General features: G+C 36.1%; 1 pseudogene; it reads left to right on the top strand.

Moving 5' to 3' along the window:
- Positions 1–62,555: 62,555 nt before the first annotated feature.
- Positions 62,556–69,971, top strand: LOC114279616 (inorganic phosphate transporter 1-4 pseudogene; annotated as a pseudogene).
- Positions 69,972–72,089: the final 2,118 nt, after the last annotated feature.

Raw genomic sequence — 72,089 nt, 5'->3', positions numbered from 1 at the left:
GAATGTGACAAATGCGTCTATGTTAAAAACACTGACCAAGGATATGTCATAGTTTGTCTTTATGTGGATGACATGCTTATCATTGGAAGCAGTCAAAACATGATCAAATTAACTAAGCAAATACTTAACAAAAGATTTGATATGAAAGATATGGGGGTCGCAGATGTTATATTAGGAATGAAAATTACTAAAACCTCTGATGGATATGCATTATCTCAATCTCATTATATTGAGAAAATTCTTGATAAATTTATCAAGGATGATATGAATTTAGGTAGAACACCTGTAGACGTCAATCTTTGTTTATCAAAAAATAAAGGTGATGCGATATCTCAGTTAAAATACTCCAAAATCATTGGAAGCCTAATGTATCTAATGAATTGTACTCGTCCTGATATAGCTTATGCTATCAGTAAATTAAGTAGGTATACTAGTAACCCTGGAGAAGACCATTGGAAAGCGATCATTCAGGTTCTTAGATATCTAAGATTCACCTGTGATCATGATTTGAACTTTACCCAATTTTCAGCAGTATTTGAAGGTTATTGTGATGCAAATTGGATATCGAATACTAAATATTCAAAATTCACAAGTGGATATGTCTTTACTCTGGGAAGCACTGTTGTTTCTTGGAAATCCGCGAAACAAATATGCATTGCGCGATCCACAATGGAATTCGAGTTCATTGCTTTAGACAAAGCAGGAGAAGAAGCAGAATGGCTTCATCACTTCTTAAAAGACATTCCAATGTGGCCACATGTGCCAGCTATTTGCATTCATTGTGATAGTCAATCTGCAATAGGCAGGGCACAGAATCACATGTATAACGGTAAGTCACGACATATTCGTCGTCGACATAATACCGTTAGGAAGTTGTTGTCAAATGGAATAATCTCAATAGATTATATAAAATCCAAAGAGAATATTACGGATCCATTAACAAAAGATTTGACAAAAGAGCTAGTGTATAGTTCATCGAAGGGGATGGGATTAAAGCCTACTACATAAGAGTCGTCATAATTGTAACCCTACTTATATGACTGGAGATACCAAGAACTAAGTTCAAAGGGACAACTAAGTTATGTATGGCTCACCAGAAATCACCAAGGGATTAAAATTCCTTACCCATTCCTATGGTGAGAGTGATATCTGCAACATATGTTGTATGCAGGGATATAAGGATAAGCTTTGCTTTTAATGATTACTTATATCTTGATTGATTCATAAAATCAAGACGAGTATAAGGAGATACTCACAATAAGAATCACCTATATGAGTGACGAACTGGGGCCGGTTCTATGAGAATAAAAAAGGCTAAATTCTCTAGAAACACTCATGAAAACCAGGAGCGTTCAAGGTCAAAATGAACACAACAGTGAGAACTACGATGTGTTAGAAGATATTTTGTGTGAAATCTATTGTCTTGGCTTACACAAACGGCTGAACAATTCAAGGCATCGCGTCCATTGGTTAGCTAGTAAGTTCGATAGGTTATCACTAGGGAAGGTTCAAGGCCGAAAGCTACCTATTCTGATGCAAGATATTTTCGACTTATACTCTTTCGATAAAGTCTGCATATTGTTGCATTTCCGTTGTCATCAAATTCCATTCATGTGGGGGATTGTTGGAAATGGTTATAAAATTCTAGGTAAAACCAGAATTTTTTCCTAAGTTTGGTCTAATTTTTAGGTGGGCCCCGAGCGTCGATTTTCGCTGGTCAAAGTGGTAACGCGTTCTATGTCGCGTTGTGATTCACGTGGTATATTTGGTTGCTCAAAACCATTAGCGAGTGAATGAAAAATTGAAGCCAAAGTATGCTCCATAGAAATGGAGTTTTGGTGGAAAATCCTTAAAGGTTTGAATAAGGCTTATCCCACAATGATTTGGTGGGAAGTTTTGAATAGGTTTATAAGGCATGGGTTTAGTACTTGGGGTGTGCCCCAAGGGGTATCCATGTGTTTTAGAGAGGGAGGTTATGGGCCAAATGGGCTAGACCCATTGGACCCAAAAATCACCACATGCGCGCGCGCGCCGCCGCCGCCGCCCGTCTGGTCGGGCGGGCTGGGCTGGGCTGGGGCTGGGCGCGGGTGCGTGGTGTGTGGTTGGGTTGGGCTTGTTCGGCCCAATACCTATTTTTTTGGGCCAAAAATATTTGAATTTAATTTTATTTTTTGGTAAAATAAAATTCAGAATTCAAAGTTATTCCAGAAATAAACTGGTCCGGTTTTATTGTACACCCAAACAGGGCCCTTCTCGTAATAAACTGGTTTGGTTTTACTGTACACCCAAACAGAGCCCTTCCCGTTTTTTATCTGTTTGAATTTTTGAACCCAACAGATTCAAATCTGTTTAAATTCAAAACCAAACAGGTTTCATACCTGTTCAAACAGGTTTGCACTTGTTTAATTCAAAACCTACAGCCACCATTACATCTATAAATAGGACAACCCTCATTTGATGTTTTACATTCAGAAAATTCGTATTTCACCTCTGCAAATTCTATTCTTCATTTTGCTGCATTTTATTTTTGTGAGAAAGAGTATAAACACTTAGTGTGTTCGTAAAGGCAAACAATTTGTAGTGCTGCTATTGTTTGTAGTTGATCATTTCATCCTAGGAGATAAACGTCCAAATTCTGAAAGCACCGTGAAGAGGACGAATCTGTCTTAAAGACACAGTGTCAGACACTGGACTTAATCAGATTATAATTCGAAGAAATTAATCAAGTAAGTTTTTTTTAATTTATTTTCAGTGTTTTATTATTTATTTAAATCAAATTTTAATTTTATTTTTGTAACAAAATAAAATCTGTTTTTATTTTTTATTTTTTATTTCGAGTTTGATCTTTGTAATCAAACAAATTCTCTCCTTTCCTTTATTTCTTTTATATTTTGTTTGTTGTTAAGCACACAGACTGAATTAATTAATTACAGTGAAGATTGTCCAACAACCGTTAGACTGTTTTTCCATTAGTGTGTTGCAGTATTTATGCCTACACGTGCAAGGAGATAAGAGAGTGGTACATCCACGTGTCTTGAAAAGGACAAGCAAAGTAATGCGCGTAGAAAACATATAAACGATATGGCGCCTCCATGCAACAAGTCTGGAATTCTTGCTATCAGAGCTATCTTTCTTTTGTCTCTTTTGGCTTTAACTTCTTCTCTGAATGTGTTAACTTTACCGTTGGAGGGACACTCGCAGGATAGCTCACTGTCACTTTGTTCTCAAGTTGTATAACGTCACTCGGAGTAATGCGGAGCTTGAACCTAAGGAGTACGGAGAGCGATGAATATTTCCTCCCCATATATATATATATATAGAGAGAGAGAGACCCACAACAAATAAGAAAAAAAGTAAGAAGCAAAGTAGAGCTAATGATGACATCGGTTTCCACACAGCCAGCAATGCCTCCAATGATCTAATTCCGATAGAAGGGCTCAGTGGATAGCGCAAAACTAGGACTGCAAATGAACCGAGTTGTTCATGAACAAGCTCAGCTCGGCTCGGCTCGTTAGTAAATGAGCCGAGCTCGAGCTCGAATATTAGGCTCGTTTAGTAAACGAGTCAAGCTCTCATAAACTTGGCTCGTTTATCTTTATTTAAATTACATAATAAATATATTATTTATATATTAAATAATATAAAAATGTATATAAATAATATTTTCTATTTAAATAATATAAATAATATTAAAAAAAATTATCGAGCCAAGCCGAGTCAAGTTCGAGCCCAATTCCTTATCAAGTCGAGCTTGAGCTCAGTAAAGCTTTGCTCGACTCGGTTCGTTTGCAACCCTACGCAAAACCCAAGATGAACAACATGACCCACGTCCAAAAGTTGCAAGATCCATGGCTGAACGTCGCAGACAGACCCATAACCAGATTTGAAGATCGATGTTCAATGACCCAATTGCTTGTGCTACTCAATTTTAGCAAACCCGCATTGCCACCGCAGCCTTCGAGGAAAGATGGATTGGCACTGGGAGATGCCGCTTTGTCGCCAGAAGTTGGAGGCCTTAAAATTAAAAAATTAAAAAAGAAGTAGATGACAAAAAAATAATTGGTTTGAGTTTTTTGAATTAAGTTTTTTGAAAATTGACTTTTTTGGTTTTCGTATTTTTTTGTTTTCAGTGAATATTTTTAAAATTTTAAACATTTTTTTTACTTTTTTAGATGCACCTTACTTAGATGTATCTAAAAAGTAAAAAATTTGTAAAAAATATTTTTAAAAATTAATAAATACATAAAAATACAAAAAATGTACTGAATTCTCATATTTTTTTTTATATTTTTGGTATTTAGTGAATTTTTAAAAGGTTTTTTTCAAAATTTTTTTACTTTTTAGGTATGTTTATGTTATGTATGTCTAAAAATTAAAAAAATTGCTCAAAATATTAAAAAAATTCAGTAAAAATAAAAAAATACGAAAATAAGAAAGTAGAATTTTTTAAAAAGTGTTTTTGAAAAATGATAACCAAACTAAAGCCTCATTTGGATAGTTAGGTGTTGATTGGGAATTGGGTTGGGTTGGTTTTTTGGTTAAATTAGTCACAAAAAAATTAAATATTTTAAAAAGTCAATAAATAAAATATCACATTTAAACTATAATTATTTCACTTTTTCTTTCACAAAAGTCAAAAAAATCAACCCAAACGAACTTAAGGGACTAAAATACCAACAAAAAAAAAAAAAAAAACCAAAATATCTACCCAACTTCCCATACAAAACCTTAATTTTAATGAAGGGTGAATTACACTAACACCCCCTGAGATTTATATTTATTACAATTCTTCCTCACCTTTTGAAAATTACATCTCCCCCCTGAGGTTTCAAGTTTCATTACAGATTCTCCCTTCAGCCCTTTTAATTTTTTTAAATACCAATTTTACCCTCATTGGGTAAATTACATAGACACCCCTTACATTTTAAAAATTACAATCCCCTCCCTAAGGTTTAAAGTAGCATTACCAACTGCTCCCTCGGTTAGTATTAGTTGGAAAAAAAAATCATTGAAAAAAAAAATTAATTGAAAAAAAAAATTTGTTAGCAAAATTTTTAAATTTTTGTTTAAAAACCAACGTAAACTCATTTTTTTAATTTATGTTTTTTCTTTAAATTTACAAACTGAGACAACCATTTATAAACCAAAAAAATTATCAAACAAGTTTTTATGACAGTTTTTAAAATTTTTGTAAATATAAATTGAAAACTAAAAACGAAATGGTTACCAAACAAGTCTCAGCTGGTAAAAATGTCGTAAACTAAGCAAATAATTAAATAAGTTACCAACGTAAGAAATGACTTATCAAAATATTCTTAGGCCATTTCTTAAACAAAATGAAAATTATTTTTAAATGAAATGAAAATTATTTTTTTATTTTTTATTTCTTAACCAAATTAATTTTTAATTTAAAAAAAATTCTAAAAATCAAACCATACATAGCCTAAGAATCTTTTGATAAATCATTTCTTACGTTGGTACCTTATTTGATTATTTGTTAATTTTATGACATTTTTACCATCTGAGACCTATTTGGTAATCATTTCATTTTCAGTTTTCAATTTATATTTACAAAAATTTTAAAAACTGTCATAAAAACTTGTTTGATAATTTTTTTTAGTTTATAAATGGTTGTCTTAGTTTGTAAATTTGAGGAAAAAATGTAAATTCAAAAAATGAGTTTACTTTGGTTTTTAAACAAAAATTTAAAAATTTTACTAACAATTTTTTTTTTCAATTAATTTTTTGCTAATTAATTTTTTATTTCAATGATTTTTTTTTTTCTAACTAATACTAACAGAGGGGGTAGATGGTAACGCTACTTTAAACCTTAGGGAGGGGATTGTAATTTCCAAAAGGTGAGGGGTGTCAATGTAATTTACCAAATGAGGGTAAAATTGGTATTTAAAAAAATTAAAAGGGCTGAGAGGGGAATCTGTAATGAAACTTTAAACCTCAGGGGGGAGATGTAATTTTCAACAGGTAAGGGAAGAAACTATAATAAATATAAATCTCAAGGAGTGTCAGTGTAATTTACCATTTAATTAAAAGGTCGTCAAAAAAGTTTTAAAATATTTAATTCATACAAATAAGTTAAATTTTTACTCCACTTCTTCAAATTTTTCCTTTAAAAGTCAAAAAGACATTCTCAAACATATTTACTCACTTCGTCCCAAAATATTAATCCCTTTTAAAAATTTAACTTTTTTTTAGTAGTACAATTGTTACAGTTCAAAAATATTATTAACGTTTTAAAATTACATTTTGGTTTTTTTTTTAAATATCAATTGTCATAATTATATTTTTTGTATATATTATTGTTAATGAATTTAAAAGAATGTCAAAATATAAAATTTATGTTATTTTAGTGTTTGAATTTTTGAAAATTGTCTAATATTTTAGAACAATTAGAAATGAAATAAATGAATAATATTTTAGAATAGAGAGAGTAATTTTTTTTTCACTTTGTATTTTAGTTGCAAAAATAAAAGAATTCACTTCCCAAACGACGACTAAAAAGTAGCGTCACTACAAAAAAAATGGTTTTTTGCGACGGCAAAACGCCGTCGCAAATAATCCAAACGTCGTCTCAAAAGCTATTTGCGACAGTAATTTTTTTTTTTGCGACGGCAAATGGGGGTCGCAACAAGGGGGGTTGCAAAAGACCTTTAGCCCGTCGCCATTATTTTTGCGACAGGAATGTTTCTTTTTTGCGACGGCAAATTTCTGTCGTCGATAGTGGATGAAGATCTGGGCTTTTTTGCGACGGCACAAGCTTTCCGTCGCTAAATAGATTTTGCCGACGGCAAAATTCCGTCGCAAAAAATGTCGTCGCAAAAAATGTGGCGTTAATGACTATTGGCGACGGCAATTTCACCGTCGCTAAAGCCTTGTTTCTCAAATAAATTCCACACCTTTTGCGACGGTATGGCTGCCGTCGCAAAAAAGCCTAGCACAGCTTTTTTTTTTTTTTTTTGCGACGGGGTGTTCTGCCGTCTCAAAAAAAAATTTAAAAAAAAACCCCTATTTTACAATTATTTAAAATATAAAAATAACCTGTAATGTTGGCAAATGATATAATAATATAAATACATAAATAAAATAGTTAATGTTGGCAAGTGAAAAATAGCTAAAAAAAAATCAAAAAATGACATAATAATATAAATTCATACATAAACAAAAGTTGGCAAATGATAAAAATTCCTAATGTTGGTCACATAATACATACATAATGTTGGTCACAAATTTAAATAACATAAATCAAAATCAAAACCAAAAGTTTTCGTCTTGATTCTTTCGTGAGTTACAAAAACAGAAGTTGGTCATAATCTTTACGCGCCCACATTCCACACGAAGCAAACTGCTACTCAGGAAATATCTGAAAAAAACAAAATAAAAATAATTAATAAAAATATAATGGTGGTAATATTTTAATTACAGAAAAATATAAAAAAATTAACTACCATATAATTAGAAAGATAGTTTAGTAAATAATTTTGACTAGAGGAATTAGTTTGCCTAAAGTGAAATCCGGTTCAAACTCCCAAACCGGGAACCCGATTCGAGCCCCGTCTTCTCTCACAAGTCTCTCGTGCCTAGGCGGTCGTGTGTGCCAGGTTTCGTGCTAAACCGACGTCGTTTGGTGATTTTGGGGCGTTAACTCCTCGAATTCAAGTTTCTTAAGGAATTAGTTTGCCTAAAGTGAAATTTGACTCAAACTCCCAAACCGGGAACCCGATTCGAGCCCTGTCTTCTCCCACAAGTCTCTCGTGCCTAGGCGGTCGTGTGTGCCAAGTTTCGTGCTAAACAGACGCCGTTTGGTGATTTTCGGGTGTTAACTCCTCGAATTCAAGTTTCTTAAGGAACTAGTTTGCCTAAAGTGAAATCCGGCTCTAACTCCCAAACCGGGAACCCGATTCGAGCCCCGTTTTCTCCCACAAGTCTTGCGTGCCTAGGCGGTCGTGTGTGCCAAGTTTCGTGCTAAACCGACGCCGTTTGGTGATTTTGGGGCATTAACTCCTTGAATTCAAGTTTCTTGAGGAACTAGTTTGCCTAAAGTGAAATCCGGCTCAAACTCCCAAACCGGGAACCCGATTCGAGCCCCGTCTTCTCCCACAAGTCTCTCGTGCCTAGGCGGTCGTGTGTGCCAAGTTTCGTGCTAAACCGACGTCATTTGGTGATTTTGGGGCGTTAACTCCTCGAATTCAAGTTTCGTAATGAACTAGTTTACCTAAAGTGAAATCCGGCTCTAACTCCCAAACCGGGAACCCGATTCGAGCCCCGACTTCTCCCACAAGTCTCGGGTGCCTAGGCGGTCGTGTGTGCCAAGTTTCGTTCTAAACCGACGCCGTTTGGTGATTTTGGGGCGTTAACTCCTCGAATTCAAGTTTCTTGAGGAACTAGTTTGCCTAAAGTGAAATCCGGCTCAAACTCCCAAACCGAGAACCCAATTCGAGCCCCGTCTTCTCCCACAAGTCTCTCGTGCCTAGGCGGTCGTGTGTGCCAAGTTTCGTGCTAAACCGACGCCGTTTGGTGATTTTGGGGCGTTAACTCCTCGAATTTAAGTTTCTTAAGGAACTAGTTTGCCTAAAGTGAAATCCGGCTCTAACTCCCAAACCGGGAACCCGATTCGAGCCCCGTCTTCTCCCACAAGTCTCCCGTGCCTAGGCGGTCGTGTGTGCCAAGTTTCGTGCTAAACCGACGCCGTTTGGTGATTTTGGGGCGTTAACTCCTCGAATTCAAGTTTCTTGAGGAACTATTTTGCCTAAAGTGAAATCCGGCTCAAACTCCCAAACCGGGAACCCAATTCGAGCCCCGTCTTCTCCCACAAGTCTCTCGTGCCTAGGCGGTCGTGTGTGCCAAGTTTCGTGCTAAACCGACGCCGTTTGGTGATTTTGGGGCATTAACTCCTCAAATTCAAGTTTCTTAAGGAACTAGTTTGCCTAAAGTGAAATCCAACTCTAACTCCCAAACCGGGAACCCGATTCGAGCCCCGTCTTCTCCCACAAGTCTCTCGTGCCTAGGCGGTCGTGTGTGCCAAGTTTCGTGTTAAACCGACGCCGTTTGGTGATTTTGGGGCATTAACTCCTCGAATTCAAGTTTCTTGAGGAACTAGTTTGCCTAAAGTGAAATCCGGCTCAAACTCCCAAACCGGGAACCCGATTCGAGCCTCGTCTTCTCCCACAAGTCTCTCGTGCCTAGGCGGTCGTGTGTGCCACGTTTCGTGCTAAACCGACGCCGTTTGGTGATTTTGGGGCGTTAACTCCTCGAATTCAAGTTTCTTAAGGAACTAGTTTGCCTAAAGTGAAATCCGACTCTAACTCTCAAACTGGGAACCCGATTCGAGCCCCGTCTTCTCCCACAAGTCTCGTGTGCCTAGGCGGTCATGTGTGCCAAGTTTCGTGCTAAACCGACGCCGTTTGGTGATTTTGGAGCGTTAACTCCTCAAATTCAAGTGTCTTAAGGAACTAGTTTGCCTAAAGTGAAATCCGGCTCTAACTCCCAAACTGGGAACCCGATTCGAGCCCCGTCTTCTCCCATAAGTCTCTCATGCCTAGGCGGTCGTGTGTGCCAGGTTTTGTGCTAAACCGACGCCGTTTGGTGATTTTGGGGCGTTAACTCCTCGAATTCAAGTTTCTTAAGGAACTAGTTTGCCTAAAGTGAAATCCGGCTCTAACTCTCAAACTGGGAACCCGATCCGAGCCCCGTTTTCTCCCACAAGTCTCGCTTTAACTTAGAATGTCTAAATTATGCAAAGATACATTTTAGCTTAGAATGCAAAGATACATTTTATACCTAGTCTTCTGGTAGTGGTGTATATGGATTCTCATCTTCTGCAGATTCCCTAAATGCCCGGTGGCCACTCGATGCATCAGGAACCTATGATAGTCAATACATAATGTGTTAATCATATTCGAATTTTATACATAATCTTGTGTGAAAATTGAACTATCAAACAATTTAATTTATATCGAACCTGTCTGTTGGGATGCACACTTGCCCCCTGTGACACTAAGGCCATCATCTCAGCTCTCATCTGCTGTAAATGTGTAGAGAACTCTGCTCGCAGCTCCTCTCTCAACTCATCCCTTAGCTCTGCACGAACCTTCTGCGTGATCTGATCAATAGTCGATGGCTGGGGTGTTGATTGTGATGGCCCAGCACCATCTTTATACACCGCTCTCCGAGGCACAATTCTCCCGTATGTGCGACAATATCCATGTCCGCCATGACCTATTAACTCATGGAAAATGGCATTCCTAGCCTCCAAAGTCCTACCATCCTCAGGTAGCATAGAGAGTTGACGATTAAACTCATCCTGTATTGAATAAGACATACAAGTATATGCCAAATTAAGATGGTTGACACACAAAAAATAAACTTTAAATACAATTAAAGGTGTTTGGAAACTACCAAGGTCTGAATAACCTCTGGGTCATCTACTCTACGTGTCATAAGCCAAACATTCATCTTATCAGTAGACTCCCCCTTACTGGTCATTTGCATTTTTTTAGAAATATGAAAATTAGAATCTAAATAATTTATAAATATACAATGTTTATTTATATACAAAAATAAAACAATAAAATGTAAACCTCATGCCGTATCTGAGAGAAAGTAGTACGCCCTGTGGTATAAGCTATGCCGTGAGCTCGCCGATTTTTAGCGTTCCTACTTGCAATTTTCTATAACAGGTTCGACAAATGTGAGTATGTAAATATGATTTGTATGTTTACATATCATAAATATAACTTATTTGTATACCTCAGTATCGGAAGTACGCCAATACTCCACAAGTTCTTTCCACTGGCTTGGCACGATGTGCATAGGAACATCATCCTTGAGATTAGGATCAGAACTTCTAGGCTTGAAATACTTAGCCTTAAGCTTGTTCTTGTGATCCTTCCATATGCTGTTGCAGTTTTTCATGCAAATTGGCTTGTACTCCTCTGGACATATATTCAAATTGTCCTATAAAACACAATTTCAAAGTTTAAATAATAATAACACAATTTTGGAATTCGAATTTGTGGACAAAAATATACTTTTACCTTCACATCCTTCCAAATAGCATCAATAATATCATCAGGCACATTGTTCCAGTCAAGAAAAGTAAGATGAACAATGTTACCATTCCGCACAATAATGCCAAGTTGAGTAGTTAACTTAGTCACGTTATCCCCTATTGGGCAGTAATTTCCATCAAATTGTATGTCTAGCTTTTTACCAATACCCCACTCTTTAATGCCCTTGGCACATCCTCTACCATGCCTAGTCGAGGTTGATGAAGAACTAACATGACCTGTGAGATACAATAACAATAAACAATATGCAATGGTAATAAACAAATGCAAATTTAAATAATGTGAATACAAATCATATCAAATAAACCTGAGGTGGGCTGTGAAGAAGTTGAAGGGTCTGCAAAATACAATGAGAATAAACAAGTTATATATAACGAGCATAAATAAATGTATGTTTAAATAATTTTCATACAAATCAAAGCAAATTTATATACCTGCGGATGGCTCATAAGCTGATGATGATAGCTGCTGTGGTGGCACTGATGGTGGACGCACCGATGGTAGGCGTGGAGGCTGAGTACATGGTAGCTGCTGTGGTGCCACTAAAGGCCCCTCCGATAGTGGCCGATGTGATGCCTCCTCTAATGGTGGTGCTACTGATGTCCTGTTATGTAGCACATCAGACATCATGCGCCGGGGATGATCAGGCTTCCTCTTCCTTCCCATAATAATCTGCAAGCAATATAACATTAATTGACATTAGAAACATAGACAATGGTTTGTCGTCAACTATAATATGGCATTAATTGAACTAATACAATTACAAAGACAAAGTAAATTAAGAAATTGATGATTAACTACAACCTTGGCCTTAATTGAATTACTAATGTTTTCACCACTATCAGCCTATTTGAACATCAACTGTTTCCCCTTCTGCGGCTTCCCTCACCCAACCAACTTCTTCATCACGAAGCATTATGTTTTCTTCCAATTGTTGGCCCATGTATGGCTTGATTTGTGGATCAGTCGAACTCATATCAAATAAACCTCTTTGAGACATCTTCACCACGACTTGCCAGTCTGGTTGTAACGGGTCTGCAACATACCAAACTTGCTCTGCTTGGGATGCTAAGATGAAAGGTTCATTGGTAATTCGATCATCTCGGTACAACAAATGATTGAAGTTCACCAACGTGAAATTGAAGACATCTTCTTTCTTTCCGTGAATGCTGTCAATCCAATCACACTTAAACAACACATGTTTCTTCTCATTGGAATATCGAATCTCAACAATATCCGTCAATTGTCCATAATAGTACACAGACCCCACACGAGGATTCTTGTCTTTTCGACTAGCATAACTTATGGTATTTTCCTTCAAAGCTACACCACAATTTTGTGTGGCTCGACGATCATCCATGGCCTTTACTCGATACCGAAACCCATTCAGTATATACCCGTTGAACCTCCTTGCCAAGTTATGAGGACCATTTGCCAATAGAATAATCTCTTCAGAAAATATGACATCAGTAGTCCTTCGCAAAGTTTGGACCTATTTTACACGAAAATGTAAAATTTAAAATGTAGTTCGACTTAAGTAACTAGAATCTATAGAGTTAAATACATACATGTTCCTTGAACCAAATGTGAAAAGTTTCAAAATGTTCACGCCGAAGGTGATGATCGTCAACACGAGGCATTTTGAGCTTAAGTACTTCAAGGTGTTCGCTGTGTAGATTGAAATTTTAGCAATACAAAAAATTTTGTAGAAAATTCAATAAAACATAATAAAATATTGAGTGAGTGACTTAACCTACTTTATGAATGGTTGAACCGCGCTTGTATTGAATAAGATGTACCGATGAGCTTGTACCCAAGAAGTATTATCAAGATAAAAGCTTGTGTTTTCACCAATAGCATGACCCAAATTATCAGCACCACTATAGTTCCTCACGGGTCAACTAGATTTGGTTTCCACATCATTGAGATATTGTGCACAAAAATTCATGCATTCTTCCATAAGATATCATTTAGCAATTGATCCTTCAAGATGAGCTCTATTACGCACGTATTGCTTCAAAGTAAGAAGATACCTCTCAATTGGATACATTCATCGAAACTGAATCGCTCCACCCAATAAGGCTTTATCAGCCAGATGTATAGGCAAGTGCTCCATTATATCAAAAAAACTCGGAGGAAATATTTTCTCTAGATGACAAAGTGTTATAGCGATACGATCTTGAATATATTGCAAATTCGTCGCACGATTCACTTTTGAACACAATTGTCTAAAGAAATTGCTCAATTCAATCAAGGGTTCAATTAGATTCTTCGGTAACGATCTTCGAATAGCCAATGGAATAAGTTGTTGCATCAGAATATGACTATCGTGGCTCTTAAGATCCCCAATACTTCTATCATGTGAGCGCACACGACGTGATATATTGGATGAATACCCGTCGGGAACTCTTACTTCCTTCAACACTTTCAAGAACAAATCTTTCTCATCCTTGGTCATTGTAAATTGTGCTGCTGGTAAATAGGCTTTATTCGACCCTCTTAACTGCAAATGTAGGGGTTTTCTAATATTCATATCTTGTAAATCACGCCGAGCATTAACACCATCCTTCGATTTTCCTGCAACCCCTAATATTGTCCACAACACATTGTCACAAGCATTCTTCTCTATATGCATCACTTCAAGGTTGTGTCTTATTAGATTGTGCTCCCAATATGGCAATTCATAAAAGATACTCTTTTTCTTCCAACTGTGGGTGGGATGTCCAGCTTTCTCCTTCTCTACCTGTCTCATATGCCTCTCCTTAAGGTCATCCCTCTTATATTGGGTTAAAATACCCTCAGATTCTAATTGTAGCAACATCTCAGTTCCAGACAACAATTTGGGTTTGAGTCGGACTTCCCGACTACCATCAAATGATACTTTATCCTTCCGGAATTTATGGCCAGTAGGTAAAAATCTGCGATGACCCAAGTATGATTATTTCCTACTATGCTTCAACCAACGCGATGTAGTTTCCTTATTGCAACAAGGACATGCATATTCGCCTTTAGTGCTCCATCCTGACAAGTTTGCGTATGCAGGAAAATCACTAATTGTCCACAGTAAAGCTGCATGCATTTGAAACATTTGATTTGTTGATGCATCAAATGTTGACACACCCTCATTCCATAGTTCTTTCAACTCCTCAATCAACGGTTGCATGTACACATCAATCTTGTCACCAGGTCCTTTTGGGCCGTCAATAAGCACGGTTAAAATTAGAAATGGTTGCTTCATGCACATCCGTGGCGGCAAGTTGTATGGAACGAGCATAACAGGCCAAGTGCTATGAACTATGTTCATCGTTCTGAATGGGTTAAAACCATCAGATGCTAAGCCAAGCCTTACACTTCGGCAATCATTACTAAAGTCAATATTCCGACGGTCAAAATCTTTCCATTCAAGGGAGTCAGCAGGATGCCTGAAGACACCATCATCAGTTCGTTCCTCTGCATGCCATCTCATTAACTTGGCCGTCTTGGATGACATAAACAACCTCTGCAACCTTGGCTTTAAAGGAAAATACTTCATCTGTTTTGCAGCTATTCGTTTGCCACCTTTGTTAGGACCATTTGAACCACCATCACCATTTGATTTCCATCTACAACTGTTGCATATGACACATTTATCAAGATTGGCGTCCTCGTTTCGAAACAACATGCAACTGTTGGGACATGCATCCTACGTCTCATACGTGAAGCCCAAATCTGTTGTGACCTTTTGAGCTTTATAATATGAGTCCGGGAGTTTCACACCCAACGGGAACGCCTCATTCAATAACTCAAGCAGCATGTCAACAGACTTGTCTGTCCACTGATTAAGCACCTTCAAATGTAAAAGTCGAACAATGAATGACAAAGATGTGAACTTCTGACAACCAGGATATAATTCACTTTGTGCATCTTGAAGAAGTTTGAAATACTTTGCAGTCTCTGCATTTGGACCGAGCTGGGGTTCAAATGCATAGGGATCAGGCCCCTGTGGTTCATCACCCTCGACACTTGTATCGGCATGTGGATTTCCCATGGCCCCTTGTATCATTCCAATCATATCATCCCCAATGTCTGAATTAGCTAATGTTTCATTCTCTCGATTACCATGCAGAGATACGTAAGATTCCCCATGATTAATCCAATGTTTGTATTTTTTTAAAAAACCATTCAAAATCAGATGCTCCCGTACACCCTCTCGTACAAAATAGTATCGATTCTCACACTTCCTACATGGACAACTGATCATCGAACCTTCAACCCTATTGGTGTAGGCAAACACAAGGAATTCATCAATCCCATTAATGTATTCGCTCAACATCCTATTTGGAAAATCGATCCAACTCTTATCCATCATCTGTACACATCCACAAAAAAATCTCATCAAAGTAACTCTAAATATAATACCTACGTATTCATGTACCATGATACCTATCCATCCAATTTCTCTCAAATAGGTAGGTAGTCTTATCCTAGTTAGTTATTTACCGATTTAATAGGATAACATAAAAAATGAAATACTTATACAACAACACGTGAGATCAATTAATTGAAGAAAAAAATGATATAATTTCATACTTTCTGAGTCATAATTTAAAAAATAAATAAATCATAACCAAACACCACATGAGGCACAACCAAAGATCTTATAAGTCTTAACTAAAATAATATCATAATTAACGAAGATAATTCATCATAACTAAAGAAAAAAAAATGACATAACTAATGATGCATATGATAAATGGATGTGTATGGTAGAATTCTCCAAATTATTAGTATTCCATAATACTATGCGGCATTATTTATAAACTTGATAGATGAGTTATACAAAAACACACTAATCAAGTATATTGTCTCAAAAATTATTTAATAAAGATGGATCATTATTCTGTATATTATAATTTTGAACATCACATACATAATCTTATGTAACAAAGTAGAATAAGAAAGCCCAGTCCAAGTTTCTTTTCTATCTATATATATGGAGGCCCAATTACTTTCCATACTACAAATTACTTCCACAAACACACCAGCAAAGATCAACCAGGTAACGTAAATACTTAAATGCCTCGCACGCTACATGTTGGGAACATTGTAAGATATGCTCTCCTTGAAAGAAAATGCAAAAACTACATATAATGAAATGATAGTAGAACTGCATTAGCTATGGTTATGAAGTTCACAGACTAGATAGATGTACAGTATAACCAAATTAAGCACAGAACCATTACCTGTCGATAGAGTGGTGACTGAAACTTAAAATCCACCAAAAAATAAAGGCTTCAAGTTCCTGGATCAAATCCCGGCCTAAATTCCCAAAAGTTTATCAAATGATCAAAAAGACTACTTTTCGATACAGTTGTCTGGAAGAAAAACAGAACAAATGATAGGTACATCAATAACAGTATCAGCAAAATTAAACTCATGATTTATTTTATTATAAGACTTAAACTTTGAGTTTTTTTGTTTTTTTTTTTGTAATTTTTCATATTATTTTTTATTGGACACTTCTTATATTATTGAGAATTGCATTACTTTAGTGATTAAGTAGTGTATATAATATGAGAAATTTGTTGGGTTATATTATGAAATTTGAAGTATACCAATGAAGTTTTTTGAAACTCTTCAATCGTGGAACTAAACTGGATTTGAACAAATTTTGCAGTTTGGTTTTGGTTCGATTTCTAAAATTTCACAATTTATGATTCCAAAATTTCTCTAAGGATAGGTTTAGTACTTGGATCACCTCATAAACAAATTAAACTAGTATGTAAACACCCTTACTAAAACAATTGATTAATCAAGCTAAAAATGATTATACATCATTCACTTTTATAAGTCATGTATATTTTCATTTCCAACATTTTTAGCAAGTGGCCACAAATAAGAGACCCGTTAACAATTTTTTTTTTTTTAAATATATAAAAATAGGTTGTGAATTTTTAAAAGTTTATTATTTTTCAAAAAAATAAAATGATTGGAAATAATGAGTGTTTCCATAAATGTTATTATTATTTATTTAAATATACAAATTAAGTGTTATTATTTATTTTCAAAAAAATAAAATGATTGGAAAACAATGAAAACAGATTTTAGTTTTAAGTTGGGAATAATATCAATGTAATTAGAATTATAATGTATATATAAATTATATATAATTTACATATTTATATATATATATATATATATCAATATATATATATATATATATAGATGATACAGATTTATCAATATATATATTGATACAGATTTATATATATATATATACAGATTTAATAATGTATATATTATCAATATATATATATATAGATGATACAAATCGGTATATATATATACAGAGAGAGAGAGAGAGAGAGAGAGAGAGAGAGAGAGCATACCTGTCGTCCTCGCCGCAGCACCACCGCACCACCGTTCGCCGTTCGCCGTTCGTAGGGATTTGGTTGAAATGATCGATACAGCCGTTCGGCTTCGTAGGGATTTGGGGGAAAGAAATTGGTTTCAAACATTTAGGGATTTGGATTATGTTTTGATCGAGCGGCAAGATGAATAGGGAAGAGCGGGGGCAAAAAAATTTTCACTTTTTGCGACGGTAGGTTTTACACCGTCGCAAATGGCAAGTATTTTGTTCATAAAACGACGCCGTTTAAATTAGATTTTTTGCGACGGACAATTGCCGTCGCAATATGTAAACTATTTGCGACAGCAAACGTATGCCGTCTCAAAACATTTTTTTGGCGACGGTAAAAACATCCCTCGCTAATACTGATGCATTTATTCCCCTATCCGCGCATTTTTTATTACCGACGGGGACAACGCCGTCGCTAAATCCTTCATTTGCGACGGTTTAATCTGCCGTCGCAAAAAACCATTTTTTGCGACAGGACAAGCGCCGTCGCTAATGCTTCTGTGTTTTTTACCTCCTTTTCTTGTAGTGGTGTGATCTTTATTAATATAAAAGAGAAATTGCAAATCAATAAAACAAAAAAATATATATATATATTTACAATTTTCATAATAGTATAAAATCTACTTGTGTGCATGGTATAAGTCATTCATAAATCTTTTGTGTGTCAGATTGTACTATGAAAAATTTCATCCATAGTGCAATAATTTTTTCACTGTATAATTTAATTTGTAATTTCTCTTAATTTAAAGGTACTTAGGACAAAGAAAAATAAATTTCTTTTCTTTTATCATTGAAACAATTAATTATGTGATAGTATTAAAATAAAAGAACATTAAAATATGATTCAAAGACTGTAGGAGCAAATTAAAATAGAAAGGCTGAGGATTTTTAATAGACAAAGAATCTCAAACCAGTAAAAAAGATGATCATTATAACAAACAATGTGGAGTAGTTTCCAACCTAATAATCTTGAGGCCAAAATCTTTCGCTTTTAGAATTTTTTTTAAAAAAAGCTCATATTGTCAAAGTGGAGAAATTAACGGTGAGGAGGCATTGGAGGCATTGAAAATCATTTTGCTGCAAATTTGTTGGTTTGAGTTGCCAATTTTAATGGGACTTGCAGACTTAACCTGATTTGGTTTGATTTTGAGTTGCCAACTTTACAACAATGGTTGTTATTCTCGACTCAGGATCGTCTCCTTGCATTTTTTCATTGTATTTCTTATTTATAGGGCTATTGAGTCCACTTTTAGGCCTAATTTTGATAATCCGAACCGATCATATTTTAAAATTTGTTCAGTATATCAAACTTATAAAAAATCAAGTTGATCAGATATCAGAAATCAGGTGTTTGAAAAACTCGAACTAAAAACTATTTTTTTAAAGAATTTAATAAACAGTTTTCCGAACACATACTTTCTGATATCCGATTAACTTGATTTTTTACAGGTATGATATACTGAACAAATCTTAAAATATGATGGTTCGGATTATCAAAATTGGGCCTAAAAGTGAGTCCAATGACCCTACAAGTAGGAAATGCAAGGAAGAAATGCAAGGAGGGGATCTTGATTAGTTATTCTCAACCCTCTACAGTGCTGCTCCGTGCCGCGAGTAGACATCTTTTCGATTTCCAATTTAATGGTTTCTTTTTAAAAAGATAAGTTTTTGCTAATCATTTTATTATACAAATTATGTATTTAAATAAAATAAATAGATTTATATTTAATTAAATTGATTTACGGAATAAGAAATTATGAGACTCAACAACATGAAAAACAAAAATATATATCAAAATAAATTATTGAAATAAGACATGGAAGCAAACCGAAATGTGTGGATACCATAGCCTCTTTAAAACAGATTTGTCGCCTCACTGTGGGTGCTGGAGGTATGTTGGTGTCTGTCTCTCAATATACAACGCGTAAAACCCGCTAATGTAGAAGTACATTATGTTTAGCTCCGGCGAACTAACAATGATAGCACTTTCTCATACAAAAAGAAGAATACAGGAGTAGACTAACTGTATAATATGAGAGCCAAAAATTATGTACTCCAACCAAAGAGGATGATCTCCTTTATATACAATGGGAGAGAGAAGAGGAGTCTTTCTGCAACAAATGCAAAATTCAATTTCTACAAAATTGATGGTAAATAAGTATGTGAATTACACACTTTATATATCAGCAACCACCTAATAGACTTGGCCTAAACCCAAAAAGATTAAGTTGGCGGACCACCAATCTGACCCAACCCAAACTTTTAACCTATTCCAACAAGCTTCAACCCGAGTCCCAAGATCCAAAATCCACGAACCTGGCCCAGACAAGGCAGGTGGCACGAGTGTGGCAATTTTTGTATAACCAACTTGACTCATAGTTTTGGCTTAGTCCATCCTTAAAGCATTCATAACTTTCTTCTTTTGAAAAATTTGAATGTCCGAAAAGATTCATACTCTTATCCAAAATTTGAAATTTAAATATCCATCAATACATTTTTCTATAATTAATGTGGGATATGTCATTATATACTACCTCATTCATAAGGCCAACTTTATGAGATAATTTTTTATTCAATTCTTAATGATTTTTAATTTATTTTTATTTTTTTGGTGTAAATATTTTGTTACAAAAAATTTAAATCTATTTGATTCCACCTCAACCAATGGTTGGAATCTATTTTAATTTTATATTAAAGTCACCATAAAATTATTATTTTTCCAGCACATTTCACATAATTGCTTGCATGTATTATTTTAGGGAAAGAAAGATGTTGGCAACTTCTTCGTCAGAGCATCGGAAGCAGAACCCCTAAACCCTCTCCTTACCTTTTAAGGGGTTGATGGCTCCTTATACACTTGTAGCAACACCCTTAAACAATTTCCTAAAATAAAAATTGCTATAGTGTCTCCCTATTTGTAAGGAGTTACTGTATCCGCCTTTTTTTTTTTTTTTTGTTTCACGCGTATGAGCTGTCATACACCACAATTCAACCGTTTCAGCTATGTGTCCTTTTCTTATTGGATTGTACTTGGCACGTGCTTCATAATCGTCTCGCACATACGTGCGCCGTCTGACGCTCACGTTGTCTCAGGCGCATTAATTGCCCTCTTTTGCCGCCGTTTCAAGTTTTTGTCAAAACTTGTTTCCTTCTTCTTTCGTGTTCTTCACTTTTACATCGATTCCTTTGCTTTTTCTCTCTCTAGCTCCTGAATACGCCATTGTTCCGGATCTCAAGCTCTGCAACTGCCTTCATTCTTCCTTCTGGTGAAGCTTCCGTCGTTTCTGTTACTTCTGCAACCATTATCTAACTTCGGCGATCCTTACACCGGCTTCTTTTCTTCGGTAAGTTTATTGTTCCTTTCATTTTCCATTCTTTGATGCTTTCTATTACTCACTGCCATTACTACATTTGTTCAAATCTTTAACTTGTGAATCATCCATCTGAATGTGTTTTTTTCTACGATTTTGCCCTTACCCATATCTTGAACACACGCACTATTTCACCACTTCCCTATATTTTTGCCACTGTTCTTGGCCCTATACTTCTTGTATTCTTTATGCTCTTTATAGACCATCTCTGTTCTTGATTCTGAAACTCGTTCTTGTTTCTGTTTTTTGTGTCTTTTCCAGATTCGTGCCTTCAGTCTTCGATTCCATAGACTTAGGTTTTGGGATTTGTCTGTAGAACCCATAATTTAGGAAAAAACTGAAACGAACTTCCTCTAGATCCATACAAACGTTTATCAAAGTGAATTTTTAGGTTTTTAGCTGAGATCCTTTAAACCTTCCAAAAATACTTCTTCCTGAAATCCGATATCTCCATTTAATCCGATATCATGGGCATGTGGAAACATAGAGTAAACACCCCATCCAAACTAGAATTCTTTAGACAAGAGTTTGAAATCCCAGCCGACGTCCATCTGAGGTTGGCTGGGGATGATGACTCCATCATGCCTACTGATCACTCCATGCCCTTCTCTGTGGTAGCCTTCATTGAGTGTGGACTTCGGCTCCCACTCAACATCCTTTTTCGTGAAATACTTCATTATTACAAGTTGAACCCAATGCAACTTTCCATCAACTCCTATCGAACCATCAATGGTATCATAGCCTTAGCAAAACAAGAGAACGTTAAGATCATATTAGCCGATATCCAGTATTGCTACACTATGTGTGGCCTCAAAAAAGACACCGGCTACGTTTACTACCTTAAGCCAAGGTCCACCGAATACAAAATTGTTGCCGACCTCCCTGACTCCAACAAGGGAGCTGGGGATGATTATTTCATTACTTCGGGGAACTGAGAGTTCGCCCCAAATGAAGACCTCCATCTCTTCCCTCTCCTTCGATCAGTCTTTGTAGAGGGCAATGGTAAGAGCCCTGCATTCATACCTACTTTTTTTTCTTTTTTTTTTTAAAGTCTTTCATACTTTATCTATTTCTTAGTGTTTGTTTTTCTTGCAGCTGTTCCTAAGCCACCAAAGAAATTTCGCCAATCCTTTATTCCCAGCAAGGATTTGAAGAGACTCTTGGACCTGCCAGTTCATAAACGAATGGTGCCTCTGCTTCTCAATTTTATTCCAACGTACAAGTCAGCTTTGCCCGACGTCCCTAGGAGGAAGAAGAAAAGCCTTTCTCCACCTTCTGCCACAGACTACATCCACATCTCGGACAGACCAAGGGTCAACCTCTGATCCAGCCGAGCAACCGTCAACTTCAGCTCCATACTTGATTCCAATATCCCAACGCCGCTGCCGACGCCGATCCGTTTTTACTGCCGAGATGGGTCGCCCTAAACCAGTTGCAAAAGATCTCTTGGCCAGCATCCTTTCTGATGTTGATGCACAACCAACACAAACCCTGCCTCCACTGAAGCCGAAAAGAATAAAAAAGGCTCAGCCAAAGGCTAAAGTTACTCAAATTGAGTCTGAGGATGCTCTACCAATCTCCAAGTTGGCTGAGAGTGACAAATCTCAACCCTCTGCTGGGAAGAGGCGCTCTGAAGCCCAACCATTCGAATCGACCAAATCAAAAAAGCCGAGGTCATCTTCTGCAACGACCTCGGGGTCTAAGAAACCTGCTGCCCCCTAGGCCCCCGAAATTACCTTGGAAGATAAGCCAGTCATGGCCAATGATAGCACCGATGATATCAATGTCGGCGTTGCGCTCAGTACTGCTCTGCTTCTTCTAGGCAATCTGGGGCGAAACACCGAGTTCAGCGAGTATGAGAACTATGCCTTGATGCTTCAGCGTTCCGTTCAAGTAAGTGTCTTTAATCTGGCACTTTTTTCCTTCTTTTTCATACTTAGAAATTTTCTAATAACATTCATTTTGTTCGATTTCAGGCCATTCAGCATGCTCATTTCTTTTCAATTCAGTCTTTTGAGAACCGGGAGAAGTTGGCCGAGATGAAGAGGGAGTTCTCTTCTCTTCAAAAGACCAATAAAGGCTTACAATAAAAAATGAAAAAGTTAGACGACCAGGCCGAGGCCGCCATTAAGGCCCAAACCGATGCCAAAGAAAAAGCCGAATCTGCCGAGGCCATTAGGAAGGTCTCTGAGGCCCAAAAAAGAGAGGCCGAGGAAAAGATGGAGTAGGCCCAAAAAGAGCTTCAAGAGGCCTTGGCCACGAAAGAAGCCGAAATCAAGGATGCCGATGAGAAGGCATATGCTCAAAGTATGGCCGATGTCACGGAGGCTTATGAAATTCAAGTGAAGCAGGCCTACAACAAGGGTTTCACCCTTGGTTGGATGTCTCTTCTAAAGAAGCTTAATGTCCCCGAGGACTCGCCCTTCAAAAATGCCGACCTCATTCCTCTTCCATTCCCACCAGCCCCAACTCCAACTCTTGATCAATCTGGTAGTGATTCTGAATCTGAGGAGGAGATTTTGGTGAGGAAGCCAAAAGATGCTACTGGGGTCAAGTCCCCTCCTCAAAATGAGCAAGTCCTAGACTTGACTCAAGATGAGGAAGGTGATGAGATTCCTGAAGACGCCGCTCCTGAGAAGGCATCAGCCGACATCACCATTGCTGATAAGAGCCTTGACGAAACCTTGCAAGAGATTGATACTGAACTTACAGCGGAGAAGGCGGCCGAGGTGACTCCTCAATAGTCTTCCGAGGTCCCAACCCAGCTCACTGCCGATGCGGAGGAATCTTAATTTTCGTGTCTTTTCTTTTGTACTTTGTTTTTCTTTGTTTTTGAAACAATGTAAGCCCTCCATATGGCCGATGTGCCTCCTTTTTGTTGAATGCTAATACAACTTTCCTTTACTGAGTGCTTGTAATTTTGTGTTCTCTTTGACTGCTTTTGCGTGATTCTATACTTAGAATATTCTGCATGTTTTTAACATATTCTTCCTTCTTTGTGTAATCTTCTCGGGGTGTCTCCTCGGATAGACAAACTTCTCGGTTTTAACTTAACTTGTAACTTGTAAAGTGTTTGAACAATAATCTGGGTTTAACTTTAGCTTGTAAATTGTCCACAAATTTCAACATGTGTTAAACAACGATTTCGGTTTAACTTCAACTTGTAAATTGTCCACAAATTTCAACAAGTATTAAACAATGATTCGGTTTAAATTCAACTTGTAAATTGTTCACAAATTTTAACAAGTGTTAAATAATGATTTCGGTTTAACTTAACTTGTAAATTGTCCACAAATTTCAACAAGTGTTAAACAATGATTTCGGTTTAACTTCAACTTGTAAATTGTCCACAAATTTCAACAAGTGTTAAACAATGATCTCGGTTTAACTTGAATTTGTAAATTGTCCCCAAATTTCAATAAGTGTTAAACAATGATTTCGGTTTAACTTAACTTGTAAATTGTCCACAAATTTCAACAAGTGTTAAACATCTTTGTCTTCTCTCTGTCCCCTAATGTGAACCTAAGTTCCACTTGGGTTCTCATCATTTATGCATTCTAGAAACAACATTATGTATCTTTATCAGTCACAAGTGTTAAAGAATCTTGCTAAAATTTTATTATGACGTCGGCAAAAAATAAGTCAAATCTCAATGATAGAAAAATTTCAGGTTACAAGTGTTCCAGGATCTTGGCAACTCTTTGCCCTCATTATCTTCAAGCCGATATGCCCCATTGCCCAGTACCGAGATGATTCTGTAGGGTTCTTCCCAATTTGGGTCAAGTTTGCCCTCTCTAGGATCCTTCTTGTTACCAACGACTTTTCTTAAGACAAGGTCACCGATCTGAAATTCCCTTGGGTTAACCTTCTTGTTATAAGCTCTAGCAAGCTGTTGCTGGTATGCTGCGACCTGAATTGCAGCTTTCTCCTTTCGTTCTTCTAGGAGATCTAGATCTCGGGCTAAGAGTACATCATTAGTCCCGTTCTCTACCCCTTGGATTCTGATCCCAGGGATGCAGACTTCTAGTGGAATGACTGCTTCTGTGCCATAAGCCATGGCAAATGGGGATTCCTCTGTTGATCATCTCGGCGTAGTCCGATATGCCCAGAGTATATTGGGCAATTCGTCTACCCACTTGTCTTTTGCTGCCTGCAGCCTCTTCTTTATCCCATCCAAAATTACTTTGTTGGATGCTTCTGCTTGTCCATTGCTTTGTGGAAAGCTTGGGGTTGAAAAGTAGTTCTTGATCTTGAACTTTGCACAGAAGTTCTTGATTAGTTTACTGTCAAATTGAGTTCCATTGTCTGCAACAATTGTTCTTGGAATTCTAAACCTGATGATAATGTTCTTCCAAATGAAGCTCTTTACGTCCACATCTTGGATCTTTGCAAGAGGTTCAGCTTCTATCCATTTAGTGAAGTAATATGTTGCTACCAGCAAGTACTTCCTTTGTCCAGTTGCTTGGGGCAGTTGCTCGACGGGATCCATGCTCCACTGGGCAAATGGCCAAGGACTGGATACAGGGTTCAGGTCTGTTGCGGCAGGTGTATCAGAGGCGCAAACCTTTGGCATCGTTCACACTTCTTCACGTAGACTTCTGCATCTTTTTGCATATAAAGCCACCAATACCCCTGGGTAATGGCCCTATGGACGAGTGATCTGCCCCCAACGTGGCTTCCACAAATTCCTTCATGAATTTCATATAAAAATCTTCAACTTGTAAAGGATGTACGCACCTTAAAAGGGGTCCAGCGAAGGATCTTCTGTAGAGATGTCCTTCTGCTGTCAGACTGAATCTTGCCGCCTTCAATCTGATCTTGTGTGCCTCATTGCGGTCATTTGGAAGCTTTCCTTCTTTTAGGAACGCAACAATTGCATCTATCCAGCTTGGTCCATGTCTGTGCACATTGCTTCATGCTCTGTGGTTACTGGTTCAATGATCGGGCCCGATAGGCAGTCAATCATTATTGTCCTTACTTTTCCAAGTTGTACTGCACTAGCTAGGTTGGACAACGCATCGGCGTGGCTATTATCATCTCGACTTACCTGAAGTAGTCGGCAGTTCTGAAACAAAGCTGACAGTCTGATGACTTCCTTTGCGTAGGCCGACATTCGTTCATCTCGGGCTGCAAACTCGCCTGTTGTCTAGTTAACTATCAGTTGTGAATCACAAAAAACTATTACCTCATCTGCTTGCACTGTTGCTGCCAACTTCAGTCCTGCAATGAGTGCTTCATACTCTGCTTCATTGTTTGAGGCCTTGAACCCCAAACGAATTGACTGTTCTAGTACCTGCCCATCTGGGGATATCAATACTACTCCTGCCCCCGCTTCCGGTCGGTTTGAACTCCCATCAACGAACAGTCGAAAGGATTCGCCGATGTAGATGCTGCAAGGTCTGAGTTTTTCTTCTTTCTTTTGTTCTTTTGCCTTTGCCTGGGCTTTTCCTTGCTTGTCTGGACATCGTTTATCTTGGCTCGACGGAGCCCGAAGTTCGATGGAACTTGGCGTGAACTCGGCCACGAAGTTGGCCAGAACCTAGCCTTTAATTGTTGTCCTTGGCCTGTATTCCAGGTCATACTGGCCTAGGGTGACTACCCACCTGGCTATTCTTCCTGTTAAGTCTCCTTGCTGCAGTAAGGACTTCAAGGGGTGCTCTGTTAGCACCACAATTTTATGGGCCTGGAAGTAATGGTTCAACTTCTTTGAAGCCATTAATAAAGCTAGTGCCAATTTGTCTAAGGGTAGATACATCGTTTCTGCATCGACTAGGGTTTTGCTTACATAGTAAACAGCCTTTTGCTCTCTTTTTTCTTCTCAGATTAGCACTGCACTTATTGCATGTTTTGAAATAGCTAAGTACAGGAACAGCTCCTCCCCAGGTTCAGGATTTGAAAGAACTGGAGCTGTGTTCAAGTACTTCTTTAGGTCGGCCAAAGCGACTTCGCATTTTTCTGTCCACAGGAAGTCCATGGCTTTCTTCACTAAGTTGAAGAAAGGTCTGTATTTATCTAAGCTTCTGCTGATGAATCTATTCAGGGCTGCGGCCCTTCCAGTTAGCATTTGTACCTGTTTTGCCGACATTGGGCTCTTCAACTCTAGGATGGCCTTGATTTGATCTGGGTTGGCCTTGACGCCCCTTCTAGTTACCAGGTATCCTAAAAACTTACCAGATCCAACTCCAAATACACACTTCGATGCATTGAGTTGGAGCCGATATGTCTTAAGGATTTCAAAGACTGCTTTTAGATCGGTGAGATGACCCTCAGGCTCCTTGGTCTTAACGACCATGTCATCGATGTAGACTTCTACTGTTCGGCCAATCAGGTATTTGAACATTTTGGTTACCAGCCTTTGGTAAGTTGCTTCTGCGTTTTTCAACCCGAAAGGCATTACTCTGTAACAGTACAAACTTTTGGGGTGATGAACGCGGTCTTCTCTTCGTCTGGGGGGTACATGGCTATCTGGTGGTACCCCTTGTAGGCGTCTAGGAAGCTCATTCTTCCATACCCTGAAGTGGCATCTACTAGCTGGTCAATCTTGGCTAGAGGAAAGCTGTCTTTGGGACAAGCTTTGTTGAGGCTGGTAAAGTCTACGCAGACCCTTCATTTACCGTTCTTCTTCTTTACCACCACTGTATTGGATAGCCATGTCGGGTAGTGAACTTCTCTAATGGCCCTGGCCTCTAGAAGTCTGTCTACTTTTTCCTCTACTGCTTCGACGTGCATCAACGTTGGTCTTCTGGCTCGTTGAATCACAGGTTTGGCCGACCTGTCAATATTCAGTTTGTGGCAAGTGACCTCGGGGTCAATGCCAGGCATTTCGTAAGGTGTCCAAGCAAACACCTCAATATTTGCTCTCAAAAAAGCTTCCAACTCTTTTTCCTCTTCTTCGGCCAAGCCCAAGCCGAGAAGAAAGAAGCGTTCTTCATCCCTATCCTGGACGAGGATTTTCTTCAGTACCTCTTCGCTCTTCTCGGCTGGCTCCTTGCCGACATCTTCTAGGACTTCCACGTCCTCATCTTCAATTTCTGCCTTTTCTGGCTCTCGTATGCTGCAGGTAGATTTCATTGCTGCCATGGAGCAATTCTTTGCCTGCAGCTGATCGTCTCTGACTTCCTCTATCCTATGCTCTGTTGGGAATCGCAATAGTTGATGCAATGTTGAGGGAACTGCCCCCATTGCATGCAACCATGTCCTTTCCAAGATGACATTGTAAGGGGAGGGTGTGTCGATGATGGTAAATTCTGTCTTGATCTTCCTAGTGCCAGCCTGCACCTCCAAGCTTACTGTTTCCAGTGGCCATGTCAACCCAACCATTGGGCCATTAGATTGTTCCATACCATCTGGGTGAAGGCCAAGCTCCTTGTAACATCGGACGTACATGATGTCACAAGAGTTGCCTTGATCAATCAGAATGCATTTCACTTGGCACTCCCCAACCTGGAGGGATACTACCAATGCATCATTATGCAGATGCTGGACCATTTCTAGGTCGGCTTCAGTAAAGGTTATCATTGGTCCCTGGCACTCTTCCGCCCGATGTCTTTTCTCCCCGAATTGGTAGACATGTTGTAGGTGTTTTACCTTTTGGGTCTCTCCTCGGATTTCGTTTTCGTTGGCCTTTGAGTGGATTACGTTGATTATCCGAGGTCCTCCTGCCTGCGGCTGCTGTGCTGGGGGAGGTGGGGCTGTTGGCGCCTGAGGCAACCTTGCCCGTTCTTCCCTTGTCCTGGTCTCATCAACAAGGTCTCTCAGATGTCCTTGTCTCACCAGGTCTTCCAAATGTGTTTTCAGGGCTCTACAACCCTGAGTTGTATGCCCATCTGCATTGTGGTAGGCACAATGTCTGCTAACGTTTCTTCCCATGAACTCTCCTAGAGTCCTCTCTAGTGTTCTGAAATAGGGTTGGTTCCGAATTTGATCCAGGACTTTGTAAATCGGGATTCGGAACACAGTTGTTACTGCCTGTGTGGCCCTTAGTTCTGCTTCTTGTTTGTTCGATCCATTGTTACCTCGGCCTCGCTTCGGCGAGTCGTTTCCTTTCTCTTGTTTTATCTCCTTAGCCCCGACGTATCTTCTTCGGCTCTGGCATACTTTTCGATTCTTGCCATGAGCTCTTCTATACTTTTTGGCAATGTCTTTGCCAAAAACTTTCGTAGTGGACAGTTGTCTTTCAGGTCGTTCTTGAAAGATACGACCGCCACCTCTTGATTACATTCGGGTATTCGATTGAACACCTCATAGTATCTTTTTGCATAGGCCCTAAGGCCTTCATCCTTGCTGATCTTCAGAGCCATCAATACGTCCACCCTTAATGGCTGCAGCTTGTTTGTCACGAACTTGGCCACAAACATCTCGGCCAGGCCGTCCCAAGTCTTTACGCTTCCCTTCGATAGTTTTTGAAACCAATCTAATGCAATCTCCCCGAAGGATGAGGGGAACACTTTGCAGAGCAACGGCTCGTTCCCACTATACAATGCCATTGAATTCAAATATAGTCCAACGTGGAAGTTGGGGTCTGACTTACCATCGTATATTTGAAACCTCGGCATATTGAATCTCTTTGGTGCCTCAAATCTATCTAATTCCACCGAGAATGGTGTCCTAGGCTTATCTGTGGAGGTTATCTCGGCTTCAGCATTCTGTTACTTCCTCTTGAGGTAATCTCTTAAGTCTTCTTTGCTCCGCCCAAGAGCTCGGCTATCTTTCGACTTCAGTCTTTTCGGTATACTACTCTCGGTCTCGTGGTGAGCCCTTTTCGACCCTTCTCCATGAGTTGTGTCGAAGCATAGTGCCTGCCCCTGAACATGCCGATGTCCTTTGAGGTTTACCTCTTTTGTGCGTTGCGTCCTCCGTGATTCTTCTTTTCTTGATTCTCTTCGTCCGACTTCCCTAGAAGGTCGGTGAGAGTATCTTTTGCTCCCGTTGTGCTAAGGGGCTACGTGGATTGTTTTCTGCCCTCCCTTCTAGCCATTGGCCGCTGGAATCGGCGTGTTCTGCAGCGGGAACGGTGGCTGCATGACGTTATTTTGCATCATGAAATTGACGACCGACTGCAGGTCTGCCAATTTGTTTAACATCTCATTTACCTCTTCGTCCCTCCGTAGGCACCTATCCTTCCAAACTTGAAGGTCGTCCTCGTTGTAGTACCTATTTTGATCAGGTTTCTTTGGCACGTCGCCAGTCTGGCCGACGTCTTTTACTTCATGAGTTTGTTCATGAGTTTCTGCGTTGAACCTTTCTCCTTCGCCATCAAGGTCAATAGGTCTCCCACTCCCAGTACGAGTGTCGTCCCCAATCTTTTCCTTCTGTTCATTACTGGCCATCTATTCTACTTTCTTTTCCACAGACGGCGTCAAATTGTGTGAGTGATTTTTCGATCACACTGCCCAACTCAGTATTCAGCTAGAGAACACTGGCAGAATAGATGACACCTAGCTAACCTGTAACAGAAAGAGAAGATTCTGACGGTGGTTCGTCCACCCAGGGGCACTCCGACGATCAAGTCAGTATATCTCTCAAAGATAATCAATAGTGCTTAACTCACTAGACAGAATGTAAATTGCGTACCTTAGACCCATCTGGGTGCCTCTCTTTTATAGTTACCTCAATCCTAATCCCAATAGAAGCCTGACTTCTATGAATTCCTGTTCAGTACTTACTTTGGACTCCTCAAAAGATAAAGATAAACTCTCTAAGAACTTTATCATTTTCTTGGCTAAGTCTCTTCTTTATTCTAGGACTCTTGTCCCTTATCTCTTATCCGCTTATCTCGGATTTCGATATTTTCGGAGATAACCTCGGCCTAACCGAGATGACCTCGGCATATTGACCAAGACACGTGGCACCTCGGCTGACACGTCGGCGTCACCTTGTTATATGTTGGTATTCAAAAATATATTTCCACATATACATTTATGATTTTTATTTTTTTTTAAATTTATAATTAAAAATTATATTTTAATAAAATAAAGAAAAAATTGAAAAAATGATTCTTAAAATTAGAAATTAATTTTTTAATAAAATGTTAGAGTAGAATATAAGTAATCCGTTAAGGATACTTTTACAATACAATTGTTAAAAAGTAAAAAGGCGTGAAACATATTTTTTGGAGAGAATTTAACGAAGAGCTGATTCAAATGTCGTGCCTGTTCATGTGTGGTTTTTTAATATTGTATTTAGTTGAGGATTTAGGAAAAGATTTGGAAAGAGAAAGAAAAAAGGTAAATAAAATGTGAATAAAATATATTTATATTTTATATAATTTTGCATCTTTTTTTTTTTTTCTAAATCTCTTCTCAAATCTTTCAATCAAACATAGCATAAAAGGATATTTATCAATAAATTTCATCTCACAAATAAGTACTCTAATTAGTCTCAAGTTTTTTTTTTAATTGATCTGCTAAATCCTATTAGTAGAGAGTTTCTTTTCATGTGATCACATTTTTTATTTTGGTAATATTTTAGTATACAGTTATATACTTTTATTAATGTAACAGATATGATGTGATATTTCAATATGGCATGTATTAATATGATACTCCAACGATGCGACGCTATAAAAAAATTAAAAACTCCTTAATGTATTTTTTATAAATGTGACAACGTAACGGATATGATGTGATACTCCAAAATTTTTACTCCAAAATTTTTACTCTAAAAAAAATAATGACTCTTTCAGTGTACTTTTTTCAAAAGTGACAATGTGACAAGTATGATGTGACACTCTAAAAAATTAAAAATTTCTTAATATATTTTTCTCAAACGTGACATGTGACACTTCAATGTGACTAGTATGATATGACATTTTAACAAAATTAAAAACTTTTTAGTATACTTTTTTTATATGCGACATTTTAACGTGGCGATTATAATAAAATACTAAAAAAAAATTAGTGTACTTTTTCTAAATGTGATACTTCAATGTGATGATTAAATAAGTCATTACATATCTAAAATAATTAAATGAATCACAAAAAAAAAATATAAAACTACATAAATTACAAATCTAGAATATAAGACTTATTGATCAATCTTCCTCCTTTAAAACAAGACATTGTGCCGTTTTGGAAACTAAAATAAAAAGCCACGTTTTTGTCAAAATGTCCAAAAACGCAAGTGGCAAAAACGCAACAAAATTAGTTTGAGAAGTGCCGAAAAGTGTGAAATTACAAATTGGGGCCTATGACAAAAAAATAAAAAAAAATAAAAAAAATAAATTACTTATGTTGGGTAAGGGTATTTTGGTCATTTTAATTTAATTTGACGCCATAAATAAATATTAAACTAAAAAATCAAAAACTAACTTTCTACCAATTTTCCAAATCACTGTTCAAAAAACTAAAAAACTTGATAAAAAATAAAAAATAAACTTTTCACTAACTTCTCAAAACACCTCATTATGAGTGTTGCCCAGATGGTGGCCGATCAGATCGATTAGACGGGACATTATGGGTATGTTTGGTTTGCATTTGGGAGATGAATTTTAAAAAAAAATTTCTAAAAAATTGTTTGATTTGAGTTTTTTTCAAAAAATTTCCAAAATCACTTTCTCTCTCTTACACATTAATCAATCACTTTTTCTCTCTCCTCTCTCCTTCTCAATCATTTTTTCTCTCACACACATCTACTCAAATTCTCTCAAAATATCAAATCATTCCAAAATCCCAAAAAATAACTCTCCCAAAATATACAACCAAACAAATCAAAAAAATTTCTAAACTCTCTCCCCAAATTTTTTTTTAAAAACAACTCTCCCAAAAATAAACCAAACAAGCCCTATATGTTTAAGTTAAAAATAATCATTCCTTTTCATTCATAAGTAATGTAGCCTTTACGTTTGATTATGAGTCAGGACTCTTTTGGTTAACTAGTTAAAAGTTAATTTTTAATTTATAATTTATTTTAGGTTATATTATTTTTTATATTTTTTATTTATAAAAAGTTAAAATAAAATTAAAATAATCAATTTTTGAAATCACCCTTTAATCACCGGCTAAAAATATTAGGTTGTGTTTGGAAGGGTTTTCAAACTATAATTCTACTCACATATTTTAATACCATGTTTGGATAAGGTTTTCAAATTATATTTTCATAACAAACAGAAAATTTTGTGTCAAACGGGATTTTTAAATATATTTTTTTTTTAAATTTGGCTTACCTGGTTGTCTTGCCGGTTGATCAGCCGATCAACCGGAACATGGCAATTTCATTTTTATTTATTTGGTTATTTGTAATTGGCACTTGTTTTTTTTTATATGTTTAATAAAATAATATTTTTCGATTTTTTAAAAAAAAATTATGAACTTTTAATAGATTTTTAAGTTGTGTATTTGGTTATGAGTTACAAGTTTTTGTATCAAATATCATATGTCACATCAAAAATTCTTTACTCAGTTTAAAACTCTTTTCAAAATTCTTTTTAAAATTCGTTCACCAAAAAAATTTTTCACACTCAAATCATAATTTTAAAACTCATAAATTTAAAATACAACTCTATTCTCAAATTATATTTAAAAAATTCTACCAAACGCTACATTAATATGTCAATTATGGCACGAGTGAGACTCACCCAACGAGATCATCCTATCTAGACATCTTGGACCTTAGCTAATTACCTTAAGTTAAGGGCAGTGCTTGGTCCCCCGAATGGGGGTCCCCCGTAGGAATGGCAATGGGGGGCAATGGGGTGGATATTAATTCCCCATCCCCATTCCCCTATAATAAATTTTCCCCATTCCCCATTCCCCATTCCCCATGGGTACCACCCTCCCCATTTTTTAATGGGTATGGATTTTCCCCAACCCACTTTAATCCCCATTTTTATTTTTTATATTTAATGTTAACATCCACTTTTTTTTTTTTTTTTTTTTTTTTTTTTTTTTTTTTTTTTTTTTAAGGTTCACAACAAAAACTAAATATACCTTCAATCTTTTTTCTTTCTTTTTAAATATATTTAATGTTAACAATTTTTTTTTAATTTTTTTTAATTTTTAATTTTTAATTTTTTTTTAACAAAAAAAATATATTTAGCTTTGGTAAAAAAAAAAATTATATATTGGATGAGTTACCTACTCTTTAAAATATATATATTTAAATTATAACCAAAGCTAAATATATATTTAATTTTTTTTTTTTTAAAGATTCACAACCAAAACTAAATATATAAATTATAACAAAGTCAGAACCTTTAGCTCTTCCAACCATGTAGTTCCATGTATAATTGATAACCATCAATTAATTACCTTAAATATTGCAGCGATATGGCAAACGATTGGAAGTTGTTTTCTTTTCAGAATTTAAATTTTTTTTTTTTTTAAAAAGTATAAATGGAAATAAAGTTTCCACACATGGAGTATATAACAAAGTGAGAACCTTTGTAAAAAAGTCAGAACCTTTAAATTTATATAACAAAGTCAGAACCTTTATAAAAAAAAATTAAATATATATTTAGCTTTGGTAAAAAAAAAATTAAATATATATTTAGCTTTGGTAAAAAAAAAGAAAAAAAAATTAAATATATATTTAGCTTTGGTTGTGAATCTTAAAAAAAAAAAAAATGGTTGTGAACCTTAAAAAAAATAAAAAAAAGGAAAAAAATTAAATGTATATTTAGCTTTTGTTGTGAATCTTAAAAATTAAAAAAAAAATGGTTGTGAACCTTAAAAATAAAATAAAAAAGATTGGACGTATATTTAGCTTTGGTTGTGGATCTTAAAAAAAAAAAAAAAAAAAAAAAAAAAAATTGGTTGTGAACCTGAAAAAATAAATAAATAAAAAAAAGAAAAAAGATTGAATGTATATTTAGTTTTAGTTGTGAATCTTAAAAAAAAAAAAAAAAAAAAAACATATGGGGAAATTAGTGGGTACCCATCCCCAACCCATCCCCTGTGGATATTTAAAGAATATCACCTACCCTACCCAATGGATAAGAAAAAGAGGGGAAAACCCATGTATTTGGGTTGGGTCTCCATGGATACCCACAGGATAGGTTATCCATTGCCATCCCTAGTGGTATGGTGGCAGTGTTTGGTGTGATTTATTTTGGTTAATTTATAAATTTTAGTTTTTTTATTTTAGTTAAATTTATTTTAAACAGTTTTTATTTTAATAAATTATTTTAACTCAAAAAAGTTGATTCTGAAAATTTTGATTATTAATTTTTACTGTGGATATGTTAATTTATGATTATATCCTTACATTTAAAAAAAAAAATAGAAAAAGACCCAAATAAATTATGGATTAATTATTACTTCTTTATGGGAAATATGAACTATTAGTGAATAACAAAAAATAAAAGCTAATTCAAAAAGTTATTTCATAGTTTAATTTGTTAAAAACTACTCAATAATTTAAAACTATAATCTAATAGTTACACTAAACAAATTAACAAATTCTAATTAAAATTATAATCTATAATTTATAATCTGTTGAGTTATAATATACAATCTATTTTAACAGTTGTACCAAATATCCCGATATATGATAAGATTGTTAATTAATGGTTATGACGTGATCCATTTGTGCTTCAATTTTTTTTTTTTTAAATTTTTATTCTTTTCCCGATTAGTAAAAGTTAACTTAAATTGATGAAAGAGTTAAATTGAAATCACTTTAAACTTGTAGAATTTGGATTGATGAAGTTAAGATTTTAAAATTTAATTTGTTGTAAGGTCAAATTTTGAGATTTTTATAATTTTTTCTAAATTATTATGATGAAGTGAGTTGACATGACAGACAGAGAGAGTGAAGAGGGGAGAATTCAATCCGCTCAAACCGCGTGGGGGTGACAGCAATGTCATGGGCTTTGGTACCATGATCAAACAAAACAACAATGTTAACGCGGTTTCTAGAACTCGCAAGGACTTTACAATTAGAGAGATGGAGGACCTTGACTTCAGTTTGAGAGTTCCGTCCGCAAGGGTTTTTTGTTCTGTTAAGGCCCCCTTTGGGGACTTATTTTTTTTAATCAATTAGTCAAAAAGTTACTAAATTAGTCAAAAAGCTAACAACTCATACCAAAAAGTCAAAGATTCTCTTTTCTCTCTATTTTTTACATATCTTTTCGTAATTAGTCAAAAAGTCATCCCAAACATACAAGTTTTTTTTACCTATCTTTTTAGCCAAATAGCCAAAAAGTTACTAAATTAGCCTGTTCCCAAACGAGGCCTAAATATACATATCGGGTATGTTTGTTTAGGCGAATTGGATAAGGGAGATTGTAATTTATCGGACTATTAGTCCTGAGATATATTATCCTGGGATTATTTGGTTAGACTAAATTTATATCCTATGTTTGTTTAGTCATGGGATTAGATATCTGAATGGAACTATTTTTAGTTATCCAATGTTTGTTTGGGATATTATGGAGAAGGATAAATGCTCAAATGACTATTTTATCCTTTTCAATTATTTACTAAATAATAGCAATATTAAACATAGCTTTAATATTTTAATTATTTTTAACTAGATTATATAAAAATTTGTTTTATTTTATTTTTTTGCAAAATATTTTAATTATTTTAATTTATTATTTTCAATTAAATTAAATTTATAATTTATATTTTTTATTTAATATATAATTTTAAATTAACGACAATAAAAAATAATTTTATTTAATATACAAATTAAATTTTCAACAACACTAAAAAAATTTAATTTATAAGGCCATAATTTATAATTTATTATTTTTAAATAAATTTAATTTATAATTTATATTTTTATTTAATATATAATTTTAAATTAACAACACTAAAAAATAATTTAATTTAACATGTAAATTTAATTTTTTAACAACACTAAAAAAATTCAATTTATAAGGCCATAATTTATAATTTATTATTTTTAATTAAATTTAATTTATAATTTATAATTAAAATTTTTTATTTAATTTTAAATTAACAACACTAAAAAAATAATTTATAAATGTTCAAAAAACTATTTTATTATTTTTTAATTATTTGTTAAGTAATAGCATGGAAGGTAAAATGGACATTTCACAAAATAATCTCATGGGATACCAATCCCATAGTTTCTATCCCATCCTCCCCATGGGATATGATAGTCCTATATTTGTGGAACTACTAGTCCGGAGAGACTATTAATCCGAAACAAAAAAAATAAAACAAACAATAAACTATTAATCCGATGAAACTAATAATCTAATCCCACCCAATAACCTTCCAAAACAAACATACCCATCATGTTTTGGTCTTCACGTTCACATATGCTAACCTTTGTCACATCATCAATCTTCATCATCAACTCTCTATCTCTATTATTAATTATAAAAATATTAAGAATTTCAAAAATTTTATTAAATATTTCACATGAATGTCAAACATATATGAAATTTATATTGTGTAAGTCTCACACTCATATCAGATATTTAATAAAATTTTTAACAAAATTTTTAAATCTCTAAAATTACTCTATTAACTAACCATCTCTTTCTCTGGCCATGTTCAGTGCAATGGGATTTTGACACATACCATTTTATTTTACCTCCAAAAAAAATAAAAATAAAAATCAAAGTATGTAGACCCGATTTATTTTAATTTGTGAGAGAGTCCATAAAGTAGCTGACGAAGTAGTTGTTGTCAATGACTTTTAAATTCTTCCCCTTTTAGCCTCCGTTTGGGGAGTGGGTTGATTTTTTGGCTTTTTAATTTTTTTGGTTATTTTAGCCTGGGCTAAAAAGCTTGGATTGAGAAGGGTTTTTTGGCTTTTTAGCTTTTTGACTTTTTTTGTGAGAGAAGAATGTAATGATTATGGGTTGGATGTTATTTTGTTTTTTGTGGCTAAAATAGCCAAAAAAAACCCAACCAACTTCTTCCCAAACGGTGCCTTAGTCTACAAAAATATTCGGCTAGGATACTGTTGAAGTTGTGTTTGACTGGCAAATGTGAAAAAGAAGAAAAAAATATGGATATGAAATTAAGTGAAATATAAATATATTATATTTATATTTATATATATATATTTTAAATTTTTTTTTAAAATTTTTCAATCAAACACAACTTGAGGTTCAATTTATTTAGGATGAAATAAGTAGAAAGTGAGGAAAAGAGAAAAAATTTAACTTTTATAAGTTTGTTTAGCTTGAAAGTGGTGAAAAATATAAGAAAACTAATCTTCTTGTCAATCCATATTAGCATTGTAACTAATTTTTTATTTCTTGCAAAAAAAATAAGAAAAATTAAATGTGTGAGTTATCTATAACTGAACTTTTAAATTTTTTTTCCTTACAAAATTTTCATTTTAATCAAATACTTGCAAGAAAATATATTTTCTTTTCTTTTCTTTCACTTTCACTTTCACTTTCACTTTCACTTTTTACTAAATTTTCTTTCTAATCAAATTGAACCTAAGGCTTAGTTTGGTTAGAATGAAAATGGTGGAAAATGAAACAAATGGAAAAAAAAATAAAATTTTTGTAAGCTTATTTAGCATGAAAGTGGTGGAAGTTACAAGAAAATTAATTTTCTTGTATAACTCATAATAACATGATAACTAAACTTTCAGTTTCTTGCAAAAAAATACAAAAAAAATATAAGAAAGTTTAAATTTGTTATAAAAGTAGTTACCTATAATTAGAATTCATATTTGTTACAAAATTTTCATCCTAATCAAATTCATACGTGAGAATATATTTTCTTTTCCTCTCTTTTTTTTTTTTTTTTTTTTTTTTTCCTTTCACTTTACTTTCTACCATTTTTACTTTTTTTAATCTATTTCTTTTTAATCAAATGGATTCTAAGAGAATCTGATTAAACAAGAATTAATGTGTATATTATCCTAAGATTCCAAAACCCTTATATAGCCGTTATAACGTGAATTTTGCTTATCCACTCGGGTTATTTATTGAAGAGTTTCTCTATTTTATGATGCATAGTCTCTCCTTTTTTTCCCATTTTTATTTTATTTATTTATTTCTAATGTGTAGAGTTCCTCTATGATGATATTTAATAAAATTAAAAATTGAATGTTAAATTTTTAAGTTAAAAAAATCATTTGATAAGATTTTAATGTTGAATTGAAACAAATTATTCGATATTTACCTGATGAAATTTGTAATGTATTATTTTTAATGGTACAACTATGGTACCAATCACAATAATAATGGATATAAAAGAATAACGGTTATGGTGATGGAGAAGGGATAGTGTAGTGGAAATTTAAGTATCAATTATTTTATTTTTTTTGGCTTTTAAAATTTAAAATACTTATGAAGAAAAGTTGGAAAAATTGCACTACAGTGTAAATTTTTTATAAAAAGAAAATACAAATCAATAACAAATTTATCATTTTTAATAATTAAAATTATTTTTTTTAATAATATATAAATATTTTGTGAAAATGTCACTGTTTTGTAATTTGCTCATAAAGATTTGTGTATATCAAGGGTGTGGCTTGTGTCCCACATCGAGAAGATAGAAGGTTCCTCTGCCCCCCCTTCTCGGTAATTGCCCATCTCTTTCTCTTTCCCACTCTGACGTGGACTAGTCCAATTGTGTGAGCTAGTCTTTTCTATAGAATTGAGGCATGGTTTTGGATAGGTTTAAAGTTATTTTAATCATAAAAAATTAAAATAAATTATTTTAATTATAACAAATAAAATATTACATTTAATTTATAATCGTTATACTATTCTTTCATAAAAAAATAAAAAAAATTAAAAAGTCAAATTTTATTTTCAAAACTAAACTTTTTAACTCATACTAAATAGTCAAAAAATCAAAAAACCAACCCACTTAACAAACGAAATTAAGAGAGATTTAGGATTGTTTTGGGAAGATGGTAAAAAGTGACTTTTTGGCTTTTAACCAAGCTTTTGACTTTTTTAGACAAATGATTTGGAAAGTTGGTAAAAAGTGACTTTTGACTTTTTTGATTAATGTTTGTTTATGATGTTAAATCATAATAAAATGACCAAACTACTCCCATTTATTTAAAATATTTACAACTTCACCTTTGTAACACATTTTGACCCATGAGGGGTAAAATTGTAATTTCACCGTTGGCTAAAAACCAACTTTCCAAATGAAAAAAAAGCCAAAAAAGTCAACTTTTGACTTTTACTACTAACAAAAAAAAATGACTAAAAACTATGTTGCCAAAATAAGCGTTAAAGAAGATAAACCTAGCCATAAACGCCTGTGTGTTAGCTTTTTCCCATCTTAAAAAAGACAAGGGGCTGAAAATTAACATTGTCTTTGATTGAAAAATTTAGAAACAAATTTAAAAAGAAAAATATATATATACATTTTAATTAATTTTACACTCCTAACCAAACAGTGTATAGATTCTTTGGCTTGAGGCAATAATATTCATAGCTATGAAATGAATTATACTTTGCATCCTTAAAAGATTGGTCAATTCTCACTTTTACACATGAATTTTATTTTATTTTTCTCAATTTGGTTTCTAAATTATCTGATTATTATCCATTGGCTCACTTCCTAACTACCTCAAAAGTATTGATGAAATTTTTCACAAAGCTTATTAAATACATTACAAGGTAAATTACGTTTTGTTCTTTAAAGTATTGATGAAATCTCACTTCAGCTTTCAAATTATATATATATATATATATACATATTCTATTTTGACTGTAAGCTATCTAATTCTTACCAATTTGGCCAATCTAATTGGCCTAAAAAAATTAAATCAAATACCTCATAATGACAAATGCCTCATCAAGGCCACATAGATTGAGATCACATGTGAAATCAAAGATGCCTTCTAAGTGCCAACCACAATTTTCAATTATAGTAATTTGGCCTTTGAAAGGAGATGCTACAAATGAATCATTAGAATGAGACTTTTTCTGAGAAGTGGGTTAAAAGTCACTTCTCAGCTTTTAACTTATTTTGAATTACATAATCTCTTATATTTTTTATATGTTTTTTCAAAAAAAATTAAAAAAAAATTAAAAAACCTAAATTTTAACTATTTTTCCAAATCCCTCCATAATGAACTACTAACAACTTAATGTAGACACTAAACCCACTAACTCTAAACGAAGGTAATTGTGTAAACCATTCATATATATTCCTAGTGTGATCATTTATTATAATTAATACACTGCTGGAAAAACGACTTTTAGCGGCGTTTTTAAAACGCCGCTATATGTATGAAAAACGCCGCTAATTCCTTTAGTGACGCTTATCACCAAACGTCGAGGACGCGGCCGTCGCTATAAGTTTATGACGCTTTAAAAACGTCGTAAAATTAGTATAGGCGGCGTTTTTAAAAACGCCGCTAAATGCGATAAATAATGATAAAATGACGTCATCAAATATTTAGCGACGTTTTTAAAACGCCGTGATAGATTTTTTTTATTTAAAAAAAATTTCCGTTGGCACTGTAGTGGCGTTTTGAAAAAACGCCGTTATAGCTCTTTTTTTAAAAAAAAAAATTGTTCTGAATCTGTTATATTTAACTAAAAAACATACCTGTAATAAAGCTGAAAAATAACAATAATATGAATAAAATTTTACAGCTACTTCAATATATTGACTAAATAAACATTACATGATTGTGTCTGAACCAAAATCAAACAACAAACACAATCAAAAAATAAAAAGAAAAAATAGGTTAAAAATTAGAAAACATTCTGTCCAAATAAATTTATTTTTCATTGACTTTCATTTTCTGTTGTTCAAAACACCAAAAAATGTGAAAAATATTTTCTAGAAAACATTTTTTGTCATAACAAATGGAGAGTAAATTAACAAAATTATCCAAAAAACAACATGCATAAATGGTATAAGATTTTGAGTTTTGAAAGAAGCAACTCGGCTATGGTTATACTACCTTGAAAAGTGACTGTAAGAAGAGTTTCTCATCAAAAGACCAACTGCTTATGCGCTTGAGAGGAGCTAAAAAACCAAACAAGTCTCAAGAATCAGTAAGAATAGCAAAGCTAAATCTTGACAGTAACTATTAAGCAACCATCTGCATACAACAGTATTAATGGGCATGAGTCTCGTGCCCCCAATTGACGCCTGTGAGACTTAAACTAAACTCATGACCTCCTCTCCACCAAACCACTTGGGAGTAGGCACCTTGCCACCAAGTCACCACCCTCGGGGTGGTGATTGATGTTGTATTAATCTCAAGCTTATGGAAACATCAGTTAGCCCAAAGAGCAGGGGTAGAGAATGCTTATAGCTTCTTTTTATCCTCTTACCCCAACATTTGTCTGATACAAAGCATTATTATGGGTTAGTTCTCAATCTAAATTGAAATATTTGTCAACAATAAAGCTTCAGTCAGTGATACAAAAGAGTGCTGAATCAATTCGTCAAATGTAAAACAGAATATAAATGGAAAACTTTAGAATATAGCATGAATTGATAACAATAATAATAATAATAATAATAATAATAATAATAATAACTAAAATGCAGAACATAACAGCAGACCTCATCAAGGATGTCATTCATATACGCAAAAGCTCGAGTAATCAGATTCCCTCAAAAATCAACAATCAAAAGCCTAAGCAGGAAGAAGGCTATACCCAAAAAAAAATCCCAGCGAGTCTTCATATCTCAAACGAATAATAAAAACTCTTAGATCTGAAACATGTATTTTTGAAAGATAATCTCATATCTACAGGATATTGTTTCGAATGAAAAAATTCAAATCTCAAACAAATATTTTTGAATGAGAAATTTCGAATCTTAAACATATATTTTTGAATGATAAATCTCAGATCTGAAACATATGTTTTTGAATAAGAAATTTCAAATCTCAAACATATTTTTGAATGAGAAATCTCAGATCTGAAACATATGTTATTGAATAAGAAATTTCGTAACATGAAGACATTGGTGCTTCAAACTTCAAATCTTACCTTCTTGAGGGGGAAAAAGAGATGTCCTAGTCTCAATAACTGTAGCGGCATTGCCTTCAAGGAACAAGAAGAACCCCAAAACACAACAATCTAGGGCTTCCTTTACTGTTCGAACTCAGATCTCACAACATAGTCAGGCAAGAGGAGAGTTGATCCAAACCCTAGGAGAAGAATAGACGGAAGGAAGAGCTTGAAACAGAGAGAGAGAGAGAGAGAGAGAGAGGATACGAAACTGAGATTGCAGACGGTGTTGCTCACCGAGCTGAAGAAGGATGAATCGCAATCTCTGAGACCGAAGGGTTTAGAGAGAGAGAGAGAGAGAGAGAGAGAGAGCGAGCGAGTGAGACATTTGAGGGATCAATAATGAAGGTTTGAAGAAAAAGAGAGGTTCTGATTCTCAGAGTTGTGGAGAGAGTGGGAGTGGGATAACATGGTAAGACACATTTGAAGGCGTTCAAAAACGACTTCTATTAATAAACGGTACCGTTTTAATAAATCAAAATGCGACGTTTATAAAGCGTCGCTAAATATTAGAAAAAGTGACGTTTATAAAAACGCCATTAAATAAACGCCGCTAAATCCCATTTTTCCTGTAGTGATATTTGACTAAATATTCACTTTTGTCTCTATTATTTATTTATTCGGAAATGATTGGTGGCCCTAAAAAATTTGCCCCTAATGCCCCTAATTTCCAATTTTGGAAACTGTTTTCTTTTTTTCTTTCTTTTTTCCTTTTTTTTTTTTTTTTTTTTTACCTAAAGTGGAATTTCGGGGCATTCGAGCCCCGAAATTTAGGGCCCTCAATCACTTCCGTTATTTATTTATTCTTTTTAGAAAGATTTGATTTGATCCATTGAAAGGATTGTTTAGTTGTACGTGCATGTGTTTGAAAGGGAGCCAACAAGCCGCATAACTATCATCTAATTCAGCTATAGAAAAATATTTGTGGGTCATAATTTTTATGATTTAAATAGTTTAAAATTATTAAAACGATTTTGTTTTGACAATTTTAAGTTATTTGAGTCACAAAAATTATGACCCTCAACCATTACTGTTCAATTATATATTTGGCCATGGTTTATTATAATTGGTTACAAATATTTGACAATTGTACTAAATTCTATTTTTTTAATGCCACTGAACTCATTGTTAATATCATCTTTAAACCTCCTTTTTCCTTTTAAAAAAATATCTAAATACGCTTTTGACTTTAAAGAAATATTACATTTTCATCTTCACCTGTCATTGGCAATGCCCCATGAGATATGAAAATGGTCCATGAGACATGATCTTCATAGGCATGGACAAGTTTTGGGACTGATTCAGTTTGAAATATGTTTCTATTAACTCTTGATTGAGAGTAACTGACTTAGGCGGGTTAGATCATTTCATAGACAGATTGATAACTTTAAATCCCAAGCTAACAATTTTTTTCATTTAATTCACTCAACCCAATTTGCTCACATGGGTTGGTTTGAATTGGTGCAGATTGGCAGATTAACAACTTTTTTACACACCACTAGGGAGTGGTGTTTGAGTTCAAATTTTACTTAATCAAATACAACGATATTTTAAATACTACATTTTAAATCATTTTTAGTGTTAGTGTGATAAGACGATAGATATCACAACTAATCAAATACAATAATGCTATAGGTTATAAATATCATATTTTTTACCGTATTTTATACTGCTCGTCTCACAAGACAGTGAATCTCAATGGAAGAAACAAACCTAAATTGGTCCAAAACTCTAACCCCATTGTGCCCAAATGGCCAACAAAGCCTCCCCATTTCAAAGCTGTCTAACTTTTTCACTTTTTTCTTTCTTCTTCTTTTTAATTTTTTTTTTTTTAATTCTCTCCATTTTAGATACTGTGTTCGTGCCATGGTTTCGCCTTAGCTAGTAGTTATGTTGTCGCATCCATAATTTTGTATTAATTACTTGAAATAAACTAATGATGATACACTTGTACATTGGTTGTACGGGTATATGATCATGTTATGCCCTCATCAATATCGGATTCAAGTATTTGACCCTTTTTGTTTGTGGCGCACAATTTATACATGTTGGTGATAATTACAAATAAAATATCAGAAAATAAGAATAATAAAAATTACAACAACTATTGTAAGGGATGAGGTGCGGAAAATTCGCTATCTTTAAGGAGATTCAAACCCTCTGCGGTTAGACAAAGTCTCACACCGATACAGCAGAAAAAACCTTGACTTGTCCCCCAGGATACAAGACTAAGTCGTATGGTTTACCAATACTGCACAATTGATTGAACTCAAAATTTTATCACATACACCCTTTTTTATTTGCCTGATAACACACAAAACATAATAAAGTAACCAAAACTTCTTCTCATATGTTCTAAGATAGGAGATTAGCTCAATTTATAGAAGATGAAGCTTGGTGGACAAGTTTCTTAGAGGATTCTTCTTAGAGGTTGCTTGGAGGATAAGTATGAAGATTTGACTCTTAGAAGACTTGAAGAAGACTTGTTTAAGCAAAGACTTGGAGAATAAGAATAGGAAAGGAAATTGGTAGGCAATTTCCTTGGAAGACTTGAGAAGAAAACTTGAAAGAAAAGAAAACAAATCCAACCAATAACACATTATAACATTAAAATATCTACTAACAATACCCATATGAGCATTTGAGTATAAATGATAAGTGCACTAGTCCTCTTCAAATTAGGGAGTGCTATACGATTACTAGGGACTTTTTTTCCTGGCTGTTCATGCTAAAGAAGAGTTTTATTCTATTAATCAACTGGTTGACTTTTTTGCAATGCAATATTAAATATGACAACAATTTGTCAACTGGTTGACTTTTTGCAATGCAAAATATGGCAACGGGACAGGATCTTATATACCCAAAATTTTTATTTTATTTTTTGTCTCTAAGCTATATGTCAATATTTCGACATTTTTTTTTTTTTTGTTTTAAAAATTTATGCTTCTATGGTTGGAAAATTTATTGAGTAAAGGGGAACCCAAGGAAAATTTGTATTGGAACAACTAGACGACTTATAGACTAATTTTGACAAAGATTCGCAACGAATTTTGCATCATTGGTTATGTCATTATCTAAAATTATAACTAAATGCAAAGATTTTGGATTGAGGATTGCTATGTATTATTCGATTAATTTTACTATTTTTTTGGCTGAATTTTACTATGGGTTTCACTTCATATATGCATGCGAAGATTGTGGATTAAGAGTTATAGTGGGTGAATTTTACAATATTTTTTTTTTATCACTTCATATATATTAATTTGTGTGATCATATAGCAAATGTCATGTACACATATAGGATTTATGATATTGAAAAAAATTGATATCATTATTTTTTTAAAGATATAATTGACTTTACATATTAATATTGCTTGTGTGAGTGATTTTTCGATCACACTGCCTAACTCAGTATTCAGCTGGAGAACACTGGCAGAATAGATGTCACATGGCTTAACCTGTAACAGAAAGAGAAGATTCCGGCGGTGGTTTGTCCACCCAGGAGCACTCTGACGATCAAGTCAGTATATCTCTCAAAGATAATCAATAGTGCTTAACTCACTAGACAGAATATAAATTGCGTACCTTAGACCCACGGGGTGCTTCTCTTTTATAGTTACTTCAATCCTAATCCCAATAGAAGCCTGATTTCTATGGATTCCTGTTCAGTACTTACTTTGGACTCCTCAAGAGATAAAGATAAATGCTCTAAGAGCTTTATCCTTATCTTGGCTAAGTCTCTTCTTTATTCTAGGACTCTTGTCCCTTATCTCTTATCCGCTTATCTTGGATTCCGATATCTTCGGAGATAACATCGGCCTAACCGAAATGACCTCGGCATATCGACCAGGACATGTGGCACCTCGGCTGACACGTTAGCATCACCTTGCCACGTGTTGGTACTCAAAAATACATCCCCACAACTGCCCCCTAGGTTCTATTACCTCGACATTCTGAGGTGATGGAACCTATATCAGTACCTCATGCTAATTCATCGGGTTAATCCGAGATCATCATCGTAGGCCGACATGTCTTCTTAAAGATCAAGAATTCTAAGTGCTCTTCCTTGTTTGTGAGCTGTCATGCACAAACAACTCAACTGTTTCAGCCATGCGTCTTCTTCTTACTGGGTCGTACTCCGGACGTGCTTGTAGATCGTTTTTGCGCCTGTATGCGCTACCTGATGGACTTGTTTTTCTAGAATCATTAATTTCCTTTTTGCCGCCATTTCAAGTTTAATCAAAACTCTTTCTTTTTCCCCCGTCTTTTCACTTTACTCTTTCCCGTCTGAAACTCTTTCTCTCTCTTTCTTGTTTTATCCTTCGAAATCCTCCATTGCTCAAGCTTCCAAAGTTCTGCAGCCACCGGCGTTTGCTTTCTTCAACTAGGTTCGAGCTGATTCTCCGGTCCGCCACCGTCGTCTGACCTCGGCAATATTTAACATCGGCTTCGTTCTTCTTCTGGTAATACACTATTCCTTCTTATTTCAATTTCTTAATTTTTTCTTGAACTTGTTGCCATTACTGCTTTGCTTAAACATTCGATCTTGTGAATCATACATCTAAATGTGTTTTTTCCACGATTTTGCCCTTGCTCATATCTTGAACACACGCACTGTTTCACCACTTCCCTGTATAGACTTAGGTTTGGGATTTGTCTGTAGAACCCACAATTTAGGGCAAAACTGAAACATCCCTTACAAATTTCTGCACCAGCTCAGACCTAGGTTTTTTGCTGAGGTCCCAATAACCCTTTTTTGAAACATCTTCTTTCCGAAATCCAATACCTTTAGTTATCTTGATATTATGGGTATGTGGAAACATCGGGTAGACACCCTCTCTAAGCTAGAATTTTTTAGGCAAGAGTTTGAAATCCCAGCCGATGTCAATCTGAGGTTGGCTAGGGATGATGACTCCATCATGCCTACAGATAACTCCATGCCCTTCCCTGTGGTTGCCTTTATTGAGTGTGGATTTCGGTTTCCACTTGACCCTTTTTTTCCGTCAAATCTTTTACTTCTATAAGTTGAACCCAATGTAACTCGCCATCAATTCTTACCGAGTTATTACTGGTACCATAGCTTTAGTCAAACAAGAGAATGCCAAGATTACGCTTGCCGATTTCCAGTACTATTATACCATGTGTCGTCTTAGAAAAGACACGGATTATGTCTACTACCTCAAGCCGAGATCCACTGAATATAAAATCGTAGCCGACCTTCCAGACTCCAACAAGGGAGCTGGAGACGATTTCTTCGTCGTCTCGGGCAATTGGGAGTTTCAGCCTAACGATGACCTCCATCTTTATCCCTTAAGCCGAACAGTTCTTGGGGAATGAGCTGGTAAGGGCCACCCTTATAAGTTTTCTTATCTTTTTTGCACAAAGTTTTCAATATTCTGTTCTAATGTTTGTGCTGTTTTATCTTTGTAGTTCTTCCTCAGCTTCCAAAGAACTTTCGCCAATCCTTCCTCCCCAGCTAGGATTTGAAGAAGCTACTGAACCTTTCGGTTCACAAACGGAAGGCGCCTTTGCTTCTCAACTTTATCTCAACCTATAAGTCAGCTCTGCCCGACGTCCCTAAGAGGAAGAAGAAAAGCTTTTCTCCACCTTCTGCCACAACTCCACAGACTGCGTCCACATCTCGGACAGATCAAGGGTCAACTTCCGATCCAGCTGATCAGCCATCAACCTCGGCTCCATACTTGATTCCAATATCACAACGCCGTCGTCGACGCCGAATAGTTTCTTCTACCGAGATAGGTTGTCCAAAACCAGTTACCAAAGATCTTCTGGCCAGCATTCCAACCGACGTTGACGCTCAGCCAGTTCCAACCCAGCCTCCAAAGCCAAAAAGGATAAAAAAAAGGCTCAACTAAAGGCTAAGGTAACTCAGACTGAATCTGTGGATACTTTGTCGATCTCTAAGTTGGCTGAGAGTGACAAATCTTAACCCTCTGTTGGGAAGAGACGTTCTGAAGCCCAGCCATCAGAATCTCCAAAATCCAAAAAGCCGAGGTTATCTTTTGCGACCACCTCAGGGTCTAAAAAGAATGATGCCCCCTGGGTCCTAAAAATTACTTTGGAAGATAAGCCAGTCATGGCTAACGACAGTGCTGATGACATCAACATCGGCGTAGCCCACAGTACTGCTCTGCTCTTCCCCGGCGATCTTAATCGAAACGCCGAGATAAGCGAGTACGAAAACTACACTTTGATGCTTCAACGTTCTGTTTAAGTAAGTGTCTTTCGTCTGGTACTTTTTTCCTTCTTTTTCATACTTAGAAATTTTCTAATAACTTTTGTTTTGTGTTTTTTCAAGCTATCCAGCATGCCCATTCTCTCTCTATTCAATCTTTCGAAAATCAAGAGAAGTTGGCCAAGATGAAGAAGGAGTTCTCCAGCCTTCAAAAGACCAATAAAGGCTTACAGTCAAAAATGAAGAAGTTAGAAGAGCAAGCTGAGGCAGCCATCAAAGCCCAACTGATGCAGAAGAAAAGGCTGAATCTGCCGAGGCCATCAGGAAGGTCTCTGAGGCCCAGAAAAGATAGGCCGAGGAAAAGATGGAACAGGCCCAAAAAGAGCTTCAAGAGGCCCTGGCCACGAAAGAAGCCAAAATCAAGGATGCCGATGAGACGGCATATGTTCAAGGTATGGCTGACGTTACGGAGGCTTATGAAATTCAAGTGAAGCAGGCATGCAACAAGGGTTTCACCCTTGGTTGGATGTCTCTTCTAAAGAAGCTTGAGGTCCCCGAGGACTCGCCACTTCGGAAAGCCAACGCCATTCCTCTTCCGTTCCCTCTAACTCCTTCACCAGCTCAATCCGATGACGAATCTGAATCTGAAGACGAGACCCTGGTGAGAAGACCCAAGGAAGCAACTGGGGCCAAGTCTCCTCCTCAAAATGAGCAAGTCCTAGACTTGACTCAAGATGAGGAGGATGAGGAGGTTCGCAAAGAAGCTGCTCCCAAGAAAGCTTTATTCGATGTCCCCTTCGTCGATAAGAGTATTGATGAAACTTTGCAAGAGATTGATGCTGAGCTTGTGGCAGAGAAGGCGGTCGAGGTGGCTTCTCAACAGTCTTCCGAGGTCTCAACCCAGCCTGTTGCTGATGCTGAGGAATCTTAATTTCGATGTCTTTTCTTTTGTACTTTGTTTTTCTTTGTTTTTGAGACAATGTAAGCCTTCCGTATAGCCGATGTGCCCTCTCTTTGTTAAATACTAATACAACTTTTCCTTCACTGAGTGTTTGTACCTTTGTCTTCTTTTGACTGCTTTTGCGTGATTCTATACTTAGAATATTCTGTATGTCTTTAACATACTCTTCTTTCTTTGTGCAATCTTCTCGGGGTGACACACATCGGATATCCAAACTTCTCGGCTTAACTTAACTTGTAAACTTTTAACAAGTGTTGAACATCATACTGGTTTAACTTAACTTGTAAATTGCTACAAATTTCAACAAGTGTTTAAACAATAATCTGGGTTTAACTTCAACTTGCAAATTGTCCGCGAATTTCAACAAGTGTTTAAACAATGATCTCGGTTTAACTTCAACTTGTAAATTGTCCACAGATTTCAACAAGTGTTAAACAATGATTTCAGTTTAACTTAACTTGTAAATTGTCCACAAATTTCAACAAGTGTTAAACAATGATCTCGGTTTAACTTCAACTTGTAAATTGTCCTCAAATTTCAACAAGTGTTAAACAATGATTTCGGTTTAACTTAACTTGTAAATTGTCCACAAATTTCAACAAGTGTTAAACAATGATCTCGGTTTAACTTCAACTTGTAAATTGTCCACAAATTTCAACAAGTGTTAAACAATGATTTCAGTTTAACTTAACTTGTAAATTGTCCACAAATTTCAACAAGTGTTAAATAATGATTTCGGTTTAACTTCAACTTGTGAATTGTCCACAAATTTCAACAAGTGTTAAACATATTCTTATTTCTTCTTCTCTTTGTCCCCTAATGTGAACCTGAGTTGCACTTGAGTTCTCATTATGCATGTATTCTAAAGATAATATCAAGTATTTTGAAAAGAGAACCAGCTGAATCTTTATTTATTTACTTCGGCAAACGGTAAAGGAACAAAGAAATTCTAATGATAGAAAAATTTCAAATTACAAGTGTTCTAAGGTCTTGGCAACTCTTTGCTCTCATTATCTTCAAGCCGATATGCCTCTTTACCCAGTACCGAGATGATTCTGTAGGGTCCTTCCCAATTTGGGCCAAGCTTGCCCTCTCTAGGATCCTTCTTGTTGCCGACGACTTTTCTTAGGACGAGGTCACTAATATGAAATTCTCTTGGATTGACCTTTTTGTTATAAGCTTTTGCAAGTTGCTGCTGGTATGCCGCGAGCTGGATTGCAGCTTTCTTTTTCTTTCTTCTAAAAAATCCATATCTCGGGCTAGGAGTACATCATTAGTCCTGTTCTCTACTCCCTGGGTTCTGATTCCTAGGATGCCGATCTCTAGCGAAATGACTGCTTCTGTGCCATAAGCCATGGCAAAGGGGGATTCCTCTGTTGATCTTTTCGGCGTAGTCCGATATGTCCAGAATACATTGGGTAGTTCGTCTACCCACTTTCCTTTTGCTGCCTGCAGCCTCTTCTTTATCCCATCCAAAATTACTTTGTTGGATGCTTCTGCTTGTCCATTGCTTTGTGAAAAGCTTGGGATTGAAAAGTAGTTTTTGATCTTGAACTTTGCACAGGAGTCCTTGATTAGTTTACTGTCAAATTGAGTTCCATTGTCTGCAACAATTGCTCTTGGAATCCCAAACCTGGTGATAATGTTTTTCTAAATGAAGTTCTTCACGTCCACATCTCGGATTTTGGCAAGAGGTTCAACTTCTATCCATTTAGTGAAGTAGTCCGTTGCTACCAGCAAGTACTTCCTTTGTCTAGTTGCTTGGGGTAATTGCCCAACGAGATCCATGTCCCATTGGGCAAATGGCCAAGGACTGGATACAGGGTTCAGGTTAGCAGCTGGCTGGTGTATCAAAGGTGCAAACCTTTGGCATTGTTCACACTTCCTCACATAGGCTTTTGCATCTTTTTGCATGTAAGGCCACCAATACCCCTGGGTAATGGCCCTATGGGCGAGTGATCTGCCCCCAGCGTGGCTTCCACAAATTCCATCATGGATTTCATATAAAAAATCTTCAACCTGTAAAGGGTGTACGCACCTTAAAAGGGGTCCAGTGAAGGACCTTCTGTAGAGATGTCCTTCTGCTGTCAGACTGAATCTTGCCGACTTTAATCTGATCTTATGTGCCTCCTTGCGGTCATCTGGCAGCTTTCCTTCTTTTAGGAATGCAATAATTGCATCCATCCAGCTTGGTTCCATGTCTACACACATTGCTTCGCGCTCTATGGTCAGTGGTTCGATGCTCAGGCCCGACAAGTAATCGATCATTATGGTCCTTGCTTTTCCAGGTTGTACTGCACTAGCTAGGTTGGCCAACGCATCGGCGTGGCTGTTATCATCTCGGTTTACCTGCAGTAGTCGGCCGTTCTGAAACAAGGCTGACATCTTGATGACCTCCTTTGCGTAGGCCGATATTCGTTCATCTCGGGCTGCAAACTCGCCTATTGTCGGGTTAACTATCAGTTGTGAATCACAAAAAACTATTACCTCATCTGCTTGTACTGCTGCTGCCAGCTTTAGTCCTGCAATGAGTGCTTCATACTCTGCTTCATTGTTCGAGGCCTTGAACCCCAAACGAATTGATTGTTCTAGTACCTGTCCATCTGGGGATATCAATACTACTCTTGCCCCCGCTCCCTGTCGGTTTGAATTCCCATCAACAAACAATCGAAATGAGTCACCGATGTAAATGCTGCAGGGTTTGAGTTTTTCCTCTTTTCTTTGTTCTTTCGCCTTTCACTGAGCTTCTCCTTGGTTGGTTGGACATCGTTCATCCTGGCTCAACGGAGTCCGATGTTCGATGGATTCTGGTGTGAACTCGGCTACAAAATCGGCCAGAACCTGGCCTTTGATTACTGTCCGTGGCCTGTACTCTAGGTCATACTGGCCCAGGGTGACTATCCACCTAGCTATTCTTCCTGTGAGGTCTCCTTGTTGCAGTAAGGACTTTAAGGGGTGCTCTGTTAGCACCACAATTTTATGGGCTTGGAAGTAATGATTCAACTTCTTTGAAGCCATTACTAAAGCTAGCGCTAATTTCTCTAAGGGTAAATACCTCGTTTCTACGTCGGCTAGGGTTTTGCTTACATAGTAAACAACCATTTGTTCCCCTTTTTCTTCTCGGATTAGTACTGCGCTTACCGCATGTTCTGAAATGACTAAGTACAGGAACAGCTCTTCTCCAGGTTCTGGATTTGAAAGAACTGGAGCTGTGGTCAAGTACTTCTTTAGGTCAGCCAAGGCAGCTTCGCATTCTTCGGTCCACATGAAGTCTGTGGCTTTCTTCACCAAGTTGAAGAAATGTCTGCACTTATTTGAGTTTCTACTGATGAATCTATTCAGGGCTGCGGCCCTTCCAGTTAGCATTTGCACCTATTTTGTCGACGTCGGGCTCTTCAACTCTAGGATGACCTTGATCTGATCTGGGCTGGCCTCGATGTCTCTTCTAGTCACCAGGTATCCTAAAAACTTATCAGATCTAACTCCAAATGCACACTTCGATGCATTGAGTCGGAGCCGATATGTTTTAAGGATTTCAAAGACTGCTTTTAGATCGGCAAGATGACCCTCAGACTCCTTGGTCTTAACGACCATGTCATCGATGTAGACTTCTACTGTTCGGCCAATCAGGTGTTTGAACATTTTGGTTACCAACCTTTGGTAAGTTGCTCCTCCGTTTTTCAACCCGAAAGGCATTACTCTGTAACAGTACAGGCCTTTTGGCGTGATGAACACGGTCTTCTCTTCGTCTGGGGGGTACATGGCTATCTGGTGGTACCCCCATATAGGCATCTAGGAAGCTCATTCTTCCATGCCTTGAAGTGGTATCTACTAGTTGGTCAATCTTGGGTAGAGGAAAACTGTATTTGGGACAGGCTTTGTTGAGGCTGGTAAAGTTTACGCAGACCCTCCATTTACTGTTCTTCTTTTTTACCACCACTATATTGGATAGCCATGTTGGATAGTGAACTTCTCTAATGGCCCTGGCCTCCAGAAGTCTGTCTACTTCTTTCTTTACTGCTGCGACGTGCATCAACGTCGGTCTTTTGGCTCGTTAAATTACAGGTTTGGCCGACCTGTCAACATTCAGTTTGTGGCAAGTGACCTCGGGGTCAATGCCAGGCATTTCATAAGGTGTCCAAACAAACACCTCAATATTTGCTCTCAAAAAAGTTTCCAACTCTTTTTCCTCTTCTTCGGCTAAGCCCGAGCCGAGAAGAAAGAAGCGTTCTTTATCCCCATCCTGGACGAGAATTTTCTTCAGTGCCTCTTCGCTCTTCTCGGCTAGCTCCTTGCCAACGTCTTTTGGGACTTCCACGTCCTCATCTTCAATTTCTGCCTTTTCTGGCTCTCGTATGCTGCAGGTAGATTTCATTGCTGCCATGGAGCAATTCTTTGCCTGCAGCTGATCGCCTCTGACTTCCTCTGTCCCATGCTCTGTTGGGAATCGCAATAGTTGATGCAATGTTGAGGGAACTGCCCCCATTGCATGCAACCTTGGCTTTCCCAAGATGATGTTGTAAGGGGAGGGTGTGTCGATGATGGTGAATTCTGTCTTGATCTTCCTAGTGCCAGCCTGCACCTCCAAGCTTACTGTTCCCAGTGGCCATGTCGGCGTTTCATTGAACCCAACCATTGGGCCATTGGATTGTTCCATATCATCTGGGTGAAGGCCGAGCTCCTTGTAACATCAGACGTACATGATGTCACAGGAGCTACTTTGGTCAATTAGGATGCGTTTCACTTGGCACTCCCTAACCTGGAGGGATACTACCAAGGCATCATTATGCGGATGTTGGACCATCTCTAGGTCGGCTTCAGTAAAGGTTATCATTAGTCCCTGACACTCTTCTGCCCGATGTCTTTTTTTCCCGACTTGGTAGACATGTTGTAGGTGTTTTACCTTCTGGGTCTCTCCTCGAATTTCGTTTTCGTTGACCTTCGAGTGGATTACGTTGATTACCCGAGGTCCTCATGCCTGCGGTTGCTGTGCTGAGGGAGGTGGGGCTGCTGGCGCCTGAGGCAACCTTGCCCGTTCTTCCCTTGTCCTGGTCTCATCGACAAGGTCTCTCAGATGTCTTTGTCTTACCAGGTCTTCCAAATGTGTTTTCAGGGCTCTACAACCCTGAGTTGTATGCCCATCTTCATTATGGTAGGCACAATGCCTGCCAATGTTTCTTCCCATGAACTCTCCTAGAGTCCTCTTTGGCGTTCTGAAATAGGGCTGGTTCTGAATTTGATCTAGGACTTTGTAAATTGGGATTCGGAACACAGTTGTTATTGCCTATGTGGCCCTCAGTCCTGCTTCTTGTTTGCTCGCTCCATTGTTACCTCGGCCTCGCTTCGGCGAGCCGTTTCATTTCTCTTGTTTTATCTCCTTAGCCCCGGACGTGTCTTCTTCGGCTCTGGCGTACTTCTCGATTCTTGCCATGAGCTCTTCCATACTTTTTGGCAATGTCTTTGCCAAAGACTTTCGTAGTGGACAGTTGTTTTTCAAGCCGTTCTTGAAAGATATGACTGCCACCTCTTGATTACATTCGAGTATTCGATTGAACACCTCATAGTATCTTTTTGCATAGGCCCTAAGGCCTTCATCCTTGCTGATCTTCAGAGCCATCAATACATCCACCCTTAATGGCTGCAGCTTGTTTGTCACGAACCTGGCCACAAACATCTCGGCCAGGCCTTCCCAAGTCTTCACGCTTCCCTTCGGTAGTCTGTGGAACCAATCTGATGCAATCTCCCCGAAGAATGAGGGGAACACTTTGCAGAACAACGGCTCATTCCCACTATACAATGTCATTGAGTTCAAATATAGTCCAACGTGGAAGTTGGGGTCTGACTTACCATCGCATATTTGAAACCTCGGCATACTGAATCTCTTCGGCGCCTCAAATCTGTCTAATTCCACCGAGAATGGTGTCCTCGACTTATCTAGGGAGGTTACGTCGGCTTCGGCATTCTGTTGCTTCCTCTTGAGGTAATCTCTTAAGTCTTCTTTGCTCCGCCCAGGAGCTCGGCTATCTCTCGACTTCAGTCTTTTCGGTATACTACTTTCGGCCTCGTGGTGAGCCCTTTTTGACCCTTCTCCATGAATTTTGTCAAAGCACAACACCTATCCCTGAATATGCCGATGTCCTTTGGGGTCTGCCTCCTTTGTGCGATACGTCCTCCGTGACTCTTCTCTTCTTGACTCTCTTCGTCCAACTTCCTTAGAAAGTCGGTGAGAGTATCTTTCGCTCCCGTTGTGCTGAGGGGCTACGGGGATCGTTTTCTGCCCTCCCTTCTGGGCATTGGCCACTGGAATCGGCGTGTCCTGCAGTGGAAACAGTGGCTGCATGACGTTATTTTGCATCATGAAATTAACGACCGACTGTAGGTCTGCCAATTTGTTTGCCATCTCTCGTACCTGTTCGTCCCTCCGTAGGCACATATCCTTCCAAACCTGGAGGTCGTCCTCGTTGTAGTACCTGCTCTGATCAGGTTTCTTTGGTACGTCGCCAGTCTGGCCGACGTCTTTTACTCCGTGAGCTTGCTCATGAGTTTTCTGCGTTGGACCTGTCTCCTTCGCCATTAAGGTCAATAGTTTTCCCTCTCCCACTCCCAGTAGAAGTGTCGTCCCAATCTTTTCCTTCTGTCTGTTACTGGCCATCTATTCTACTTTCTTTCCCACAGACGGCGCCAAATTGTGTGAGTGATTTTCCGATCACACTGCCTAACTCAGTATTTAGCTGGAGAACACTGGCAGAATAGATGACACCTGGCTTAACCTGTAACAGAAAGAGAAGATTTCGGCGGTGGTTCGTCCACCTGGGGGCACTCCGACGATCAAGTCAGTATATCTCTCAAAGATAATCAATAGTGTTTAACTCACTAGATAGAATATAAATTGCGTACCTTAGACCCACGGGGGTGCCTCTCTTTTATAGTTACCTCAATCCTAATCCCAATAGAAGCCTGACTTCTATGGATTCCTGTTCAGTACTTACTTTGGACTCTTCAAGAGATAAAGATAAATTCTCTAAGAATTTTATCCTTATCTTGGTTAAGTCTGTTCTTTATTTTAGGACTCTTGTCCCTTATCTCTTATCTGCTTATCTCGGATTCCGATATCTTCGGAGATAACCTCGGCCTAACCGAGATGACCTTGGCATATCGATCAGGACACGTGACACCTCGACTGACACGTCGGCATCACCTTATCACATATTGGTACTTAAAAGTATATCCCCACATTGCTTATTGCGTGAATTCATATAATGCATGAAGTAAAAAAAAAAAAAAAAAAAAGGTATAAAATTCACGCGAATAATTTTCTTTGTGGATGGATATCTTTCAGTCTTCAACATGGCACATGTTTCTATGGGGATAGAATGATCTTCACTCACGCCAATTTGTAGAATCACTTCAACTTATGTCAAGAGATTAGAAGCTTGGGATACATAACCTTACTTCAAATTTCAAAATATCACATAAACAATCCAAATTTTGTTTTTCCATGTATTGTACGAGTTTTACAATGAAATTCTTAAACAATAATATTAGGAACACAAACATTAAATATAAAATCAGATACAAAATATATATGAATAAATAAAAAGAAATAAATCAAACATAGAATTAGACACAAATCAAATATAGAATCAGCCTCGTTTGGGAACAGACTATTTTAGTAACTTTTTAGTTTTTTGACTAAATATGAGTTAAAAAAATTAGTATGTTTGGGGTGCCTTTTTGACTTTTTACGAAAAGATGTGTAAAAAATAGAGAGAAAAGAAAATCTTTGACTTTTTGGTATAGTTTATAGACCTTTTAACTTTTTTTAGTAATTTTTTAACTAAAATATTGACTTGCCAAACAAGGGTAGGCACATTTCTTATCCATTTGTATATTTTTTGTATCTGATGACGTGTTTTAAGACTTGTTGATTCTTAAACTCATTAAACTTGAGTAGATAGTTGTCCTCACTAGCTTTGCATCCACTGCATTAAATTATTGTCATTAAAACACAAGAACATTTTGAGTGGTATGAAAATTTTCTATTACTTGGCTGTTTCTTGAAAAATTTAATAGATATTGTTGTATCTGAATAAAGAAAAAATTAAATGGAAGAGTGAGACGAAAACAACTTATCCCTAGCAGCACAGATTATTGTAGAGTAGTACAGCACACGATATGTGCATACATGTATTATTCACAAAAAAAAAAAAAAAAAAAAAAATTAAAATTTTACTAAAAACGACAGGATTCACCTTTGAAATAAATTTATACCACTTAAAATTTTTTGATACTATTTCTAAGTGTCTAAACTTAATGTTATTATTATTGTTTGGTATTATGTTTTGGCATCATTTCTATCTATTTCTAAATTGGGATTAGTAAGTGGGAGTTTTTAAATACAGTCGCTACATATCTCTTTTCAACCATTTATACAAGACTTCTCTCACAAAATACGAGTGCTACAATACATATTTATATATAGCGATTGTAGTGAAAAATTTAAAGGATTTATTTAGAAGAATAAAAACAAAAGTGAGAGAAGGGGATGAAAAGAATTCAATCCGAGCATGTGATAGTTGTTTTTTTTTTTTTTTTTTTCCTTTTTCTTTTAAATTTCAAATCACAATATGTAATTATAGCTCATACTAAAAAAAATATTAGAATAACATCAGTTTAAAAAGCAGTGCAAATAACTCCTGAGATTGCAACTTCGGTTGAATTTATCGCGGACTATCCAATTTAATATGACAACACTAGGAAAACATAAATAAAAAAATAAAATGTAAATACTTATATGACTCTGAATCTCATATGTTATGTGAAACTCATAGCCATTTGAGGGTATATAGAATTCATATTTATGTGAGTTACATTTTGTATTCTATTTTTATGTTAATGTGTGTGTATTTTTTTTAAAAATATTCATGATGTCATTGTAATTGTAACTAAAAACGATCCTAGGTAGGTAGCACCAATTATTTTCCTGGGGGTACATACTGGTAGTGGGTTTCCTAGATAGAAACACTGATCACATATTCCCTTAAAATGTGTCTCTCGTGGTTGCGTATGACTCATCCTTCCGTGCCGAAATAATTAAATTGCCAAAAAGAAAGAGAAGTACAAGAAAAAGTAACTCAAATCCTTGATTTAAAACATTTTTTTGATTTTTTTAGGTCATGTTTGATTGCAAAATTGGAATTAACAATCTATTGAATTAATGCAAGATTAGTTATCTAATTGGATTAGTGGAGTACATAATCCCTTATTGTATATGTTTGTTTTGTAATGAATATGAAAATATGTAATCTCACTTATATGATCGTTTTGCATTATAAGTTTCGTCAACTTCTTTAGATAGAATCCTCATCAAAATTTAATCTGTCTAACAAAAATTAAAACCAAATACTAAGATGTGAACCAAAAACAATCTATTTAGTTAAATTTTTTCTTCTTCATCTCTATGGGAACTAAAAACAATTTCAATATTTGAAAAACAATCAGTATGTTTTGTTTTAATTTTTTTAATTCAATTTTTTGAAAATTAAGTTGTTTTATTTTATTTTTCATGTTATTTGTTTTAGTGAATATTTTTAAAATTTTAAGCAATTTGTTTACTTTTCTAGATGTATCTAAATAGTAAATTATTTGTGAAAAAATATTTTAAAAAATTAATAAATACACAAAAATACAAAAAAATGTACTGAATTTATATATATATATATATTTGTATTTTTGATATTTAGTGAATTTTTAAAGATTTTTTTACAAATATTATATTTTTTAAGTGTATTTACGTTAGGTGTGTCTAAAAATAAAAATAAAAATTGCTTAAAATATTAAAAGAAATTCAGTGAAAACAAAAAAAAATTATAGAAAACGAACAAGTAGAATTTTTTGAAAAATAAATTCTAAAAACTGAAAACAAACAGAGTGAATAGAATCTAAGAAATGTATTTGCGTTGAACTAGCAATAAAATTGAGTTTTGGAGATTAAATAAAAACAAGATTTCTAGGTACCTTCGAAAATTCAATACATATATATATTTTTGATTAGCAAAGAAAAATTTCAATAAAACATAAAATTAAAGATACAAGAAGATTACATGTATCAAGAGAGATTCGAAAAATATAAAATACTCCTACTATTATTACTCGCATCCATACAACCACCCCATAAACCTCACAATTTTTTAAACAACAAAAAAATACACAGATACTAATGAAAAAGAAGTTAAGAAGATCTTAACTCCACAAGACATGCCCGTCCTACAGACTCAACCCAATCCACTCAACATCTAACATGCAAAAATGATACGCCACTCCCCCTCCAAAAGGCTCCAAAAAACATCCTATCCCCTAACACAACAAAACACACCCCCATTGACGTTAACCATTCAAAGACTTAACACTCACAGGACAAAACCACCTTCCCTACTTCCATCATATCCCACTAGCCATTTAATAATTAAATACAAAAGCATACACTACGAAACAAACTCAACCAGTATTACGTTTAGTTTTCTTGCTGAGTTTGACTTTGGTACTCAGTTCCATCTCAATAAAATCTTTCAGAAATATGTCTTCTTTGCCCCCAAAATCAATCTGCAATTTCTTGCCTATTTGCAAGGTTTTTTATGCTTCAGCCAAGAGGAGTCTATATTGCTCTTCTTCGTCTTCATCTTGTTGTTCAAGATCCTTATCAGACTCAACCAATATTCGAAAATTCAGTATAAACAACAATATTAGAAATTTGTCCGTGTTGAAAAATTACAGTACATCGTTTTTTTCTCTAACACTCAAATTAGTTCATACTATAATACCAATTAATTTTAGATTATATATCTTCAAATTCTAACATGATAAAACTAGGATTATCCTAAATTGGTTTGGCTTCTTACTTTGAAAATTCAAATTTATTTTAAGAGCCTTTTTAATTTTTTAAAAACATAAATAAATAATATTTAATTTAAATTGTAAATGATATGATTTCACAGCATGACATAATTGAAACTTAAAATGGGAACAAAGAGAGGCCGAAGCCCCCAAAATTGTAAAGAGATGAGTCATGATGAGTTGTATTGAAGAATATGCTAAATTAGTTTCGTTAATGATGCTTAGGGAATACTAATTAAAATTGACTTCAAAGCAATCATTTTCAAGTCATTTGCGTATATAAAAGATAAAGAATATTAATCATATAGTTTATTCGGAAGTCATATAATTGAAGATGTAGAGTTCATAAGGAAGAAATAAGATTGTGAAAGCGTTGACCCAAATTAAGGGTATGCGTGGGTTTGAATGACTTTAGAGAGGGTGCACTGCGTATAAATTGGAGGGTTAGGTGCACATTAGCCACCAATCATTCAAAAGCCTCCAAAACATTTTCACATCTGCTAATTCTCTCTCCTCCTTTAGTTCTATCTAGTTAGGTGTGTATCCAAGTAACCTATCAGGTGCCCCCCTCTCTCTTCTCTCTTAGTGAAGTTTTGTTTCACGAAGTATGAAATTAACAACCTGTCTTTTCTTAGAATAATTGTCACACTGTTTAACTATAATACATTACCATGTCTTTTTAATTCTAATTGCTTAATACGGTTATATTTTCCTTAGTTATTCCTCTTCAACTCTCAAATTTAACAAGTTAATTAAAAAATAAATTGTGGTATAGATTCAAATTTAGTGTAATCTAAATCGTATCAAAAATAAATCTGATTTACATATTTTGTATGAGTCTAAATATCATACGACTATATATGATAATTTTTACTAATTATTGGATGCAACCAATTACAATGTTGTATTAAATAATTTAATAGCTTTAAACAAGATTGGTTGTGGACCGTTTGGTCGATCAAGTAGTAGGAGTTAGGATCAATCTCACTCCACTAATATTTTTATGTTTTTTATTAGCTAGTCAAAATTATACCCAATAGTTGGGTGGGGCAAATAATAATAATAATAATAACAATAACAATAATAACTGTTTTACTATAATAATGCACATGGGGCGCACAAATTGATTCAAGATTCTCACCTTGAATTCTTTCTTTGACTCTCTACTTGTTAGATTATTGGGTCCACTTTTAGGCTCAATTTTGATGATCCGAATCGTTCACATTTTAAGATTTATTGAATATATCATATCTGTAAAAAATCAAGTTGATTGAATGTCATAAACTATGTGTTCAGATCATCAAACTAAAAACTATTTTTTAAAAAAATTTAATAAACAGTTTTCCGAACACATACTTTTTGATATTCGATCAACGTGATTTTTTACAAATATGATATACTCAACAAATTTTAAAATGTGAACGGTTCGAATCATCAAAATTGGGTCAAAAAATGGGCCTAATAACCCAACAAGTAAGAAATCAAGAAAAGAACTCAAGGAAAGGATCTTAATTCACAAAAATTGGCGTCCGTTCTAGTAGTTAAAAATGCTAGGCTGTGTTTTTGTTTTTTAAAATTTTGATCAATTTATTTACTCACCAAAAATAACTAGTGACATGCAATAGCAATGTGAAGGAAAACATGAGACAGAATGAACTTCACTTCACATGTTCTTAACCCTCTCTTGGTTCTAATGCAGTGGCACTTTCACAAATTGTTGCAAGAAGAAAAGATACTAATAACTAGTCTAACCACTGTACATATTTTACCATGGCTAAAGAACAATTGCAAGTGCTCAATGCACTTGATTTTGATAAGATACAAGAGGCAGAGGAGGACTCCAAGAGTTCAGCATTGGACAAGAGCTCAGCATTGGACTGTGATGCTGATTAAGTCACACCACTGTTATATTAGCAATTCAGCAAAATGCAATTGTATGGTTAGTTAGTTAGACAATATGGTTAGGTAGTTAGAAAGTTTGTTTTAGTGAGTTTGTTATAACATTCCTATATATATATACAGATCTGTAAAATGTTTTGTAGAGTGATGAAATAATATTCAAAGATCAATTTGTCTTCATGGTATCAGAGCAACAATAAAGCTCCAACGAGCAAGTTTTCATCAATGGCAGATTCATCTTCTTTACCATCAAATCTTAATCTTCTCATCTCAAATTTTGGATCATTGGTTACTATCAAGCTTGATTCTACAAATTTCTTGATATGGAAGAGTCAAATGCAAAACATGCTCCGTGCTATGGATCTCTTAGGATTTGTCACAGGATTGATTCAATGTCCTGCTTCAGAGATCATGGATTCATCTGGAAAAACACTTCCAAATCCAGATTATGCAAAGTGGAAAACAATTGATGCACATCTCTTGAGTTGTTTGACTGCTACACTTTCTCCTACTGTGTATTCCTCCATTCTCCATCTTCAACACAGTGCTGAGGTATGGAAAGCGCTTGAAAAACGGTTTACATCTTTGTCTAGATCACATATCCATCAACTAAAAAATAAGCTTCAAACTGTCTCAAAGAAAACCTCTTCAATGGAAGAATATCTCTTCAAAATCAAAGAAATTTCAGATCAATTGTCACTAGCCTCTGCACAGGTTGATGATGAGGATTTGGTATTAATGACTTTGAATGGCCTTCCTAGTGAATATGATGCATTCACTACTGCTATTCGAGCCAGATCTGAAGTGATTTCTATGGATGAGCTATGCTCATTGTTATGTTCCGAATCTATTCATATTGAGGCTAAGATGAGTAATTCCAACACCAGCACTGATCTCAATGTTGCCTACACAGCAGCTAAAGGATCTCCTCAACAATATCCGTACTCTGGTTTTAATTCTCAATTTTTTCATTCTGGATCAGAAAGAGGTGGCTATTCACAATCTAGAGGTCGCAACACTTATAGAGGAAGAGGAGGCAGATATATGCAATCTCGAGGAAGGTTCAACAATCGAAATAAAGGTAGATCTGCCTCTTCTCAAGGTTGTCAGATCTGTGGTGGTCTCGGTCATTCAGCTTTTGACTGTTGGTACCGTATGGACCCAAATTTTCAACCTAGAACATCACAGACTTCTCAATCCTCTAGTCCTGGTCCTTCTAAAGCCTATACAGCCTCTGTAGCGTCTACTTCTGCATCTGCATCAGCTTCAAATGAAACAAGCGTGCCTTGGTACATTGATTCTGCAGCCACCAATCACATGACAAATGATCTTGCAAATTTTTCTCTATATGAAGCCTATCCTGGACATGATCAAGTAACTGTAGGTAATGGTACTTCCTTACCTATTCATCATATTGGACAAGGTCTTTTACCTACTCCTACTTATTCTTTTCATCTTAACAATCTTCTCAATGTTCCTTCCATTTCCTCTAATCTTCTCTCTGTGCATCAGTTGACAAAAGATCACAATTGCATTGTTATTTTTGATGCTCATTCTTTTGTGATTCAGGACAAAGTCACGAAAAAGGTTCTACATAAAGGAGTTAATAACAATGGGCTCTATCAGTTCAGTGCTTCTTCTTCTTCTCCTTCTTCACCACATGCTTATCAATCCTACTTTTCTACTTCTGATCCACTGTGGCATAAAAGGCTAGGCCATATTTCTCATGAAAAATTTCAAAGTTTAGCTTCTCATTTACCTGTTTCTTTTTCTGGCAACAATAAACCTATGCCTTGCATTGATTGTAATATGTCCAAAATGCATAGATTGCCTTTCAAATTGTCAAATTCCTCTGTGAATTCTCCTTTTTCTTTAGTTCATAGTGATGTATGGGGCCCTTTTGTTACTAAGAATGCCAAAGTTCGGTTCTATGTTTTGTTTGTTGATGATTACACTAGATTCACTTGGATATATCCTTTACTTTACAAGAGTGAAGTTTATGCTAAATTTCTTGATTTCAAAAGATATGTTGAAAATCAGTTTACCACTTCTCTCAAAATTTTGAGAACAGATAATGGGTCTGAGTTTGTGAATAAACAAATGGATTCTTATTTGTCTTCTCACGGCATCATTCATCAAACTAGTTGTCCATACACCCAAGCTCAAAATGGTGTTGCCGAAAGAAAGCACAGGCATGTTACTGAAACTGCCATTGCTCTTCTTCACCATTCCTCTTTGCCTTTGTCTTTCTGGTTTGATGCCATTGCCACTGCTGTGTTTCTTATTAATCGTATACCCACTTCTGTTCTTAAAAATGTTTCTCCATTTAAAGCTTTATTTCATTCTGTGCCTGATTACTCTTCACTTAAGGTTTTTGGTTGTCAATGCTTTCCTTGGCTTAAGCCATATATCTCTCATAAACTTCAGCCCAAGTCCATTCCCTGTGTCTTCATTGGGTATCATCCTACTATCAAAGGATATAGATGTCTTGACCCTATTACTGGTAAAATCTACATCTCCAGACATGTTCTCTTTAATGAGTCATGTTTTCCTTTTTCCTTATCCTCTTCTTCATCTCTTTCTTATTCTTCTTCTTCTTCTTCTATTCCCTCTTTCTTTTGGTCTTCACCCTCTACTTCTTCAGTCTCACCAAATTCAGCTTCTCCTTCTCCTCGTTTTCCATATATTTCTAATTGTCCTCCTTCTGTTCCCATCACTTCTATTACCATTGACCTTCCACCTATTTCACAGCCATCTGTTGTTCCCAGATCACCACAATCTGCTGCTCCCATATCTACTGTCCAGCCGTCTGCTGCTCCCATCTCTACGGTCTCCCTTAATTCTCATCCTATGACCACCCGGTCTAAAGCCAAACTTCCTGTGTGTTTTCACACTACCTCTGTTTCTGATCTTTCTACTCAGCTTCTCACTTCTGAACCTCGTACTGTCCAAGAAGCTCTTCAATCTACTGTCTGGCTTAAAGCTATGCAAGAGGAGTTTGATGCTCTTAAACTTCAGGGTACCTGGACTCTTGTTCCCTTGCCTTCTTCTCACTTGGCCATCGGCTGTAAATGGGTTTTTCGCATTAAACGACATTCTGATGGTAGTATTGCCCGGTACAAGGCTCGCCTTGTGGCTAAAGGTTATTTGCAACAGGCAGGGATAGACTTTCATGAGACCTTCAGTCCTGTTGCTAAGCAACCAACTATTCGCATTTTTATTTGCATTGCCCTTCATAATAACTGGCCCATTACTCAGCTTGATATCTCAAATGCATTTCTCCATGGCTCCCTTGAAGAGGAAGTTTTCATGACTCAACCTCCAGGATTTGTGGATCCTTCTTATCCTACTCATGTGTGCAAACTTCAGAAAGCTCTTTATGGCCTTAAACAGGCTCCTCGAGCCTGGTATTCCACTTTCTCAGCTTTTCTTCTCTCGCAGGGGTTTCATAACAATTTGTCAGATACTTCCTTGTTTGTCAAACAGACTCCCACCAGTCTTACTCTGCTGGTTGTGTATGTTGATGACATACTTTTGACTGGCAGTGACTCTACTCTTCTCACTCAGCTTCTTCAGCAGATGCACTCGGTCTTTTCTATGAAAGAACTTGGGTCTTTATCCTATTTTCTGGGGATTAATGTCATTGCTCAAGATTCTGGTTATTTGCTATGTCAACAAAAGTATGCTACTGATTTGCTTGTTAAAGCTGGAATGGTGGATTGCAAGCCTTGTTCTACACCATTGGCTGTGAAGTCCTCTGTCTCTCATTTCGATGCTCTTCCTTTTGCTCAACCTACTTTATATCGCAGTTTAGTTGGAGGTCTTCAATATCTTACCATTACTCGGCCCGACTTATCTTTGGCTGTTAATCAAGCATGCCAACATATGCATGCTCCTACCAATGCCCATTTTCAACATGTTAAACGTCTCCTCCGTTATGTTAAAGGCACTGTTTCTCATGGATTGAGTTTCACTCCTGGTCCTTTGACTCTTCATGCATTTTCTGACTCCAATTGGGCCGGTGATACTTTGGATAGACGTTCTACATCAGGGTACTGTATCTTTTTAGCCCCAAATTTGATCTCTTGGTCTGCTAAAAAGCAGCTTACGGTTTCTCGTTCCTCCACTGAGGCTGAATACCGATCCTTAGCTAATACTGCTGCTGAAGTTAGTTGGCTTCAGCAGTTGCTTAAGGATTTTTTGGTCCCTCCTTCTTCTATTCCCGTTTTATGGTGTGACAACTTATCTGCTATGGCTCTTGCTTCAAATCCAGTTTTTCATTCCCGGTCTAAACATATTGAAATCGACTGTCATTTCATTCGTGAGCGCGTTGTTTCCAAACAAATTCTTCTCAAGTATGTTCCTACCTCTGATCAATTAGCTGATCTGTTTACCAAACCTTTGTCTGGTTCTCGATTTCATTATCTCAAAGACAAGCTGATGCTTCTTCCTTCTCCCATCAGCTTGCGGGGGGCTGATAAGATACAAGAGGCAGAGGAGGACTCCAAGAGTTCAGCATTGGACAAGAGCTCAGCATTGGACTGTGATGCTGATTAAGTCACACCACTGTTATATTAGCAATTCAGCAAAATGCAATTGTATGGTTAGTTAGTTAGACAATATGGTTAGGTAGTTAGAAAGTTTGTTTTAGTGAGTTTGTTATAACATTCCTATATATATATATACAGATCTGTAAAATGTTTTGTAGAGTGATGAAATAATATTCAAAGATCAATTTGTCTTCAGATTTGGCCAAGACTCAACTCTACCACTTCGCTATCATTGTCATCGCGGGTATGGGTTTCTTCACAGATGCTTACGATCTCTTCAGCCCTCCCAACGTTGCGGCCTCCGTGACTGGTGTTGCCCTCGTCGGCACCTTAGTTGGCCAGCTCTTCTTTGGATGGCTTGGTGACAAAATGGGTTGAAAAAAGGTTTATACCCTAGTTCTTATGGTTATCTGCTCCATAGCGTCGGGGCTCTCCTTCGGATCAAGTGTAAAGGGTGTCATGGCAGCCCTTTGTTTTTTCAGGTCAGTGTGATGACTTCGAAAAATTTTATAAGTAAGGCCTCGTTTGGCTAGTGGTTTTTTTAGTTAAAAAGTTAAAAAGTCACTAAAAAAATCAAAAAGTCAATAATTCATACTAAAAAGTCAAAAATTCTCTTTTCTCTTTACTTTTTACACATCATTTCGTAAAAAGTCAAAAAATTATTTTTTACATTTGTAGAATAGGACAATGGACACCCATTCTTTGTCATGTCGTGTTATTTTTGTACCATTTTTATTCAAAAAAAAAAAATTCAGAATATAATTTTTGAAAATAGCTTGCCAAACTTTTCCATGTTAGTTTCATTTTATTTATTTATTATTTTTTTTGAAAACAAAATCATGCTATTTAAATTCTACAAATGCTACAAAAAAATTCTACCATAGACACCAAAAAAAAAGTGCATGTAATCATATGCACTAATACTTTTAAATGTTGATTTTGAAAATTTGATTAAAATCACATTAAGCCGAAATTAATACCACTTTAGTAATATGCACACAAAATTGAAGTGTTCACATGCAATAATAAATCAATCATATTACCTAAATAACTTATATATATTCCAAAAAAATTTCAAAAGTGAATAGCCCCGTTTGGTGTAACTGTTAAAACAAATTATAAATTATAACTTAATATATTATAGATTATGACTTTAATCATTGGATTATAGATTTAAGTTACTGAATAGTGTTTGTTAAATAAGTTGTGAAGTAGCTTTTTCAATTAACTTTTATTTTTTGTTATTCACTACTTGTCTACATTTCTCATAAAAAAAAAATAATAATAATCTATAGTCCATTTGGGTCTTTTTCTATTTTTAAAAAATAAAAAATAAAAAAATCTAATAATATAACCGTAAATTAACATGTCCACAACAGAAATTGATAATTAAAAACAAGGGGTGAACTGTTTTTCAGAATCAGCTTTTTTGAGTTAAAATAAGTTGTTAGAATCAGAAACTATTTGAAATAAATTTAACCAAACAGTCTAAACTAACTTTTTCAAAGCTGGAAACTATAAATTGACTCAAAAAGCTCAAACAAACACCCCTAATGTGTTCAACTGAACCTAAGTTGAATGTAACATCACCCATGCTTCAGGTTCTGGCTAGGGTTTGGCATTGGTGGCGACTATCCTCTTTTAGCTACCATCATGTCAGAATACGCCAACAAAAAGACTCGCGGTGCCTTCATTGCCGCGGTCTTTGCCATGCAAGGTTTTGGAATTCTAGCTAGTGGGATTGTTGCTCTAATAGTCTCCTCGGCCTTTGACCATGCGTACAAGGCTCCCACTTACAGTGTTGAACCAGTGGCTCGACTGTGCCTCAGGCCGATTACATTTGGCTTATTGTCTTAATGTTTGGAGCTTTACCGGCTGCCTTAACTTTCTATTGGAGATGAAGATGCCAGAAACTGTCTGTTACACCGCCCTTGTTGCCAAGAATGCCAAGCAGGCAGCTCAAGACACGTCCAAGGTGTTAAATGTTGAAATTGACCCTGAAGAGGCCAAAATACAGAGACTGAAGCAAGAGCATGTCCAAAGCTATGGATTGTTCTCCAATGAATTTTTAAATCGCCATGGGGTTCCCTTGTTGGGTACCACTTCATGGTTTTTACTAGACATTGCTTTCTACAGCCAGAACCTATTCCAGAAAGATATCTTCACGGCAATTGGGTGGATCCTATCAGCCGCAATTGCCCTATGCAGTACTGTCCCAGGCTACTGGTTCACAGTTGCATTCATCAATATTATGGGAAGGTTTGCAAATTGCAATTCAACTTATGGGTTTCTTCTTCATGATCGTGTTCATGTTTGCAATCGCTATCCCATACCATCACAGGACAGTGAAAGAGAAAAATATTGGGTTTGTTGTAATTTACTCACTCACATTTTTCTTCGCGAATTTTGGGCCCAATGCCACCACATTTGTCGTGCCAGCGGATATTTTCCTGGCTAGGTTGAGAGGAATATCAGCCGCGATAGGAAAGGCCGGTGCTATTGTTGGTGCATTTGGGTTTTGTATGCTGCTCAGTCCCAAGACTCGAAAAAGACTGATGCTAGGTACCCTTCTGGAATTGATGTGAAGAATTCGCTTATTGTGCTCAGTTGTATCAATTTCTTGGGCATGTTGTTTACTTTCTGTGTGCAGGAACCAAAAGGAAAATCACTTGAGGAGCTTTCAGGTGAGAATGAGGATAATTCTGGCGTGCCATCGAAGCAACAAGTGTCAACATAAATTTCAGAACATAAACCTTACACTTTGGATCATTTACCATGTGTATTATCAAGAAATCAAGACCAAATGTCATACCTGAATCCATTGATGAACGGTTAAACGGAAGCGTGATTATCAATGAACTCTTTGTTATTGATTATGTTATTGCCTTCTAATCCTTTCCCCTTTGGTGCCTTATGTTTCTCCTTGAGAGGATTTAAAAAAAAAAATGGCAGTGTTCTTATTTTTCACTTGGGAAGGAATAGGGATCATAACCTTTTAAAGGTTGTAATTGGTTTTCAAAACTGAAAGGTTGTGGAAGTTCAAAAGGAATGAAAACCAACTTTAACCATTATTGGTTTTAATTTCTATTTATTGGTTTTCAAAACTGAAAGGTTGTGGAAGTTCAAAAGGAATGAAAACCAACTTTAACCATTATTGGTTTTAATTTCTATTTATTGGTTTTCAAAACTGAAAGGTTGTGGAAGTTCAAAAGGAATGAAAACCAACTTTAACCAATATGTTTTAATTTCTATTTCTGCCCTTCATAGAAATAGAAATTATACAACTAGTATCTACACATTAGGTCCATAACACATATACCCTTAAGTCTATTAACTAAATTGAATCACTTAAATTGTAGGCTTCTTATAAATGATAACACCACATTTAATTATATGGTCCCATTGAGACATTATCTAACAATCTCCCACTGGACCACATATGTATCCTGAAAAATGTGCTTAACTTTAGTGAGCTCAGAAATTTGTTATCATAACTTGAGGGTTTCCAAACAATCTTGTCCATTAACTATATTAATATAGGATCAAAGCGGTCTTCGTTACATCAATCGTAACTCGACCCACCAATGGTCACGTATACTAATACAGCTAAATGACATAGATCAATCATGGATGCGTAGCATGGAAATTACATGTGATGTGATCCATACATGCCTATTTCCAACTGGTCCTACTTAACTTTATTGAGATCAATACTTCACAATACGTAACAGAGCGTAATAAACTGAATATTTCATTTCTGCAGAAATTAATCTAATTACATAGATAAAACTCAAGGCTGACATAAAACAGTAATATAAATACAAACTCCCACTAAACCAGAATGTTCTCAAATAGAACAACACCCATCTGAGCAGTGTGCTCATGAAAGACCTTGGGTGGTAGTCCCTTCGTAAGTGGATCCGCTATCATGGAGTTTGTCCCAATGTGCTCTATAGAAATCTGTCCACTCTGCACTCTTTCTTTTACAACTAGGAACTTGATATCAATATGCTTTGATTTTGTCGAGCTCCTGTTGTTATTGGAATATAAAACTGCAGACTTATTGTCACAATATAACTTAAGTGGTCTTGCAGTGCCTTCCAAAATACGCAACCCAGTGACAAAATTCCGCAGCCATATCCCTTGGTTTGATGCCTCATAACATGCTACAAATTCTGCGGCCATGGTGGATGAAGCTATGAACGTCTGCTTTGCAGACCTCCAAGAAATTGCTCCGCCAGCTAACAGATAAATATAGCCTGATGTGGATTTCCTACTGTCTTGGCATCCAGCAAAATCGGAGTCAGAATATCCAATGACCTCTAACTTATCCGATCTCCTATATGTGAGCATATATTCCTTTGTTCTCTGTAAATATCGCATAACACGCTTGACTGCTTTCCAATGATCCATGCCAGGATTACTTAAATATTTGCCTAACATGCCAACTATAAACGCAATATCCGGGCGCGTACATACTTGAGCATACATTAGACTCCCTACAGCCGAGGCATAAGGAATCTTCTGCATTTCTTGAATTTCAAGACTGTTCTTCGGGCATTGGCTGAGACTAAACTTGTCTCCCTTAGCAACCGGGGTTTCACTTGATTTACAATTTTGCATGCCAAATCTATTGAGTACTTTTTCGATATAGCTCCTTTATGATAATCCCAGAATACCCCGAGAACGATCTCGGAGTATTTCGATTCCTAATACAAAGGAAGCATCACCAAGATCTTTCATTTCAAAATTCTTAGATAGAAATCTCTTGGTGTCATGCAATAAGTTTATATCGTTTGTGGCAAGTAATATGTCGTCAACATATAAAACCAAAAATATGTGTTTACTCCCACTG

This window comes from Camellia sinensis, chromosome 6, assembly GCF_055761805.1.
Source record: "Camellia sinensis isolate YWXY chromosome 6, ASM5576180v1, whole genome shotgun sequence".
Classification (NCBI taxonomy): Eukaryota; Viridiplantae; Streptophyta; class Magnoliopsida; order Ericales; family Theaceae; genus Camellia; species Camellia sinensis.
Note: the sequence above shows the minus strand (reverse complement) of the source record. Positions and strands in the feature narration are given on the sequence as shown.